Source organism: Rhodnius prolixus, unplaced genomic scaffold (assembly GCF_049639745.1).
Source record: "Rhodnius prolixus isolate KJV_2025 unplaced genomic scaffold, Rpr scaffold_32, whole genome shotgun sequence".
Classification (NCBI taxonomy): Eukaryota; Metazoa; Arthropoda; class Insecta; order Hemiptera; family Reduviidae; genus Rhodnius; species Rhodnius prolixus.
The window spans coordinates 201150-273238 of NW_027411597.1; the positions used below are offsets into that span (position 1 = coordinate 201150).

The 72089-nt window shown below is 36.5% G+C and overlaps 5 protein-coding genes across 5 annotated transcripts; 3 read left to right on the forward strand and 2 right to left on the reverse strand.

Moving 5' to 3' along the window:
* Positions 1-16495: 16495 nt before the first annotated feature.
* Positions 16496-18115, reverse strand: LOC141452052 (matrix metalloproteinase-26-like). The gene is made up of 2 exons (XM_074123871.1): positions 17213-18115; positions 16496-16825 (listed from the first exon to the last, which is right to left on the reverse strand). Exons 1-2 carry the CDS (start codon positions 18113-18115, stop codon positions 16496-16498), a joined length of 1233 nt encoding a protein of 410 aa, XP_073979972.1.
* Positions 18116-23358: 5243 nt separating this feature from the next.
* On the forward strand, positions 23359-25629 carry LOC141452069 (uncharacterized). The gene has a single exon (XM_074123890.1). The coding sequence runs from the start codon at positions 23569-23571 to the stop codon at positions 24253-24255; it is 687 nt and encodes a 228-aa protein (XP_073979991.1). The 5' UTR covers positions 23359-23568; the 3' UTR covers positions 24256-25629.
* Positions 25630-25728: 99 nt separating this feature from the next.
* Positions 25729-27216, reverse strand: LOC141452070 (uncharacterized). Its single transcript, XM_074123891.1, has one exon. The coding sequence runs from the start codon at positions 27146-27148 to the stop codon at positions 25778-25780; it is 1371 nt and encodes a 456-aa protein (XP_073979992.1). The 5' UTR covers positions 27149-27216; the 3' UTR covers positions 25729-25777.
* A 17934-nt stretch (positions 27217-45150) lies between these two features.
* Positions 45151-48517, forward strand: LOC141452053 (uncharacterized). The gene is made up of 2 exons (XM_074123872.1): positions 45151-46300; positions 46383-48517. The coding sequence occupies exons 1-2, from the start codon at positions 45151-45153 to the stop codon at positions 48515-48517; spliced, it is 3285 nt and encodes a 1094-aa protein (XP_073979973.1).
* LOC141452054 (uncharacterized) lies at positions 48514-49740 on the forward strand. Its single transcript, XM_074123873.1, has one exon. It carries the CDS (start codon positions 48514-48516, stop codon positions 49738-49740), a length of 1227 nt encoding a protein of 408 aa, XP_073979974.1.
* Positions 49741-72089: the final 22349 nt, after the last annotated feature.

A 72089-nucleotide genomic window follows, 5' to 3' on the forward strand; every position in this document is an offset into this window, starting at 1 on the left:
ATGATAAGTGTTTTATATGTTGTGAAAATGTTTTAGAAAAAACCAGAATATCATCTATGTAATTTACAGTAAAGTCTGATAGTTTATTTTTCCTTATGATGCTACTTAAAATTCTCTGAAAAATTGCCGGTGAGGTTTTTAATCCAAAAGGTAAACAGGTCCACTGAAAATGCCCTTCTTGAGTAACAAATGCGGTTTTTTGTTTGTCTTCAATTTTCAAGGGGATTGACCAGAATGCTGAGTTTATATCCAATGTAGAAAAGAATTTACAATCTCCTGTTTTTATCAGTAAATCCTCGATTAGTGGGAAAGGTTGTGGCTGAGGAACTACTATTTTATTTAAATCGCGGAAGTCTATGCATAATCTAGTTCTTTTTCCGTCTTCCTTCTTATAGGCCAATGTTACCGGGGCAGCAAAAGGACTGTATGACTCTTCTATTAAATTTTTCTGTAATAATTTCGCTATTTGTTGTTCTATTTCCTTTTTATCCTCAAGAGTGCACCTGTATGGTCTTTTATAGCAGTATTTATCTATTAATAGATCGATATGAGCTTCATAACCTTTTACAGTGCCTACATCATATTTATCTTTGGCAAAAAGTGATTTATATTTGAATATTAATTTATCTATGTCAAGCTGTTGCTGGAGATCTAGATGGTTTACTGAAATATCAAAGTTTGTTACTTTTATATGCTCATTGAAGTTAATTTGATATTCATTATTTATCTTTATTTTAGTTTTGTCGAAAGTATCTTTGGTGATGTTTTGTTTTTGCTTAAAGATTTGTCTTGAAAAACCAGGAGTCTTGTCTTTATTTTTAGGCCTTATTTCTCTATTGTCTTCCTCTATGGAGTTTTTAGCTTGGGTAATTTCTAATCGTTCATTTTGAATTAGATGGAATTTTTCTATACAATCTAGTCCAATTAAAAAGTCATATTCAAAGTGTTTATCGTTTATCACAAAAACATGTACATTTTTTTCAATATCAAAAATTTTTATTTTAAGTGTCACTCTTCCTGAAGAATTTTTCATGCCATTAATCGTTTTTAGATTTATATTGTATTTTCTTGTAACTGGTTTATTTTTGAAGCATAATAATTTGGAATTTATTAAAGAGACGTTTGATCCTGAATCGTAAATACCAAAAGTTTCTATTGCATCATTTAGTAATAATTTTACTCTGATTAATGGCGGAACTACCAGTTTTTTGGAATCATTTAATTTAATTCTACATCTAGTTCAGCATTGTTAACCTTTTTCTTTTGATCTCCTTGTAACCACTCCTTATTTTTGTTTTTAAACCAACATTGGGATTCAGGATGGTAACGAATGCCTTTGTTTTCTTTTTCACAAATTCTGCATGGATTGTGTCTTTCCTTTATTTCAAAATTTGTTTGAATTTTATTTCTGGAACCTGTAACTACCTTGTTTTTTGGATTCTTTATATTTATTAAATGTTCTAAACCTCTGATGTTATTGAATAAATCACTAGTTTCCTTTAAGACATCTCTATCTATTTTATCAGATATAAAATTTGGTAGCCCCGTAGCAATAAGATCAATTAAGGTAGGTTTATCTATTGATTTATTTATTTCTAATAAAAGTCTCTCTTTTTTAAAGCATATTCTAATAAAGAGCCCTGTATATATTTGAATGAAAGTGCATACCTGATGGGTGCCCATCCTTTGTCTGCATAGGTTTTGTAAAAATTATCTCTCCATATTGACCACTCTGAGTTTATTGTATGTTTTATGAGCATGGAATTGTACCAGTCCAGACATGATTCATCTAAAAATAATCTAAGGATTTCAATTTTTCCGATATCTTCCTCTATTTCTAACCGTGAACATTCGCGTTCAAAAATATTCATCCATTGAGACACGTTTGAAGTTTTCGTTGTGAATGAATACGTAACACAAAAGGTAGCGTACTATTTTTCATATCTTAGGAAAAACTGTCACTAAATATTTTCTTCTTTTATTTTTTTTGGTGTTCGTGTCGTTTATGGCGAATGAAGAAGGATGGATGAGATCTAGCAGTTGCTGCCTAAAGGTTGGAAATGATTCACTCTTAAGAGGTCTCCATCGAAATTTTTGATTGTCCATCCACTCCCCTTAAGTGAGGACTCCTCCATCTCTGAAATCATCTTATCAAAGCCTTCTCTTAGAGACTTTTCAATAGAGGAGTCTTTGCAAATTATCTTGTTTTTTGTCTTGAATGCGCAATTAGTTGTTTCCCCTTTCATATTTTCAAATGTAGCCTCCAAAACCAAATTATATTTTATTGCGATTTTATCGCCATCCATGACACTTTCAATCAGTCGATGCAATGTTTCATGCTTACCTGCTAGAAATTCCATTACATCAACTTCTCCAGAGCACGGTATAAAAAAGGTTCTCAGAGTTCCACCAAACGACGATTCCACCTCATATAATTATCCTTGTGCAGCGTCCAATCATGCTTTTTTCGTTAAGTGGGCCGGTGCTTTCCGTCCACAGCTACGAATGTGACAGTTGAAAATTTTCTTAGTAGAATAAAACTGGCAGTTAGTTACTTTAGATGACGTAGAGATGTGCTGCTGGCGTCAGTATATTAGTAACAGTATTTCTTTAACAACTACTTTAATATTGCGGCACAAACGGTGAAATTTAGGGAATCGCCGGCACAAACAAAGCCAAACAGATTAGCAAAAATAATTTCTGAAAAATCTAAAAGACAAGCGAAATCGCATGTCCAACTTCCGTCAAGTTGGAAAAGCCTCTTTAAATCCTAAATAACTTATTCAAATTTAGAGCTAAATGGCTGAAATTTGGGGAATGGCCGGCACAAACGAAGCCCAAACGAATGGTAAAAAGAAATTTTGAATAAACTCAAAAATTAAAAGTGGCCATACCAAGTTGACATGTGAATATCTCGCTTAATAATGCGGCACAAACGATGAAATTTGGCGAATCAGCAGCACAAACGAGGCCAAAAAGATTGGCAAAAAGTAAATTTGAAAAAATTCAAAAAATAAATAGTTATATCAATTTTTTACATATTGAGTTGACACGCGAATATCTCGCTTAATAATGCGGCACAAACGATGAAATTTGGTGAATCACCGGCACAAACAGAGCCCAAACGAATGGTAAAACGAAATTTTGAAAAAACTCAAAAAGAGAAAGTGGCCATACCAATTTGACATGCGAATATCTCGCTTAAAAATGCGGCACGAACGATGAAATTTGGCGAATCACCAGCAGGAACCAGGCCAAAGAGATTAGCAAAAAGAAATTTTGAAATAATTCAAAAAATAAAAAGTTATATCAATTTTCCTCATATTTAATTGACACGCTAATATCTCGCTTGGTATGGTGGCACAAACGATGAAATTTGGTGAATCGCCGGCACAAACGAAGCCCAAACGAAAGGTAAAAAGAAATTTCGATAAAACACAAAAATAAAAAGTGGCCATACCAAATTGACATGCGAATATCTCGCGTAATAATGCGGCACAAACGATGAAACTCGGCGAATCACCAGCAGAAACGAGGCCAAAGTGATTGGCAAAAAGAAATTTAGAAAAATATCAAAAAAAGATATTCTCATATTTACTTGACACGCTAATATCTCGCTTGGTATGGCAACACAAACGAAAAAAGCTTTTTTTATTACTAAAACAGTTATTTGTAAAGTTGTAGATAAAAGAAAAATACAATTATTTTCTATAATTTATATGTATTTATCGTTGAAAGGAAACCCATCAGCCGCTGGTGTATGCTGGCAGTTAGTTAATTTAGATGACGTAAAAATGCGCTGCTGGCGTTAGTATGTCAGTAACAGTTTTTCTTTAATAACTTCTCTAATATAGCGGCACAAACGATGAAATTTGATGAATCGCCGGCACAAACGAGGCCAAACGGATTGGCAAAAAAAATTTTGAAAAATCTTAAAGACAAGCGAAATCGTATGTCGAACTTCCGTCAAGTTGTTATGGACTATTTAAATCCCTAATAACTTTTGATATTTTTGAGCTAAATGACTGAAATATGGGGAATGTCCGGCACAAACGCGGCACAAACGAATGGTAAATAAAAATTGAAAAAACTCAAAAATAAAAAGTGGCCAGACCAACTAGACATGCGAATATCTCCTCTAATAATGCGGCAGAAACTAGAAAATTTGGTAAATCGCCGGCACAAACGAAGCCCAAACGAATGGTAATAAGAAATTTTGTAAAAACTCAAAATAAAAAGTGGCAATACCAACTTGACATGCGAATATCTCGCTTAATAATGCGGCACAAACGATGAAATTTGGCGAAACACCAGCAGAAACGAGGCAAAACAGATTGGGAAAAAGAAATTTTGAAAAAATTCAAAAAATGAAAAGTTATATCAATTTTTCTCATATTTACTGGACAAGCTAATATCTCGATTGGTATGGCGGCAGAAACGAAAAAAGCTTTTGATATTACTACAATAGTTATTTGTAAAGTTGTAGGTAAAAGAAAAATACAATTATTTGCTATAATTGATATGTATTTATGGCTGAAAGGAAACCCATCAGCCGCTGGTGTATGCTGGCAGTTAGTTAATTTAGATGACGTAGAAATGCGCTGCTGGCGTCAGTATGTCAGTAACAGTTTTTCTTTATTAACTTCTCTAATATTGCGGCACAAACAATGAAATTTAGTGAATCGCCGGCACAAACAAGGCAAACGGATTAGCAAAAAGAAATTTTGAATAATCTTAAAACAAGCGAAATCGCATGTCCAACTTCCGTCAAGTTGTTATGGACTATTTAAATCCCTAATAACTTCATCCATCAGCCGCTGGTGTATGCTAGCAGTTAGTTACATTAGTTGACGTAGAGATGCGCTGCTGGCGTCAGTATGTCAGTAACAGTTTTTCTTTAATAACTTCTCTAATATTGCGGCACAAACGATGAAATTTGGTGAATCGCCGGCACAAACGAGGCACAAACGAATGGTTAAAAAAAATTGAAAAAACTCTAAAATAAAAAGTGGCCAGACAACTAGACATGCGAATATCTCCCCTAATAATGCGGCACAAACTAGAAAATTTGGTGAATCGCCGGCACAAACGAAGCCCAAACGAATTGTAATAAGAAATTTTGAAAAATCTCAAAATAAAAAGTGGCCATACCAAATTGACATGCGAATATCTCGCTTAGTAATGCGGCACAAACGATGAACTTTGGCGAATCACCAGCAGAAACGAGGCAAAAGAGATTGGGAAAAAGAAATTTTGAAAAATTCAAAAAATGAAAAGTTATATCAATTTTTCTCATATTTACTGGACAAGCTAATATCTCGATTGGTATGGCGGCAGAAACGAAAAAAGCTTTTGATATTACTACAATAGTTATTTGTAAAGTTGTAGGTAAAAGAAAAATACAATTATTTGCTATAATTGATATGTATTTATGGCTGAAAGGAAACCCATCAGCAGCTGGTGTATGCTGGCAGTTAGTTAATTTAGATGACGTAGAAATGCGCTGCTGGCGTTAGTATGTCAGTAACAGTTTTTCTTTAATAACTTCTCTAATATTGCGGCACAAACGATGAAATTTGATGAATCGCCGGCACAAACGAGGCAAACGGATTGGAAAAAAGAAATTTTGAAAAATCTTAAAGACAAGCGAAATCCTATGTCGAACTTCCGTCAAGTTGTTATGGACTATTTAAATCCCTAATAACTTTTGATATTTTTGAGCTAAATGACTGAAATATGGGGAATGTCCGGCACAAACGCGGCACAAACGAATGGTAAATAAAAATTGAAAAAACTCAAAAATAAAAAGTGGCCAGACCAACTAGACATGCGAATATCTCCTCTAATAATGCGGCACAAACTAGAAAATTTGGTAAATCGCCGGCCCAAACGAAGCCCAAACGAATGGTAATAAGAAATTTTGTAAAAACTCAAAATAAAAAGTGGCAATACCAACTTGACATGCGAATATCTCGCTTAATAATGCGGCACAAACGATGAAATTTGGCGAAACACCAGCAGAAACGAGGCAAAACAGATTGGGAAAATGAAATTTTGAAAAAATTCAAAAATTGAAAAGTTATATTAATTTTTTCATATTTACTTGACAAGCTAATATCTCGATTGGTTTGGCGGCAGAAACGAAAAAATCTTTTGATATTACTACAATAGTTATTTGTAAAGTTGTAGGTAAAAGAAAAATACAATTATTTGCTATAATTGATATGTATTTATGGCTGAAAGGAAACCCATCAGCCGCTGGTGTATGCTAGCAGTTAGTTACATTAGTTGACGTAGAGATGCGCTGCTGGCGTCAGTATGTCAGTAACAGTTTTTCTTTAATAACTTCTCTAATATTGCGGCACAAACAATGAAATTTGGTGAATCGCCGGCACAAACAAGGCAAACGGATTGGCAAAAAGGAATTTTGAAAAATCTTAACGACAAGCGTAATCGCATGTCCAACTTCCGTCAAGTTGTTATGGACTATTTAAATCCCTAATAACTTTTGATATTTTTGAGCTAAATGACTGAAATATGGGGAATGTCCGGCACAAACGCGGCACAAACGAATGGTAAATAAAAATTGAAAAAACTCAAAAATAAAAAGTGGCCAGACCAACTAGACATGCGAATATCTCCTCTAATAATGCGGCACAAACTAAAAAATTTGGTAAATCGCCGGCACAAACGAAGCCCAAACGAATGGTAATAAGAAATTTTGTAAAAACTCAAAATAAAAAGTGGCAATACCAACTTGACATGCGAATATCTCGCTTAATAATGCGGCACAAACGATGAAATTTGGCGAAACACCAGCAGAAACGAGGCAAAACAGATTGGGAAAATGAAATTTTGAAAAAATTCAAAAATTGAAAAGTTATATTAATTTTTTCATATTTACTTGACAAGCTAATATCTCGATTGGTTTGGCGGCAGAAACGAAAAAATCTTTTGATATTACTACAATAGTTATTTGTAAAGTTGTAGGTAAAAGAAAAATACAATTATTTGCTATAATTGATATGTATTTATGGCTGAAAGGAAACCCATCAGCCGCTGGTGTATGCTAGCAGTTAGTTACATTAGTTGACGTAGAGATGCGCTGCTGGCGTCAGTATGTCAGTAACAGTTTTTCTTTAATAACTTCTCTAATATTGCGGCACAAACAATGAAATTTGGTGAATCGCCGGCACAAACAAGGCAAACGGATTGGCAAAAAGGAATTTTGAAAAATCTTAACGACAAGCGTAATCGCATGTCCAACTTCCGTCAAGTTGTTATGGACTATTTAAATCCCTAATAACTTTTGATATTTTTGAGCTAAATGACTGAAATATGGGGAATGTCCGGCACAAACGCGGCACAAACGAATGGTAAATAAAAATTGAAAAAACTCAAAAATAAAAAGTGGCCAGACCAACTAGACATGCGAATATCTCCTCTAATAATGCGGCACAAACTAAAAAATTTGGTAAATCGCCGGCACAAACGAAGCCCAAACGAATGGTAATAAGAAATTTTGTAAAAACTCAAAATAAAAAGTGGCAATACCAACTTGACATGCGAATATCTCGCTTAATAATGCGGCACAAACGATGAAATTTGGCGAAACACCAGCAGAAACGAGGCAAAACAGATTGGGAAAATGAAATTTTGAAAAAATTCAAAAATTGAAAAGTTATATTAATTTTTTCATATTTACTTGACAAGCTAATATCTCGATTGGTTTGGCGGCAGAAACGAAAAAATCTTTTGATATTACTACAATAGTTATTTGTAAAGTTGTAGGTAAAAGAAAAATACAATTATTTGCTATAATTGATATGTATTTATGGCTGAAAGGAAACCCATCAGCCGCTGGTGTATGCTAGCAGTTAGTTACATTAGTTGACGTAGAGATGCGCTGCTGGCGTCAGTATGTCAGTAACAGTTTTTCTTTAATAACTTCTCTAATATTGCGGCACAAACAATGAAATTTGGTGAATCGCCGGCACAAACAAGGCAAACGGATTGGCAAAAAGGAATTTTGAAAAATCTTAACGACAAGCGTAATCGCATGTCCAACTTCCGTCAAGTTGTTATGGACTATTTAAATCCCTAATAACTTTTGATATTTTTGAGCTAAATGACTGAAATATGGGGAATGTCCGGCACAAACGCGGCACAAACGAATGGTAAATAAAAATTGAAAAAACTCAAAAATAAAAAGTGGCCAGACCAACTAGACATGCGAATATCTCCTCTAATAATGCGGCACAAACTAAAAAATTTGGTAAATCGCCGGCACAAACGAAGCCCAAACGAATGGTAATAAGAAATTTTGTAAAAACTCAAAATAAAAAGTGGCAATACCAACTTGACATGCGAATATCTCGCTTAATAATGCGGCACAAACGATGAAATTTGGCGAAACACCAGCAGAAACGAGGCAAAACAGATTGGGAAAATGAAATTTTGAAAAAATTCAAAAATTGAAAAGTTATATTAATTTTTTCATATTTACTTGACAAGCTAATATCTCGATTGGTTTGGCGGCAGAAACGAAAAAATCTTTTGATATTACTACAATAGTTATTTGTAAAGTTGTAGGTAAAAGAAAAATACAATTATTTGCTATAATTGATATGTATTTATGGCTGAAAGGAAACCCATCAGCCGCTGGTGTATGCTAGCAGTTAGTTACATTAGTTGACGTAGAGATGCGCTGCTGGCGTCAGTATGTCAGTAACAGTTTTTCTTTAATAACTTCTCTAATATTGCGGCACAAACAATGAAATTTGGTGAATCGCCGGCTCAAACAAGGCAAACGGATTGGCAAAAAGAAATTTTGAATAATCTTAAGACAAGCGAAATCGCATGTCCAACTTCCGACAAGTTGTTATGGACTATTTAAATCCCTAATAACTTCATCCATCAGCCGCTGGTGTATGCTAGCAGTTAGTTACCTTAGTTGACGTAGAGATGCGCTGCTGGCGTCAGTATGTCAGTAACAGTTTTTCTTTAATAACTTCTCTAATATTGCGGCACAAACGATGAAATTTGGTGAATCGCCGGCACAAACGAGGCACAAACGAATGGTTAAAAAAAATTGAAAAAACTCTAAAATAAAAAGTGGCCAGACAACTAGACATGCGAATATCTCCCCTAATAATGCGGCACAAACTAGAAAATTTGGTGAATCGCCGGCACAAACGAAGCCCAAACGAATGGTAATAAGAAATTTTGAAAAATCTCAAAATAAAAAGTGGCCATACCAAATTGACATGCGAATATCTCGCTTAGTAATGCGGCACAAACGATGAACTTTGGCGAATCACCAGCAGAAAAGAGGCAAAAGAGATTGGGAAAAAGAAATTTTTAAAAAATTCAAAAAATGAAAAGTTATATCAATTTTTCTCATATTTACTGGACAAGCTAATATCTCGATTGGTATGGCGTCAGAAACGAAAAAAGCTTTTGATATTACTACAATAGTTATTTGTAAAGTTGTAGGTTAAAGAAAAATACAATTATTTGCTATAATTGATATGTATTTATGGCTGAAAGGAAACCCATCAGCCGCTGGTGTATGCTAGCAGTTAGTTACATTAGTTGACGTAGAGATGCGCTGCTGGCGTCAGTATGTCAGTAACAGTTTTTCTTTAATATCTTCTCTAATATTGCGGCACAAACGATGAAATTTGGTGAATCGCCGGCACAAACAAGGCAAACGGATTGGCAAAAAGGAATTTTGAATAATCTTATGACAAGCGAAATCGCATGTCCAACTTCCGTCAAGTTGTTATGGACTATTTAAATCCCTAATAACTTCATCCATCAGCCGCTGGTGTATGCTAGCAGTTAGTTACATTAGTTGACGTAGAGATGCGCTGCTGGCGTCAGTATGTCAGTAACAGTTTTTCTTTAATAACTTCTCTAATATTGCGGCACAAACGATAAAATTTGTTGAATCGCCGGCACAAACGAGGCACAAACGAATGGTTAAAAAAAATTGAAAAAACTCTAAAATAAAAAGTGGCCAGACAACTAGACATGCGAATATCTCCCCTAATAATGCGGCACAAACTAGAAAATTTGGTGAATCGCCGGCACAAACGAAGCCCAAACGAATGGTAATAAGAAATTTTGAAAAATCTCAAAATAAAAAGTGGCCATACCAAATTGACATGCGAATATCTCGCTTAGTAATGCGGCACAAACGATGAACTTTGGCGAATCACCAGCAGAAACGAGGCAAAAGAGATTGGGAAAAAGAAATTTTGAAAAAATTCAAAAAATGAAAAGTTATATCAATTTTTCTCATATTTACTGGACAAGCTAATATCTCGATTGGTATGGCGGCAGAAACGAAAAAAGCTTTTGATATTACTACAATAGTTATTTGTAAAGTTGTAGGTAAAAGAAAAATACAATTATTTGCTATAATTGATATGTATTTATGGCTGAAAGGAAACCCATCAGCAGCTGGTGTATGCTGGCAGTTAGTTAATTTAGATGACGTAGAAATGCGCTGCTGGCGTTAGTATGTCAGTAACAGATTTTCTTTAATAACTTCTCTAATATTGCGGCACAAACGATGAAATTTGATGAATCGCCGGCACAAACGAGGCAAACGGATTGGAAAAAAGAAATTTTGAAAAATCTTAAAGACAAGCGAAATCGTATGTCGAACTTCCGTCAAGTTGTTATGGACTATTTAAATCCCTAATAACTTTTGATATTTTTGAGCTAAATGACTGAAATATGGGGAATGTCCGGCACAAACGCGGCACAAACGAATGGTAAATAAAAATTGAAAAAACTCAAAAATAAAAAGTGGCCAGACCAACTAGACATGCGAATATCTCCTCTAATAATGCGGCACAAACTAGAAAATTTGGTAAATCGCCGGCACAAACGAAGCCCAAACGAATGGTAATAAGAAATTTTGTAAAAACTCAAAATAAAAAGTGGCAATACCAACTTGATATGCGAATATCTCGCTTAATAATGCGGCACAAACGATGAAATTTGGCGAAACACCAGCAGAAACGAGGCAAAACAGATTGGGAAAAAGAAATTTTGAAAAAATTCAAAAAATGAAAAGTTATATCAATTTTTCTCATATTTACTGGACAAGCTAATATCTCGATTGGTATGGCGGCAGAAACGAAAAAAGCTTTTGATATTACTACAATAGTTATTTGTAAAGTTGTAGGTAAAAGAAAAATACAATTATTTGCTATAATTGATATGTATTTATGGCTGAAAGGAAACCCATCAGCAGCTGGTGTATGCTGGCAGTTAGTTAATTTAGATGACGTAGAAATGCGCTGCTGGCGTTAGTATGTCAGTAACAGTTTTTCTTTAATAACTTCTCTAATATTGCGGCACAAACAATGAAATTTGGTGAATCGCCGGCTCAAACAAGGCAAACGGATTGGCAAAAAGAAATTTTGAATAATCTTAAGACAAGCGAAATCGCATGTCCAACTTCCGTCAAGTTGTTATGGACTATTTAAATCCCTAATAACTTCATCCATCAGCCGCTGGTGTATGCTAGCAGTTAGTTACCTTAGTTGACGTAGAGATGCGCTGCTGGCGTCAGTATGTCAGTAACAGTTTTTCTTTAATAACTTCTCTAATATTGCGGCACAAACGATGAAATTTGGTGAATCGCCGGCACAAACGAGGCACAAACGAATGGTTAAAAAAAATTGAAAAAACTCTAAAATAAAAAGTGGCCAGACAACTAGACATGCGAATATCTCCCCTAATAATGCGGCACAAACTAGAAAATTTGGTGAATCGCCGGCTCAAACGAAGCCCAAACGAATGGTAATAAGAAATTTTGAAAAATCTCAAAATAAAAAGTGGCCATACCAAATTGACATGCGAATATCTCGCTTAGTAATGCGGCACAAACGATGAACTTTGGCGAATCACCAGCAGAAACGAGGCAAAAGAGATTGGGAAAAAGAAATTTTGAAAAAATTCAAAAAATGAAAAGTTATATCAATTTTTCTCATATTTACTGGACAAGCTAATATCTCGATTGGTATGGCGGCAGAAACGAAAAAAAGCTTTTGATATTACTACAATAGTTATTTGTAAAGTTGTAGGTAAAAGAAAAATACAATTATTTGCTATAATTGATATGTATTTATGGCTGAAAGGAAACCCATCAGCAGCTGGTGTATGCTGGCAGTTAGTTAATTTAGATGACGTAGAAATGCGCTGCTGGCGTTAGTATGTCAGTAACAGTTTTTCTTTAATAACTTCTGTAATATTGCGGCACAAACGATGAAATTTGATGAATCGCCGGCCCAAACGAGGCAAACGGATTGGAAAAAAGAAATTTTGAATAATCTTACAGACAAGCGAAATCGCATGTCCAACTTCCGTCAAGTTGTTATGGACTATTTAAATCCCTAATAACTTCATCCATCATCCGCTGGTGTATGCAGGAAGTTAGTTAATTTAGATGACGTACAAATGCGCTGCTGGCGTTAGTATGTCAGTAACAGTTTTTCTTTAATAACTTCTCTAATATTGCGGCACAAACGATGAAATTTGATGAATCGCCGGCACAAACGAGGCCAAACGGATTGGCAAAAATAAATTTTGAAAAATCTTAACGACAAGCGTAATCGCATGTCCAACTTCCGTCAAGTTGTTATGGACTATTTAAATCCCTAATAACTTTTGATATTTTTGAGCTAAATGACTGAAATATGGGGAATGTCCGGCACAAACGCGGCACAAACGAATGGTAAAAAAAATTGAAAAAACTCAAAAATAAAAAGTGGCCAGACCAACTAGACATGCGAATATCTCCTCTAATAATGCGGCACAAACTAGAAAATTTGGTGAATCGCCGGCACAAACGAAGCCCAAACGAATGGTAATAAGAAATTTTGTAAAAACTCAAAATAAAAAGTGGCAATACCAACTTGACATACGAATATCTCGCTTAATAATGCGGCACAAACGATGAAATTTGGCGAAACACCAGCAGAAACGAGGCAAAAGAGATTGGGAAAATGAAATTTTGAAAAAATTCAAAAAATGAAAAGTTATATTAATTTTTTCATATTTTTTAGACAAGCTAATATCTCGATTGGTTTGGCGGCAGAAACGAAAAAAGCTTTTGATATTACTACAATAGTTATTTGTAAAGTTGTAGGTAAAAGAAAAATACAATTATTTGCTATAATTGATATGTATTTATGGCTGAAAGGAAACCCATCAGCCGCTGGTGTATGCTAGCAGTTAGTTACATTAGTTGACGTAGAGATGCGCTGCTGGCGTCAGTATGTCAGTAACAGTTTTTCTTTAATAACTTCATTAATTTTACGGCACAAACGATAAAATTTAGCGAATCAGCGGCACAAACGTGGCCAAAGAGATTGGCAAAAAGAAATTTAGAAAAATTTCAAAAAATGAATTGTTATATCAATTTTTTGCATATTGAGTTGACACGCGAATATCGCGCTTAATAATGTGGCACAATCGATGAAATTAGTTAAATCGCCGGCACAAACAGAGTCCAAACGAATGGTAAAACGAAATTTTGAAAAAACTCAAAAAGAAAAAGTGGCCATACCAATTTGACATGCAAATATCTCGTTTAAAAATGCGGCACAAACGATGAAACTCTGCGAATCACCAGCAGAATCGAAGCCAAAGAGATTAGCAAAAAGAAATTTCGAAAAAGTTCAAAAAATAAAAAGTTATATCAATTTTCCTCATATTTAATTGACACGCTAGTATCTCGCTTGGTATGGTGGCACAAATGTTAAAATTTGGTGAATCGCCGGCACAAACGAATCCCAAACGAAAGGTAAAAAGAAATTTCGATAAAACACAAAAATAAAAAGTGGCCATACCAAATTGACATGCGAATATCTCGCGTAATAATGCGGCACAAACGATGAAACTCTGCGAATCACCAGCAGAAACGAGGCCAAAGTGATTGGCAAAAAGAAATTTAGAAAAATATCAAAAAAAGATATTCTCATATTTACTTGACACGCTAATATCTCGCTTGGTATGGTGGCACAAATGTTAAAATTTGGTGAATCGCCGGCACAAACGAATCCTAAACGAAAGGTAATAAGAAATTTCGATAAAACTCAAAAATAAAAAGTGGCCTTACCAAATTGACATGCGAATATCTCGCGTAATAATGCGGATCAAACGATGAAATTTGATGAATCGCCGGCACAAACGAGGCCAAACGGTTTGGCAAAAATAAATTTTGAAAAATCTTAACGACAAGCGTAATCGCATGTCCAACTTCCGTCAAGTTGTTATGGACTATTTAAATCCCTAATAACTTTTGATATTTTTGAGCTAAATGGCTGAAATATGGGGAATATCCGGCACAAACGAAGCCCAAACAAATGGTAAAATGAAATATTGAAAAAACTCAAAAAGAAAAAGTGGATTTGCCAATTTGACATGCGAATATCTCGCTTAAAAATGCGGCACAATCGAAGAAACTCAGCGAATCACCAGCAGAATCGAAGCCAAAGAGATTAGCAAAAAGAAAATTTGAAAAAATTAAAAAAATAAAAAGAGTAGATATAAAGTGGGGATCCTGGCGCAGTGGCAAATGAGCCAGGCCCCCCAGCCGCCTCTGGTTTACGTTATCCTTACCCCTCTCCCTCAACATTGTGTAGGTAGTTACCCTCTACCCCCACCCCCACCCACAACCCCCAACTCCTCCATCGCAGCCCCCCAGCCGCCTCTGGTTTACAATATCCTTACCCCTCTCCCTCAACATTGTGTAGGTAGTCCCCCTCTACCCCCCGCCCCCAGACAGGGCAAATGAGTGAGAAATAAAAAATTATTTTTATCTGGTGTATTCGATCCGACGACTCTGTGCACCAAAAGCTGACGCTTTACCATCCTTGACCATAGTGGTAGTCTTGTGTATGTTTATGAAAGATGTGAATCTTATGTTTCGCGGCGGCGGCGGCGGTTCTCTCTGTGGGGGATTCCAGTGCCCGGGGATCCGGTTTTGTCAAGGTTACGTAGGCGACAGTTGCTGTTGGCTCAGGGTTATTGCACCGGTGAATTCCTTTAGAGGGGGGGGGGGTTGTCCTGGTAGTTACATGTCGCGGCAGGTGTGCGCACTGCTGGAACATGCTCGTGCATAGCAGGGTTAATGCACTGGTGGTGTTGAGATCAGGTTTTTAAATGTCAAAGTTATGTAGGTGGCTGTTGGTAGGGTTATTGCACCGTTTATAGTTTTGTTTACTCTTAATTCCTTTTACCGGCGTGTATATATAGGATATATATTTATTTTATCTTAAAGATTAAAATCGGTAGTTAGATAAGAAATCGGTGGATTATATATTCATATAGGTAAGAAATCACCTTGCTATGCTATTTGGCGAAGTGATTTCAGCGACCCCCACTCCTTTACCAACTGGACAACTGTATTGCACAACATTATGCAAAGAGTAATGGCTACAGTTTTACTACCTACCTTAAATGTGGTGCGGCGGTAGTTAGATAAGAAATCGGTGGTGGTGGGGGATTATATATTCAAGTATTTAATATATCTACCTTTAGTTACCAACATGTCTAATAAAGAGTATGGACTTCAATTGTGCACCAGTTTTGCCATCAACAATAGTAATAGTAAGAGAATCATTTCCGGTCTATCTGAAGATGATATTCCTATTGCTGCGTTGAAAGGACGTAAGGCTGAGGTGATTTATATTAGCCAGGAGGATTGGCGTGTTTTCTACGACAAGCGTGGAATATGTGAAGATTTTTTCAAGAAAAAAAAGGTGGAAGAGGAGGAAATTAGATTGCAATATTCGACAATGACTTTGGAGAAGAAGGGTGTGCATAAGGTGATTACATTTACGGCCAAACCTACATGGATGGATACATTTTTGAATTTAGAGCCTCCTAAAATATCTCTATTAAGAAATGAATATTTCCAACTGTTGGCAATGTATAATTGTTTACAAGATCAGTTTAATTATTTAAGTAGAATCTATAAGCCTTGTACGCTAGAATATAATCCAGAGGAGGAGAATAAAGAGAATTAGAAATTCATGTGTTTTTTTTTTTTTCTTACCTAACCCCCCGTCAAGGACTAGGAAATAAAAAAACAAGATATTGAAAAAAAATTATATTCTTAATCTTTTACATCTATTTTTTATAATTTTCTTCAACAATAAATACTTTACACATTTGGATTTATGAAATGAAAGTATTTGCGATCGTGCCCAAAATACTTTACATCCTTGACATTGTTTAATCTCTGGGTTCATCTTTGAACATTCCCTAATATGGTCTGCCAACGAACCAGTCCTGACAATGTGTGTATAAATAATTGGGCATCTAGATACTAAAAGAGAAGTACAATTAATATAATAAAACCGAAAAAAAAAATACTCGTAAAAAAAAAAATTCTTACAGTTTAGGTGGCTCATGGTGTGGATGTTGTGGCAAAACTGAACTGGAATTATTTAATCCCTACATATATATATTAAATGTTTAGGCTGTCATAAATTTCGTCCACAGAAGTGGTGGTGGTGGTGGTGGTAGTGGCAGTGGTAACTTGTGTACTCTGCTTATACCATAATTTCTTGACAAGTCCATGTATATCATTTATGATATTATCTCGTTCATTACATTCAATATCGAATAATGATAATGGATTGTTTAGAGTGCCAACGGAGGATTCTAGAAATTCATTGTATATATAGAAAAGATCGTTTGCTTTAAAATATAAACAACCATCTATACCCTTAAAAGCGGTGGAAACGTTACGTGGTATTCCGGGGAAAACATTTGATATATCTCCCACATAATCACCCTTCAAATCATCACATTCGTTTATTTCATTTACAAAAAAACTATCATATACAACATACGTTTTTCCCTTATTCGCATTAATTACCGCATTTACATTACCATCTCTTAGCAAAGAATGATAACTAGGACGTGATTTTAAACGTAATACCATATGATCTAAAAGGTAAACCTGACGGTTTGCGATTAAAACTATATCATTGTTAGGACGTTGGTAAATGGCAGAAACTTTGACAAAATTTTTAGGTAGAAAATCTAACCATCTCATTATGGATAATGGTCGTGTAAAGTCTCTAATATTTCTTAAATTCTTCTGCAGAGGTATACTCCATACTAATCGTCTGTAGAAGAAATAAATTCGTTTATTTATTACCAGAAAATTGTCAATTACATTTTTAAATTGACAAATATCGGCTAGTAGCGGCGGTTGAAAAGGAGGTATTGGTTTCGGCGTCGTCGTCGTCGTCGTCGTCGTCGTTGTAGGTTTTGTAACAGTCTTCTTCTTCTCCTCACCATACAACAATTGTATAGCATCAATTTCTGGTGTTTGAAGATCAATGTCGTCAATGTGTTTGATAAAATCTGGGAAATAATAGTATGGATACATTATGGAATTCTTATGCGATGTATGTTGTAAGCCTAAAGCGTGTCCAATCTCATGAATTAAAACTGAGTATAAGGATAGCTCGTCATCAGCAGGTATCATCAGGGCACCATTCCAATGTTCATTTTCATCTACATGTATTTCCACTTGTTCACGATCTTCACTGGGAAACTCAGCATGTGCTAAGACACCGCCAAGTCCATCAAAATCTTTAAAACAGAAATTCCATCTATTTGTAGTGCAAAGATGTTTCCTACTGGCAAAGGAAATTGTAATGTTTGGTTTATGTTGATCATGGTGAAAACCTAGTCCAGAATGTTTTGACCAGAGAGAAAAGGCTTTCTCTGCTACTAAAAAATATTTAACTGGATAAATTGTCCAAGTTAAATTTTGTCCACCCCATTTATATTTACTACTATCCACCATGAAGGGGGTGAAATTATCTTCAACACCGCATCTAGATCTATTCATAAAACGTATTGTTTCTTCATTCTCCTGCCCATCTGCCGGTAGAGAGTGTATAGTCTGGAATAGTTTTAAAGCGCTGCTAGCTGCTGTTAAAGAACTATCATCTTGATTCAAATAACCATATATTTGTAGATAATTAATCGTAGAGTTGTTGTAGGATAATGCGTAAGGTAAACAAAACGTAAGAATTAAGTACCTTATCATGTTGACCGTATGCTGCATAGTTTACAAATGAATGAGGAAACACACAAGGATCAATATAAATAGAAGACAATTAAGAGAGAGAGAAAAAAAAAATATATTTATTTAACCATACAAAGTGTTTTGCGAAATTTCATGATTTAACATAGCTGCGTAACTACAAATGCATGTATCAGGCCCCTCTTCACAATCTTCATTTGCCCAGACACAATTCGTGTAGTGACCTCCATCAGTTGTACTCCTTTGTTTACATTCCTTGGCTATTTCCTCCAGGTCTTTGATGGCTGACTCAACCTTCACAAGTAAAGCAGCCCTATCGAAATCTCCAAGATTTACTTTGATGCTGTCTAAATCCTGTCTGAATCGGCCGTATAAGGGGTGTGAGAGTATACTCTCCAAGTGTTCCATGATGATGTTAACTGTACGAAAGGTAACGAGAAAATGAAGGGGAAAATCTAGTATTAGTTGACTAAATCCTTTGCATTTATCCAAGATGGTTTGGGGAACCCCCACCATTTCACATACACCTTATCATGTTTTCTGCGCAATATCCTCTCCACAAGATATACATCTTTGAATTTAGTTTTCTGTAATTCCTGCGAATAGAATGCTCCTTGTATAGGTTGTTTGGACATATCTTCTAAAAGATAAGTATAAGGTATTGTCCTGCGTACAGCTACAACTTTAAATATTTCAGCTGACCAATTTGGTGTAAAACCTCTGGAGAATACGGTTCTATTTTTGGAAATGCGAACATAATCTCCTTCCCTAAAACGTGGTTCACCTCTTTGCCTCCTCCTCCTCCTCTTCATCATCAATATCTCATGCGCGTTACTCTGATTCACTTCTGAAGGTTTCATTCCTATGGTACGGTGAACTGTATTGTTATACTTGTCTATTAGACGAGATAAATGACCAATATATTTGTAACTACCTTGGAGGCTGAATAAACGATACATTAATCCTTTAAATGTTCTATTAAATCGTTCAACAATGGCACATTTAATTTTGCTAAATGTACTGTAGTGATTAATTTGATATGATTTCATAAGCTGCTTGAAATGAGCATTGTAGAATTCCTTGCCATTATCTGTTTGAATATTCTCTGGAGTGCGTCCACTACTGCTAAGAATATCTTCCAAAGCTTTTACAATATCCTTTCCTCCTTTAGACTTTACCGGCTCTACCCAGGCAAACTTGGAAAAACAATCAATCACTGTCAATATATACTTGAAACCCTTATTTTCACGCGCGTAAGGCAGGAATTCGATGAGATCCATTTGCCATAGATCATCCAATCCTTTTAAAATAGTTTGTCGTCTAGGATAATGCACTCGTGATGGTTTGTGAAGTTCATCAACTATTTCCTCTTTGATGTTTGCCATCACGTTTCTAGAACTTTTTTCAACAGAAAGGCTGTAACAGGTGTATGCGGCGGCAATAGACTTATTCTATTGTTCATAACTTCAAATATACGATTTACAAAGGTGGTTGTCGACTGTAGTCGAGATTGATCGTAAACATTCAACAGGTATGATTTTGTGACCAGATCTTCTCTTTCATTCACTAATTTAGTAACATATACTCTCATATATTCCTCTAAATCAGCCAGTTTTACATAATAGTTTTGAAGGTGTCTCTTATTAACTGCGTCATAAATGTCCACCGGATCGTCAATTCCAGTGAGTCGTTTATGTTTAAAGTCAACGTACTCTTCCTCCTCCTTCCTATCAACGTGTAATGGACTCTGCGACCACGGTCTGCCAAATTTATCTATTGTAGACATGTGACCTGTGCAGGCAAAACTAATGACCATTCCATAGTTTTAGTAGATTATATTAGCTTCTCTCAACTCCTCTACAATAGATTCTATTTCATTTTCATGTCCGCTATGACCTGCCAGTTTAGAGGCAAACAGAATCTGTAATCTTGCGACTAACTCGTTTGGGTCGTCCCAATATTCGTAGATACTTTGACCTTCCCACATTCCCATACCTGTCTTTTTCTTCACCGATCTAAATTGATATGGCTTGGATGGTGGTGGAGGCGTCGAAGCCTGTGGTAACAACCTATGTTCAGCACCTCCTTCTCCTGGATGGAAAAGAGGTCTAACTATATTTTTATACTTCCATCCTTTACTACCACTCATCTGTTTTTCCTCACTAAACTGTTGTTTATGAGCATTACTCAATTCTAGAATATTTTTATAAACTTGTAAATCGTTTTCCGTATATGATGTGGGTTTTTTAAGGAATAATAACTGATATAAACCTGGTGTCCCCTCAAACAATTTATTTTTTATCACAAGATCATTTCCATTTAAGGTAACATTTACATTTCCAATGACCATTCCACCGGTTGGTAATATACGAATACCGTACCTATCATCTAAATCCGTCGCCGCCGTATGAGCAGAAGTGATGGATTTATATAGGTATGGTTTAAGTAGAGGACCAATGCTTTCCTCTGCTTTCAACTCTTGCAGCAATAGAGAATCATGTTTTAGAGGCGTTTCCTCCTCCTCCTCCTCCTCTTTCTTAACAGGTTCCACTTTAACCATTGCCTCCTTCTTCCTCTTCTTTTTAACTAATTCCTGAAGCGGCGCAGTAATAGGTCGAAAACTGGTTTCCAACTTCTCCTGAGTTAACTGCAAACCACGTTTCATACTTTTAAATTTATTACGCAATATTTGAGAAGTTTGAATAAGTTGTTTAGTAAGTTTAGGGTCCATGACTGGTACTGATGAAGAGGTTGTTGCAATCACTCTATATATAGATAAATGTATCTAATCCTTTCCGAAATCTCCCCTTGTTTACATCTCTTGTCTTATCAATGGCCACAAACCCGTGAGGCTCATCCCAACAGGCGTGACATATTTGTTTGAATTTTTCAAAGGAAATATCCGGCGAACTTATATGATCGCTATAGACATGTCTCAAATTTAAATCATCCTGTTTGAATAGCATAATAAAATTGGCATTATCACGTATAAGATGTTTTGGTATTCGAGCATAACTCTGTGTCAAGTAGAAACAATCAATGGATCTGTGCCGACTCATACTGAAATACTGTCTAATAACATCCTGCTGATCCATAGCAATGTCATCGAAAATAATAATGGAGTTTGTTTTAGCCTCTTCAGGCGTGGGCACCTGGTTAGTATCGTTTACTGTGGAAAACCCCACTTCCGGCACCCGTTTACAAACCTCTTCCAAGTATAAATACTTTTCCTGTTGTAACGATCTGCTACATACGTAAATATTTTCAAATTTCAATCCATTTGGATGTAGAATTAAGCAGGTGATTAGGTTGGTTTTACCCGAACCAGATGTTCCACAGATCAATGCTCTTATACTATTCGGCAAGAGGACACCATGACGACTGGCCAAGTTCTCAACATCAGGTAGTAGATTATAAATTGGTAATCGTTCACTTTGTTTCTCTAGACGCATGACTAGCTCTACATATATATATATAAACGCTCACGTAGCAAACACTCTAATCATAATGAGAAAGAAAACCGTCGGGAGAGGACTTACAAACTCAGTGATTGACAAACTACCATTTGAAGCACACATTCCCGGCTATAATTATTGTGGCCCCGGAACTAAACTTAAAAAGAGATTATCACGAGGTGATAGAGGAATCAATCCTTTAGACGAAGCTTGCAAAGAACACGATATTGCGTATTCTGAAAATAAGGATCTAGAGGTAAGACATACGGCTGATCGTATACTTGCGGAAAAGGCTTGGCAAAGAACAAGTGCTAGTGACGCATCTTTGGGCGAGAAAGCAGCAGCCTGGGCTGTTACAAACGTTATGAAAGCTAAAGTGAAATTGGGTGGTGGTGGTGGGAAACGTCGTAAAGGTGTTTCCGTTAAAGATGTGATAAATGCAGCTCGTATAACTTCACCGCTATTGTCCATTAGTGATGGTTCAAAGAAAGCGCTGAGAAAGGCTAAACGTTACATTAAAAATAAAACTAAAATAAGGAAAATTCCAAGAGTGTTACCAGTGCCTAGAACCGGTGGTATTCTACCATTTTTAGTGCCTTTATTTGCAGGACTTTCAGCGCTAGGAAGTTTAGCTGGAGGCGCTACGGCAATAGCTAAAGCAGTCAAGAATACTCAAGAGGCGAGAGATCGTTTGGAGGAAATGAGAAGACATAATAGAAAAATGGAAGAGCAGCATGTTGGCAGTGGATTCTTTCTCAAACCCTATAAAACTGGTTATGGTTTAGTTAAGAAAGCAGAATGACTACTTCCTCCTGACAGAGCACTCACAAATATAGATTTGTTAAAATTTGCCAAAGACATTCCTCATTTTAGAGGTGTATATATGCGCGACACCCTACCAAAGGATATTAAGGCGGATGAATGCGCCATTGTGAATTTAGATTCAATTAGAAACAGCGGTACTCATTGGGTTGCGTATAGTAAAAAAGGTAATGAAATCACCTATTTTGACCCATTTGGAAATCTTAGACCTCCATTAGAGCTTTTACGCTATTTCAAAAACTGTAAAATTACCTACAATCGTCAGAGGTATCAGGAGTGGAATACGCCTTATTGTGGACATTTATGTTTAAACTTTCTCTATAATAATGCCTAATCTGGTGTAGAGAGGTTAGTCATGTCGTTCACCTTCACGCTGACTGGTACATCCAGTGTGCTTAGTAATGACATATTTCCTCCCATTGATCTATCATCAGAAGGTTACAGCATCGGTCTCCTCAGCCTACAATCCTACAACTCTATACCGAATATAATTCAAGATGTAAACAATAAATTTCATTATGGGGATGATGGTGGTAGAGTGATTGAAATTCCTACTGGTGCGTACGAGATTGACGCTATTGCAGACTACCTAAAGAGAAACATTAAATCTCCAGATTTTATCAAAATCAGAGGTAATGTGAACACGTTAAAGGTTGAACTAATGTGCTCGCAACCGATCCATTTCAACAAGGAACATTCCATTGGTCCGCTACTCGGATTCACCAAACATAGAGTGTTGGAGAAGATGGTGGTTCATCAGTCTGATGAACTAGTGAGAATACATAATGTAAATACGGTGGCAGTTAATTGTAATTTGGCCATAGGTTCCTATAGAAATGGAGAACCTGGACATACAATATATGAATTTTCTCCTACAGTTCCTCCAGGTTATAAGCTAGTACAAGAGCCCAGTCCGGTCATTTATTTCCCAGTCACTGGAGAGAGAATTGACAATATTACGCTAACTCTAACGGATCAAGATAACAATATAGTGGATTTTCGTAAAGAAGTGATTACCATACGTTTACATTTAAAACAGAATGGGCTTTGATTACCAAAGGAGAAAAAGTATAAAAAGCGGTAGCGTTAGGAGTAAACCATACAGTACTGCTACCCGCAGGACGAGGTTAACACCTGCAAATATCAAATTTCTACAGAGAATAGGATTGGTGGTAAAGCGGCAGCGGCAGCGACGCAATGGAAGAGATATTAAACGTGAATGATGAAGTGGTTTTCGACGATCGCATCACCGACTACCAATGGCATAATCATATGCCCATTAATAGTTCAATGAACAATTCTGACGAGATCATCATCTCCATTCAACAACAGGACATATTCACCGTTCCTTCAAAGAGTTTTCTCTACATTCAAGGGCAGGTGAAAAAAGAAGCTGATCAAGATGTTAAATTAGTGAGAAATGCCTTCTTGTTTCTCTTTGATGAAATCAAATATCAGTTGAATGGAGTTTTGATTGACCATGTCCGTAACCCTGGAATTACCACCACTCTTAAAGGTTATGTATCGTTTACCAGAGACAAGGTGGAAACATTGGAGATTGCAGGATGGAAACCTCCAAGTATAGATGTAAATCTAACTGACGAAGAGGGAAATTTCGATTGTTGCATTCCACTGGATACCGTCATGGGCTTCTTTGAAGATTACAATAGAATAATTCTACAGGGTAGACATGAACTTATTCTGCATAGAAGTAAAAGTGATAATGACTCAATGCTTGCCGCTCATGCGACTACAAAGGCTAATATAGAGATCAAGTCTATCCAATGGAGGGTACCGTATGTGAAAGTGTCTGATCAACAGAAATTAAAGTTTCTAAACGTTGTCAATAGGGGAAAGACCATTCCCATGGCATTTAGATCTTAGGACCTTATTGAATATCCAACCCTACCTGCATCTACCAAACATACATGGGCTTTGAAAACTAGTACAAATTTGGAAAAACCACGCTATGTTATTGTAGGATTTCAAACAAACAGGAAACATAATTTCACTGCAGATCCTACAATCTTTGATCAGTGCAACATTACAAATGTGAAACTATTTTTAAATTCACAAGCATATCCCTATCACGACCTAAATGTAAACTATAACAAAAACTACTACAGTTCCATATATTACATGTACCAGGATTTCCAAAATAGTTACTATGGAAGAGAAAACAATCCTCTATTGTGCAAACATATGTTTAAGGATCTTGCACCCATTATTGTGATTGATTGTTCACGTCAATCTGAAGCTATTCGCTCATCCTCTGTTGATATAAGAATTGAGATGGAATGTAGTGAAGCCTTCAAGGCCAACACCACAGCATACGCATTAATTTTGCATGACACATTGGTGGAATACTCCCCTCTACAAGGACTAGTCAGACGTATCTAAAACCAGTTTTTTTTTTTTTGTGGGGTATTGCTGGATATATAATGCGGTTGTTTTCCAGAGAGAGTCAGTCAGTCAGTTCATCAGTTACAGCAATGAACGGTGTTGTGATAGATTTCCAAGCTTTTCTTTTCAAGAAAAAGTTTATAGTTAAGGAGGTCACCCTTATCGATCTCCTTAATTATACAGTTATTGCGCATTGGCTACTCAAACCGCCAGAGGAGAAGTTGGAAGAGGGCAGAAGCTACCCCAACAAATGGCTGGAGAGCAATCTCCATGCCATAGAATGGGCCAAAGGGGACGTGAGATATGAAGAATTCACTACATTACTCCAACAAGTTAGCCAAGATTTTAGAGCAATATTCGCAAAAGGCTACGACAAGTGTAAACACTTGGGGAATATCCTGGGAAGAGATGTTCTAGACTTGGGCGAATTTGGATGTCCGTCCTTACAGAAACTGCCAGGAGCTACATTGTTTGATATATGCGAGGATACTCATTCCTATAGAACGCAGTATTGCTCGCTAAAACAAGCAAAACAGTTGGCTTTTTGGATATATGCGAATCTGGACAAGGTGAACTTGGAGCAAATGGATGCAAGAATTAAAACCTTCAGCAATTATGATGGTGAACTGGATGGAAATCTACTCGCCATCCACGGATATTATCACTATAGGAAAACAGTTACATGCTTCTTTTGTGGCTGTGAAGTCAACATCAAGAGGGGGAGAAGGAGGATGTGCCTCTGCTGCAGCCATTCGCAAGACTGCGAGTGGAAGAAGACCTGTTTATATTTTTTTTTTTATGTAAATATTTTTTTTAATATGTAAATATGTTTTTAAAAAAAAAAATAAAAAATGATTATTTGAAAACTTGTCTTTTTTTTTTTGGAGGAGAAAGAAAAACACACATTTTTTTTTTTAATATTTTATTTTACAAATAATTATGGTGATTACATAGATGCCTTATAGAATATTTTTTTTTTTTTTACAAATAATTATGGTGATTATTACATAGATACCTTATAACCTATGGCTAAAGTTTGAACATTGTCTGCAAGGATCTCTCGTTTATCATCAAATGGTGTTAAAGATACCTTGTTTATTTCACTAGTATGCACTACATGTTTCTTTGACTGTATTACACTCATCAAAGTTTTATGTTCATTTTTAGAGAACAAACAGTCTACATAATCTTGGAAACATATGGTCTTTTGCACAGAACTACTTTTAATTCCTTTCACTTTTTTAATATTTTTTCCCCCCTCTACATCGATGGAATACATTTTGGCTCTAAGCCCTACAAAACCTCTAATTATCTTACCCACCACTTCATCTTTAAATGTCCCCATAACTTTTCTATTTTTGATGGAATAACAGGGATGGTTGGCGGGATAATCAGATGTGTCCATATAATCTAATAAACTTGACATATCTTTATAAAAATCCTGGGTTTTTAAAAAGTATGTAAAAGAGTCGGTATCGACATAGCAGAGTTTTAATTTCTCTACACCGTATTTAGGTAACATTATGTTATAGTGATAATTATACATTACAGTTTTTGATAGGTCTAAAATGCTCATTCCCACATAAATTGGTTTGTTGAATACAATAGACTTTTTAGCCATGTGAATTGCGGCCAAGTTCTCACCAATTATTGTACGATCAATGAAATCCGGTCTAGCTACTAAACGTTCAATTTTCCTCGCACTAGACACCAATTGAATGTTCACCCGTTTACGTATGTTCTCCATTGTTTTACCAAAAATTGCATTATTCATCAATTTGAAAAAGTCTTTTTCAAAATCATTTCTAGCAACCTTTCTAAGCTCGGCATTAAATTCCACATACGGACTTAACCATTTAGATTGATTAAACTTTAGTACACGATTAATTTTCACCAATTTCAAACCATGCTCTAACGCTTGTCGTAGAGTAACGTAATGAACAACATAATTACTACGCGTACCTAAATGTGGAACTAGCTTCTTGTGTTTATTAATTGTAATAGTTTCTGGTAGAAAGGGCAGATCGTTGTGTAACTTGTGTAGTTGGCTTGGATATTCCAGATCAACGTCCAGGATATATCCAACATCATCATCATCTTGTGTAGACTCTAAGGAGAAAGTCTCTGGGGGCACCCATTGAAATCCTCCGTAAGGTAGAGACATTGTCATAGCTTTTCCATACAAATTCGTACAGTCTTGGTAAGATATAAATGTACTCTCCTTGTTCGCATCATAATCAGTCATGTAATGGTTGTTGGCGCGAGCGTACCTATGTGATACCTGACAGATACCTCCTCTGATCCCTCTCTCAAGTAGCAGTATCATATCGTAGTCGGTCAACAGTTGTAGACGAACGTTTGTAAATTTTAGCATTGCATCAAATGTTAATCCAGGAGCTGTATAGTAATGACATGGATCCAGTTTGTGATTTTTCAACGTAATTGTGCGAAAATTTTCAAACAGAACATAATTGAAGAGTGTCTAGGAGAAGGTAATGATCTGCATATTGTCCTAGTGTTTTAAACTGGAATGTATTCCACACATTAACTGCATGTTCATAATCCTCTTGGCTAATGCCACTTTGATTAAGCCTGCTATAGAAACTTTCTTTAGGCGGAAGTGAGGTCTCTTCAAGTTTGTTCCAATCGGTTATGTATTCATAGGGAAATATGCCTTTTCTAGTCAGTAAATCTGCATGTTTTGAGGGGAAAAATCTATTCACTTCTTCCAACTCTGAGAGATTTCTCACTAGAGAATCTAGACTGGATGCCATAAAGCGGAAAGTGTCCAAAAATCGCAGTTTTATTCTACCACCGTTGATACTTTTAGAGAAGGAAATATACTTTTCACTAGTACTTGGTATCAAGTCAATAGTCTCCTCGTCAAAGCCCAACTCTTTAACAATAAAGTGACTATCATAACCGCTTAAATTATGCAGCAGGACGGGTATAAAAGTGGGATTTTGAATCCTTAAATTGCAATAATCATGCGCAGCACCTCTATATTTACAAGTTATATGACAATGATCCCTCACCTTTGTTTGCCCTTCCTCTATTTGCTGATTGCATAGGTGACAGGTGTGTGCGCTTTGAAAAGACAATTCCTCTTCTTCACTTATATCCATGACAGTATTTGGAAGTGAATACAATCTTAATATCTCTTCAGCTATTCTCTTTAAACATTAAACAAAATGTGCTGCTGCATTTCCACCTCTATAGATGTATGGTTTTTTGGGTAATGATGAGGGTACGTCACACACTTGCGCAGATTCCTTCACATAAATACAAAAACTCATAGGAATATGTTTACTATAAATGTTTGTATACGTATCTTGAGGATTAGGATCACACCCAATCACAGGTTGTAATATTGCCTCAAAATCTGCATAAATGACGTACGGCACCCGCAGCACTCGCTCCACATGTTCAAATTGAAGGTAGGGCTTTTTCACAGGCATCTCGATTCTTGCAACCTGGTGTTCAGTGCAGAATCTGGAATGTTCATTTAGTTTTTCCTCAGCCGACTCTCCATTTAGAGTCTGATAATGTGTGAAACACCGTTTACACACTTTTATCCCACATTTCCGTCTAGTTTTCTGCAAACGTATCAATTTGTCAAAATTCTTCACATACACATAATGAGTTCTACCTTCATCGTCGCTAAGCAAAAGTAAATCCCTATGATCAGCCAGTTCCTCTTTCACAACCTTTAAAGGGAATAAACTATTATTCTCTTCAAGACCGAATACATTTATGGAGATATTATTCATTTTTTCAAATATCGGTATGCTAGAGAGCGGAGTTGGAAATGTTATACATTCAAAATTATAGCCATGCACTAGATTTTTGTATTTACTCATGCGTGCAGCATCCTTGGTCACAAGTTTTGCCAGTATGGCATATCTAAAACACTCAAAGTCATTATTTTTAACATTGATGCAAGCCTTTTTCCTCTCAATCACTTCCGGTAATGCTATGTAGGAACTGCCCTTGAAGGAGAGCGGCGAATACTTGTTAATTCGTAGCCGCAGGCCATTAACCTTTTTCAATGACCATCCGCTTTTCTTCATTTGAGCTTCCTCCTTTTCCACAATGATTGAGGCAAATTCCTCATCTATAAACTCTGCTACATCTGTTGCTTGAAACACTGGCTTGTTTTTCGTCTTAAACGATCTGTCCGTTTCCTCATCGAGAGTATTTACGAAAACACATTCCACCATTATGTTAACTTTAATTGCTGTATAACTTTCAAGTAGTTTTTTAATTTTGTCTATAATTTTACCTCTAATGGTTGAGAGAAATTCATGCAGATCTTGACACGTAACGCAGCTAAAGAACCAAGATTTCAATCTATGTTTAAACGCCGTTTCATACTCAATCTCTTCCCGTTGATCAGAATATAATTCATCTTTTTTCGGTTCCCATAGGTGGAACTTCTTCTTCTTCTTCTTCTTAGGTTCCTCAGGACAAGTTGTTTCATGTCTTATACCATTTGCATGGCTGAGAAATTTTTTCCTACAATATTTACAAGTATAGGATTTTGAACAAGTTAGTCTATGCCGTGTTAAATTTTTCCCGTTACTAAAAGACTTTTTACATAGTTCACATTGAGCTGCTGCTGCTGCAAGTTCCATGTTTTACCACGGACTGACGGTCAAAAATTTTTTTACTTCATTTTATTCTTTAAAAACAAGAGTCCACCTTTCTTTAAAGGCACGGTCAAGAATCATTTTGTCTAATTGCTTTTCACAAAAACCACATGACAGGGCAGGCTGAATTGTCGCCAACAAGGACTTACATAAGGAGCATTTTATATATTCCCTTTTTTTCGAACGTTTACGTAAAATGTGAGTACATTTGAGGTCTAAGAGGTCACAAACATCATACGATTCTGCACAATCTTCACATATGTTTCCGTCTTTTTTAGTTATGTACACACTATACCTAACACATACATAATTATCTACTTCTAATAATTTCTCTGAATTCATAATTGTTTTACAAGAGTAAAGAAAGAATGAAAAAAAAACCCTTCACCTAAAAAACGCGTCTAGAATAAAATATATATTTTTACAAGAATAAAATAACCCTTCACCTAAAACGCGTATATTATAAAAACATGTCTTGACGGGGGTTACACCTAAACGCGTCTATATTTGACATTTATTCTGTGTCTTGACGCACCCACAATAGACATGTCTTATTACGTTTTAATTATTCTTCTTCTTCTTCCTCTTCCTCTTCTTCCAAACCCGACTGGGTTTCTTTATCAGCCACAGTTACAAATTTGTATAATTGGGACCCTCCTTTTTCGCCCAGATAAATGAGGTTAAGATTACCTTTATAACTGTTAATTAGCTGTTCATCGATTGCCTGAAGAATCCTCTTGGGCAGGAAGAGATGTGCGATCCCTTGGTCGTATGCTATAGTCACTCTCAATGACTTCCCGTACCTGGTGTCCAGCACTCCTATCTCTTTGATCCTACACTTCCTTCCAGTTATTAAATCTGCCGGTTTTATGTAGACTGCACCTTTAGTGCTCGCAGAATTGAGTGCTTGACAAAGATCCCTAGCCACAAAAAAAATACTATTGAACTTTATACATGTCTGAACAATTAAACCAAAAAACAAAACAAGAAAATTATTTCTACTTACATTATGGTCCGGTATGGTGGTCAGGTGTTGTGCAATGTCTTCCATCTAAACCCGGCCTATTTATACACACCGGAGAACCCTCTCTCTAAGAATAAAAGTAAAAAACCAACCGGAGCAACATTTCTAGAGTTGGATGTGCAAACCACTTAAAAAAAAAAACTGTGTAACAACGATTTCCAATTTAAATTTTTTCCAATTTAAATTCTAATCGCCGGCCGTAAGATTCAAATTTATTGCTAAGAGTTTCTACCATACTATAATAAATATGTTTCTTTAAGATAAAATAAATATATCCTGTTTATTATTCTCGCCGGTAAAGGAATTAAGAGTTTGGAGTAAACAAAACTATAAATTATAACTGGTGGGAAAAACCCTTCCAACAGCCACTGTCGCCTACGTAACCTTAACATTTAAAAACCGGATCTCAACACCACCGGTGCACGAACATGTTCCAGCAGCGCGCACACCTGCAATAACACTGTCGCCTACGTAACCTTGACATTTACAAAACCGGATCTCATATAGGTAAGATTTTAGATTACTATCCACGAAGCAGTTTCAACGACCCCCTCTCCTCCAATTGTCGTATTTACCTGAAGTTCTTCCAATATTTATCATCTTAAACAAAATATATCCTGTTTATTATACTCGCGCCGGTAATGGAATTAAGACTTTGAAGTAAACAAAACTATAAATTAAACTGCTGGAATAACCCTGCCAACAGCAACTGTCGCCTACGTAACCTTGACAAAACCGGATCCCCGGGCACTGGAATCCCCCACAGAGAGAACCGCCGCCGCCGCCGCGAAACATAAGATTCACATCTTTCATAAACATACACAAGACTACCACTATGGTCAAGGATGGTAAAGCGTCAGCTTTTGGTGCACAGAGTCGTCGGATCGAATACACCAGATAAAAATAATTTTTTATTTCTCACTCATTTGCCCTGTCTGGGGGCGGGGGGTAGAGGGGGACTACCTACACAATGTTGAGGGAGAGGGGTAAGGATATTTTTTTTTTTTTTTTTTTTTTTTTTTTTTAGAAAATTCCTTTATTTCCATCATGCTCCGCTCATTTGAGCACTACATGAAATTAACAAATAACAGTACAAATTCAAATATGACAACTAACGTTTATATAAACACAAAACCACGGGCATAACATAATATAATTAAAACATGGCTATTGTAGAAAATTAAATTATATGTAAGATTCGATAAATTAAGCAAACAAAATCATGGCGGACATTCAATACAGTGACGAAGATAGCTTACTATCTGATTGGCAAATACAATAGGAAATTGTTTTCAATAGTAATTATTATTATTTTTTTTTTTTTTTTTTTTTTTTTTTTTTTTTTTTTTTTTTTTTTTTTTTATATATATATATTTATTTATTTTTTATTTTTTTATTTTTTTTATTTTATTTATTTATTTTTTTTTTTTATTATTTTTTTTTTTTTGTACCATTATCTACACACTATTGACCCCTATACAAAAACTCGAGCACACTCCTGACATAAAAGTTGAAATGCCGGAAGAATTGCGGCTGAAGCAAAACAGCCTTGTTGGGTGGCCAATTCTCGCCCTGCGTTAAGACATTCTGCATGAGCAGCCGTCTCGCTGACAGGAGGCATTCGCAATCCCATAGCAGGTGATCAACTGTCTGGGCTGAAAAAGAATCGCATCCACAAGACGAATTTTGCAAAATACCGAATCTCAATAAATAATGTGCCATTTTCCCATGCCCAGTAAGAATCTGAGTTAATCCATAACTTATGGTGAAGTGGTCCATTCGAAGTCGAGCCGTCACAGAGGGAATGAAATCTCTTGTGAGTGTACCCGTGGTTGATTCGTTCCAGAATTGCTCCCAGGCTTCTACACTGCGTTGATACGCCCACTGCTTTAGTGCTGTTTTAGGGAACTTATTGTAGGCTATGGTCAGATCGCTATCTTTTGAAGCTGCTTTTGCCATCAGATCAGCAGTCTCGTTACCCATGATACCCACGTGGGCTCTAACCCAAGAAAAAGAAATAGTGCATTTATTCCGCAGCCTACACAGCCTTGTCCTTATCATCTCAATTAGAGGGTTGTGGTTTTTCCTATTCCGCAAAGAGTCCAAGGTGATACGACTGTCGGTAGCAATTCTTACCTTTTCTCCGAAGAAGAAATGGCCCTCAACCCAGTCCAGAGCCTTAACAATGGCCAACTGCTCAGCCTGGTTATTTGAACAAAACGCCGCCAGACGAAACCCCTCTTGAACCACCACCTGTCTCAACCTCATCACAATAAACGCGCACCCAACAAAATCACCATCCTTACTTCCATCTGTAAAGATGTCTGTATCGTATGTCACCTCCAAGTCCATATGAATAGTTGGTATCTCAGCGGGATGCAGCCAATCCTTAAAGCCAACAGGTGCATCCATAGCTGCTCCACCCCAGTCCCTGACTGTTCCACCCGATTGAATAGTATCAATAGTTGATAGTTGCTCTATTTGAAAACAAATCGGCATGACTCCAGCAATCACTCCAGCAGCGCTAAATGAAATAGTGCGATAGCCCTTAATCAAAGGGGTAAGGATATTGTAAACCAGAGGCGGCTGGGGGGCTGCGATGGAGGAGTTGGGGGTTGTGGGTGGGGGTGGGGGTAGAGGGTAACTACCTACACAATGTTGAGGGAGAGGGGTAAGGATAACGTAAACCAGAGGCGGCTGGGGGGCCTGGCTCATTTGCCACTGCGCCAGGATCCCCACTTTATATCTACTCTGCGATGAAGGAGTTGGGGGTTGGGAGTGGGGGTGGGGGTAGAGGGGGACTACCTGCACAATGTTAAGGGAGAGGGGTAAGGATATTGTAAACCAGAGGCGGCTGGGGGGCTGCGATGGAAGAGTTGGGGGTTGTGGGTGGGGGTGGGGGTAGAGGGTAACTACCTACACAATGTTGAGGGAGAGGGGTAAGGATAACGTAAACCAGAGGCGGCTGGGGGGCCTGGCTCATTTGCCACTGCGCCAGGATCCCCACTTTATATCTACTAAAAAGTTATAACAATTTTCCTCATATTTAATTGACACGCTAGTATCTCGCTTGGTATGGTGGCACAAACGTTAAAATTTGGTGAATCGCCGGCACAAACGAATCCCAAACGAAAAGTAAAAAGAAATTTCGATAAAACTCAAAAATAAAAAGTGGCCATACCAACTTGAAATACAAATATCTCGCGTAATAATGCAGTACAAAAGATGAAACTCGGCGATTCACCAGCAGAAACAAGGCTAAAGTGATTGGCAAAAAGAAATTTTGAAAAACTTCAAAAAATGAGATGTTATATCAATTTTTCTCATGTTTACTTGAAACGCTAATATCTCGCTTGGTATGGCAGCACAAACGATAAATGCTTTTTTTGTTACTAAAACAGTTATTTGTAAAGTTGTAGGTAAAAGAAAAATATAATTATTTGCTATAATTTATATGTATTTATGGCTGAAAGGAAACCCATCAGCCGCAGGTTTATGCTGGCAGTTAGTTACTTTAGTTGACGTAGAGTGGCGCTGCTGGCGTCAGTATGTCAGTAACAGTTTTTCTTTAATAACTTCTTTAATATTGCGGCACAAACGATGAAATTTGGAGAATCAGCGGCGCAAGCGAGGCCAAAGAGATTAGCAAAACGAAATTTTGAAAAAAGTCAACAAATAAATTGTTATATCAATTTTTTGCATATTGAGTTGACACGCGAATATCTCGCTAAATAATGTGGCACAAACGATGAAATTTGGTGAATCACTAGAACAAACGAAGCCCAAACGAATGGTAAAAAGAAATTTTGAATAAACTCAAAAATAAATAGTGGCCATACCAACTTGACATGCGAATATCTCGCTTAATAATGCGGCACAAACGATGAAATTTGGTGAATCACCAGCAGAAACCAGGCCAAAGAGTTTAACAAAAAAATTTTTAGAAAAAATTCAATAAAAAATTTTCGCATATTTAGTTGACACGCGAATATCTCGCATAATAATGCGGCACAAACGATGAAACTCTGCGAATCACCCGCAGAATCGAGGCCAAAGAGATTAGCAAAAGGAAATTTTGAAAAAATTCAAAAAATAAAAAGTTATATCAATTTTCCTCATATTTAATTGACACGCTAATATCTTGCTTGGTATTGTTAAAGGGGCGAAAAATATTGTCTAATCGATTGATAGATCCCTTCGATAGTTAAGAAAAAGATGGAAGGTTAAGGTTGGTTTTTCGTTGATGAGTGTGAGCTTTGTTGATGTGTATTTTGTTTAATAAAAAAAAATAGTTGTGATATAGTTGTTTATTTTATTCTTATGTTTGTTTGAACATTTTAAACTCTTCCCTGACTGTGAGTTAACATTATTTCAGAAGTGGGATTACTTATTACTTATTACTGACTACGTATATGTGTTAACCAATTGACTTGTACAATTAAATTGTTTCTGGTGCCAGTAAATCTTCAGGGCAGGTAATTAGATACTTTTGTGGATAGATTTATAAATTCGTTAGAGATAAAAAAAAAAAAAAAAAAAAAAAAAAATAATAATAATAATAATTAGAGAAATAAATAAAAATAATTAAATGAAGATGGAAAACTGTGGAGGCTGCAAAAACAAAATAGATGAGGGTGAACCATCTATATTGTGTGATGGAAAGTGTAGCCTTTGGTGGCACAGTAAATGTATTCCTGGCATGACGGAGGTGAAATTGAAAGTACTTGCTAGTCCGGAAGTGTTGTGGCTTTGTCCGCACTGTATCACGGTAAAAGATGAGCATGAAAATAAGGATTTACTTCGCATATTAGTAAATCAGCAAAATATTCTGACTCAACTTGTGGAGCGAAGACCTGACGTACAAATCATGCCAGACCTCAACAAAGAAATACCTCAATTTGAGGGTACTGAGGTAACAAGCGGTGCAAAAGACTGGTTGCGTACGATTAATGGCGTTGGTAAAATTCATGGATGGACTGAGGGTATGAAATTTGAAATTGCTAGAGTTCACCTAGCGGGACCTGCCAAATTCTGGTACCTGAGAAGAGAGTTTAAGGACTGGAAAGATTTTGAAAGACAATTTAACAGTACTTTCGTTCGTGAGTGCGACAAAGTTGATCGTTGGAAGAAAATGTACGATAGAATGCAATACCGAAATGAGTCCGCAGTGGAATACTTTCATGAGAAGATATATTTATGCTCAGGCTTAGACCTACCATTCGCCGAAGTAAAGAAATTAATGCTTGAAGGACTATGGTCTCGGGATGTAGCTAATCATTTACTCATGAAAGAGCATAAAAATGAAGACGAGCTATTGGAGTCACTTGTAGCCTTGGAGAAATTGACTAAGGTTAGGGAAGAGCGTGTGAGAAAAGAGAGAAGCGTTAGAGACAGTGTTGGAACAAGTCGAAGGAACAAAGATGGGCCGCCATTTAAAGTGGGTTCCGTGACAGATAAGGCTGAGGCCAAGCCACAAACAATTAGATGCTACCGATGTGGCGGTACTGGTCATTTTTCGAACAATTGCACGAAGACCGAATCAAAGTGCTACAATTGTGGAGAAGTAGGACACATCTCTAGGGATTGCCCTTCACCCAAAAGAGAGAAAATATGCCACAAGTGCAAGAAAATCGGGCACTTAAAGGCTGACTGTCCAGAAAAGGCATTATTAACCAGGATGCCACAAAACGATTTCGTCGAAAGGTATAAAAAAGAAGCTGTAATTGATGATTGCTACAAAGTAGATTCTTTTATTGATACAGGCAGCAGTGTTTGTATAATGAGAGCGAGTACCGCGATTCGTTGCAGAGTGCATATTACGCCGTGTGAAGCTCCTGTCTATGGCTTTGGTGAAGGCTCTGTGTCGTACGCCTTGGGGAAAGCTGTTGTAAAGCTTTCTATTGATGATGTTCATGTTCAAGGTACGGAATTGTTCATTGTAGCCGACGGATGCCAACCATATGATCTGATTGTTGGTAGAAATTGGACTGAGGCTCCCGAAGTAGAAATGGTGAAACTCGGAAACAAGGTCAGCTTCGGAAAGTCAGGCAGATTTCCTTTCTTAGAAATAGAATTACAGGAGAAGATTCGCAGCCAAGTAGTGGCCACAAAACCGGTAGAGGTGCCTGCCAAGAGCTGCATGTTTATAGAAGCCAGGGTAGATAATCTCCATTTGCAAATACCTATCACCAACCATTCGGAGAATGAGAAGCAGATTGTGGAAGGACAAGTGATTGCCAGAAATGCAGAAGTTGGGGTGAACAAGATAAGCGAAGATATAGTAAAACCAAGGAAGCCGTTGACGGAAGAGCAGCTAAATATATCCGAGACACTGACTGCAGAAGAACGAGAAGAATTAATTGTTCTATTGAATGAATACCGCGATTGTTTTGCAATTGATATCACTGAGTTGGGAACTGCGAGGTGCGACCCTATGGACATACAACTGAAGCCTGGAAGTCAACCTCCATGCTGTAAACCATATAGAACCAGTTGGGGTGAGAGACAGGAAATAAAACGAATTGTTCAGGAATGGAAAGAAAACGGAATAGCTGAGGAGACGAAATCGGCTTTTACAAGCCCAGTACTACTTATAAAAAAGAAGTCGGGAGAGTATAGACTTGTGGTGGACTATCGCAAGTTGAACGAGCTGACGGTCAAGCAGACTTTTCCCATGCCGCATCTAGACGAGATTCTAGAACGATTAGCCGGGAGCAAGATGTTCACCGTTTTGGATCTGGCCCACGGTTATCTACAGGTGCCCCTCTCCGACCAAGCGAAGGAGAAAACGGCCTTCGTCACACCAGATGAAACAGGACAATTTAAAAAGATGGTATTTGGGCTCATGAACGCGCCTTATGAATTTACGAGGGCGATGAATGCGATTCTAGGACCGTTGAAAAACTCAGTGGCTGTCTGTTATATGGACGATCTCTTAGTTCCGGCGAGAGATTACGATGACATGAAGGAGCGACTTCGTCAAATATTAGAGGCGTTGAGAAAGGGAGGTCTAACGTTGAAACCCTCCAAATGTCAATTCGCTATGCCAGAGGTGACATACCTCGGATTACAGCTATCCAGTGATGGTGTGCGACCTGGAACCCAGAAAATGGAGGCGGTTACACAGTACCCCCCGCCGCGAAATGTACACGATGTGCGACGATTCATTGGATTGGTAAGCTATTTTAGGAGATTCATTCCAGATTTCGCAAGAATGGCTGAACCGATTACTAGGCTGACAAAGAAGAAGGAAGAATTCAGCTGGAAAGAAGAGCAAGATCAAGCCTTTATTATGTTAAAGGAGAAAATAACTAGTGCTCCAGTTTTAGCCTTATACGATCCTAAGAGGTACACTGAACTACATACGGATGCGTCAGCGAGTGGACTAGCAGGAATGCTGTTTCAGCAAGGGGACGACAAGCTCATGCATTTGGTGTACTGCATAAGCAAAAAGACCAGTGAGGCGGAAAGTCGTTACCATTCCACCAAGTTGGAATTAATGGCCGTCGTCTGGTGTCTAGACAGATTAAGAGTCATGTTGTTGGGAATAAAGGTAACAGTGATAACCGACTGTCAGGCATTGGTGTATTTAAATGCAAATAAAACGAAGAGTTCACAAGTTGCCAGATGGTTCGACCTACTCCAAGAGTACGATGTGGAGGTCAAACATCGTACAGGTGAAAGGATGGCGCACGTAGACGCGCTGAGTAGAGCTGCGGTGGAGCCGGCAGATGATGTAATGGATACCATAATAGAGTCGAGACTTGAAGTGATGTTGGCGCTCTCCGAAGAAGATCATGTGATGGCGATGCAGTACGGGGATAAGGACTTAAAGGACCTCATAGAGGATCTCAAAACCAAACCCGAAGAAAGATCCGCCGAACAGAATCGAAGAGTACAAGAATTTAGCCTTAGGAACGGTATGTTGTACCAAAAGGATAAGACAGATGGAATTTATCGTTGGGTTGTCCCGAAAGCGATGCGGAAAAGTTTGGTGGTGAAGTTCCACGACCTCGCTGGGCATTTCTCCATAGATAGAACGATTCAAAAAATTAAGGAGCGATATTTCTTCCCAAAGATGAGACGCTATGTACGTTTTCACATTCGGAATTGTCCGGAATGCGTATTATATAAGACTGCCAGAGGAAAACAGCCAGGTAAATTACACCCGATCACGCCGGGGAAGCGGCCGTTCAGTACGATAAACTTAGATCATGTGGGACCGTTGGTACGAAGTACTAAAGGGAAGCGACACATTTTGGTGATAATTGACAATTTAACCAAGTACACGAAATTGTATCCAGTGGCAGATACCTCAGCTGCTCAAGTGTTGAACAGTGTAAAATCGTTTGTGTTAAACTATGGGTTGCCGGATCGGATTATCACTGATCGTGGCACTTGCTTTACATCCAAGCAGTTTGAAACCTACTGCATCACGAATGGCATTAATCATATCTTAACATCAGTGCGACATCCACAGGCAAACGGCCAGGTGGAGAGAGTGAATGCTACTTTACTACCAGTAATTCAAGTCTCTATGATGAAGGAGAGAACATGGGATAAGAAGTTGGAGGAAGTGGAAAGTCATCTGAATAATGCCATGAATAAGACTACAGGGATCTCACCCTTTCAAACCTTGTTTGGTTATAAACCGAGTTTTGTAGATGGTGCTTTGAGAACTCTCACTCAACAGTCCGAGAGTGAAAGAAGAGATGTAGGGGAACTCCAGTGCGAAGTGAGGAGGCGAATAGAAGAAGAACACAAGCGTTGGAGAGAAAAATACGACCAACACCACACCACCGTGAAGTACAATATTGGGGACATTGTGTTCTTACGTAGACCACCTATCCCGACGGGTGAACCAACCAAGCTCCAGATCAAGTTCAAAGGACCTCTAGTGGTTACCGCCGTGTTACCAGGGGATACTTACCGTGTAATGTCATTGAGAAACGAAGTCGGCGCCACCTATGCAACAGTGGCTCATGTGAGCTTGCTAAAGGGCTTTGGAGGACGAGAGAATAAAAAAGATGAAGAACTAGCTGGGAGCGAATCAGACATTGAAAGTAAGGCGGGTGAAGCGATGGGGATTGAGGAAGAATCGAACTCTCAGTTAAACGTAGGGACCCCGCGCTTACCTCAGCAACAAGAAGCGCCTGCCAATGAGAAAGAAGAAGACCGCGCTTCGAGTGATCGCAGGAGAAGCCAACGGAAGAGGAGACGACCTAGGAGGTATAGTGAGTAATAGGCCATTAGGGACATCACGAGGCTAATTGAGGACAATTAGCGGGCAGAATGGCCGAATGTTAAAGGGGCGAAAAATATTGTCTAATCGATTGATAGATCCCTTCGATAGTTAAGAAAAAGATGGAAGGTTAAGGTTGGTTTTTCGTTGATGAGTGTGAGCTTTGTTGATGTGTATTTTGTTTAATAAAAAAAAATAGTTGTGATATAGTTGTTTATTTTATTCTTATGTTTGTTTGAACATTTTAAACTCTTCCCTGACTGTGAGTTAACAGTATGATAGCACAAACGATGAAATTTGGTGAATCGCCGGCACAAGCGAAGCCCAAACGAAAGGTAAAAAGAAATTTCGATAAAACTCAAAAATAAAAAGTGGCCCTACCAACTTGACATGCGAATATCTCGCGTAATAATGCGGCACAAACGATGAAACTTGGCGAATCACCAGCAGAAACGAGGCCAAAGTGATTGGCAAAAGTAAATTTTGAAAAATTTCAAAAAATGAGAAGTTATATCAATTTTTCTCATATTTACTTGACACGCTAATATCTCGCTTGGTATGGCAGCACAAACGAAAAAAGCTTTTTTTGTTACTAAAACAGTTATTTGTAAAGTTGTAGATAAAAGAAAAATACAATTATTTTCTATAATTTATATGTATTTATGGCTGAAAGGAAACCCATCAGCCGCTGGTATATGCTGGCAGTTAGTTAATTTAGATGACGTAGAAATGCGCTGCTGGCGTTAGTATGTCAGTAACAGTTTTTCTTTAATAACTTCTCAAATATTGCAGCACAAACGATGAAATTTGATGAATCGCCGGCACAAACGAGGCCAAACGGATTGGCAAAAACAAATATTGAAAAATCTTAATGACAAGCCAAATCGCAAGTCCATCTTCCGTCAAGTTGTAATGGACTATTTAAATCCCTAATAACTTTTGATAATTTTGAGCTAAATGGCTGAAATATGGGAAATGCCCGGCACAAACGCGGCACAAACGAATGGTAAAAAGAAATTTTGAATAAACTCAAAAATAAAAAGTGGCCTTACCAACTTGGCATGCGAATATCTGTCTTAATAATGCGGCACAAACGATAAAATTTGGTAAATCGCCGGCACAAACAGAGCCCAAACGAATAGTAAAATGAAATTTTGAAAAAACTCAAAAAAAGAAAGTGGCAATACCAATTTGACATACGAATATCTCGCTCAAAAATGCGGCACGAACGATGAAATTTGGCGAATAACCATCAGAAACCAGGCCAGAGTTTAATAAAATTTTTTTTGAAAAAATTCAAAAAAAAATTGTTATATCAATTTTCCTCATATTTAATTGACACGCTAGTATCTCGCTTGGTATGGTGGCACAAACGTTAAAATTTGGTGAATCGCCGGTACAAACGAATCCCAAACGAAAGGTAAAAAGAAATTTCGATGACGTAGAAATGCGCTGCTGGCGTTAGTATGTCAGTAACAGTTTTTCTTTAATAACTTCTCTAATATTGCGGCACAAACGATGAAATTTGATGAATCGCCGGCACAAACGAGGCCAAAAGGATTGGCAAAAAAAATTTTGAAAAATCTTAAAGTCAAGCGAAATCGTATGTCCAACTTCAGTCAAGTTGTTATGGACTACTTAAATCCCTAATAACTTTTGATATTTTTGAGCTAAACGGCTGAAATATGGGGAATGTCCGGCACAAACGCGGCACAAACGAATAGTAAAAAAAAATTGAAAAAACTCAAAAATAAAAAGTGGCCAGACCAACTAGACATGCGAATATCTCCCCTAATATAGCGGCACAAACTAGAAAATTTGGTGAATCGCCGGCACAAACGAAGCCCAAACGAATGGTAATAAGAAATTTTGAAAAAACTCAAAATAAAAAGTGGCCATAACAACTTGACATGCGAATATCTCGGCACGAACAATGAAATTTGGCGAATCTCCAGCAGAAACCAGGACAAAGAGTTTAACAAAAAAACTTTTTGAATAAATTCAAAAAAAAATTGTTATATCAATTTTTCGCATTTTTAGTTGACACGCGAATATCTCGCCTAATAATGCGGCACAAACGATGAAATTTAGTGAATCAGCGGCACAAACGAGGCCAAAGAGATTGGGAAAAAGAAATTTTGAAAAAATTCTAAAAATAAATTGTTATATCAATTTTTTGCATATTGAGTTGACACGCGAATATCTCGCTTAATAATGTGGCACAAACGATGAAATTTGGTAAATCGCTGGCACAAACGAAGCCCTTACGAATGGTAAAAAGAAATTTTGAATAAACTCAAAATTAAAACGTGGCCATACCAAGTTGACATGCGAATATCTCGCTTAATAATGCGGCACAATTGATGAAATTTGGCGAATCAGCGGCACAAACGAGGCCAAAGTGATTGGCAAAAAGAAATTTTGAAAAATATCAAAAAAAGAGAAGTTATTTCAATTTTCCTCATATTTAATTGACACGCTAATATCTCGCTTGGTATGGCAGCACAAACGAAAAAAGGTTTTGATATTACTAAAACTGTTATTTGTAAAGTTGTAGGTAACAGAAAAATACAATTACTTGCTATAATTGATACGCTGAAAGGAAACCCATTTGCCACTGTTCATGCTGGCAGTTAGTTACTTTAGATGACGTAGATATGCGCAGCTGGCGTCAGTATGTCAATAACAGTTTTTCTATAATAACTTCTTTAATATTGCGACACAAACGATGAAATTTAGCGAATCAGCGGCACAAACGAGGCCAATGAGATTGGTAAAAAGAAATTTTGAAAAATTTCAAAAAATAATTTATTATATCAATTTTTTGCATATTGAGTTGACACGCGAATATCTCGCTTAATAATGTGGCACAAACGATGAAATCTGGTGAATCGATGGCACAAACGAAGCCCTTACGAAAGGTAAAAAGAAATTTCGATAAAACTCAAAAATAGAAAGTGGCCATACCAACTTGTCATGCAAATATTCCGGTTAATAATGCGGCACAAATGATGAAATTTGGCGAATCAGCGGCACAAACGAGGCCAAAGAGATTGGCAAGAAGTAATTTTGAAAAAATTCAAAAAATAAAAAGTTATATCAATTTTCCTCATATTTAATTGACACGCTAGTATCTCGCTTGGTATGGTGGCACAAACGTTAAAATTTAGTGAATCGCCGGCACAAACGAATCCCAAACGAAAGGTAAAAAGAAATTTCGATAAAACTCAAAAATAGAAAGTGGCCATACCAACTTGACATGCGAATATCACGCGTAATAATGCGGCACAAACGATGAAACTCGGCGAATCACCAGCAGAAACGAAGCCAAAGTGATTGGCAAAAAGAAATTTTGAAAAATTTTAAAAAATGAGATGTTATATCAATTTTTCTCATGTTTACTTGACACGCTAATATCTCGCTTGCTATGGCAGCACAAACGAAAAAAGCTTTTTTTGTTACTAAAACAGTTATTTGTAAAGTTGTAGGTAAAAGAAAAATATAATTATTTTCTATAATTTATATGTATTTATGGCTGAAAGGAAACCCGAATATCTCACTTAATAATGCAGCACAAACGATGAAATTTGGCGAATCAGCGGCACAAACGAGCCCAAAGAGATTGGGAAAAAGAAATTTTGAAAAAATTCAAAAAATAAATTGTTATATCAATTTTTTGCATATTGAGTTGACACGCGAATATCTCGCTTAATAATGTGGCACAAACGATGAAATTTGGTAAATCGCTGGCACAAACGAAGCCCTTACGAATGGTAAAAAGAAATTTTGAACAAACTCAAAAATAAAAAGTGGCCATACCAACTTGACATCCGAATATCTCGCTTAATAATGCGGCACAAACGATGAAATTTGATGAATCACCAGCACAAACGTGGCCAAACTGATTGGCAAAAAGAAAATTTGAAAAATCTTAAAGACAAGCGAAATCGCATGTCCAAGTTCCGTTAAGTTGTTATTGCCTCTTTAAATCCCTAATAACTTTTTCAATTTTTGAGCTAAATGGCTGAAATATGTGGAATGGCCGACACAAACGCGGCACAAACGAATGGTAAAAATAAATTTTGAAAAAACTCAAAAATAAAAAGTGGGCAGACCAACTTGACATGCGAATATCTCCCCTAATAATGCGGCACAAACGATGAAATTTGGCGAATCACCAGTAGGAACGAGGCCAAAGGGATTGGCAAAAAGAAATTTAGACAAAATTCAAAACATAAATAGTTATATCAATTTTTCGCATATTAAGTTGACACGAGAATATCTCGCTTAATAATGCGGCACAAACGATGAAAATTGGTGAATCGCCGGCACAAACTAAGCTTAATGGAATGGTAAAAAAAAAAAATTGAAAAAACTCAAAAATAAAAAGTCGCCATACTAACTTGACATGCGAATATCTCGCGTAATAATGCGGCAAAAACTATGAAACTCGGCGAATCACCAGCAGAAACAATCGTGTCACGGTGTTCGAACTTGAACTCCTCCGAAACGGCTCGATCGATTTTTGTGATCCTTAGCCTGGTTGTCGGCCAGGGTGGAGAATCGGCCAACATCTATTTTTCATCCCCCTAAATGTTAAGGGTAGTCCACCCCTAATTTTTTTTTTTTATTTTTTAGGCAAAATTTTTTGTTTTTATTTTTTTATGACACATCGTACAAAAATACATACAACCCTAAATTTTTACCCCTCTACGATCAACCCTTATATTTTATTTGTTAATTAAAAACTTTAATTTTTTTTAGTAAAAATAAAATTCTCGTGTCACGGTGTTCGAACTTGAACTCCTCCGAAACGGCTCGATCGATTTTTGTGATCCTTAGCGTGATTGTCGGCCAGGGTGGAGAATCGGCCAACATCTATTTTTCATCCCCCTAAATGTTAAGGGTAGTCCACCCCTAAATTTTTTTTTTATTTTTTAGGCAAAATTTTTTGTTTTTATTTTTTTATGACACATCATACAAAAATACATACAACCCTAAATTTTTACCCCTCTACGATCAACCCTTATATTTTATTTGTTAATTAAAAACGTTAATTTTTTTTAGTAAAATTTTTTTTTTATTTTTTGATGACTTACAATAAAAAATCTCATATTACTCTCAACTTTTCACCCCTCTACGATCAACCCCTATTTTTTATTTGTTAATTATAAACTTTAATTTTTTGGCAAATTTTTTTTTTTATTTTTTGATGACTTACAATAAAAAATCTGTTAATACTCTCAATTTTTCACCCCTCTACGATCAACCCCTATTTTTTATTTGTTAATTCCTATCCAGATATTATAATTTCAAGTTCCTTTAATTATGATTTTTTTTTAAATTCAATTTGATCTCCCGCCCTCACCGTTCGACTACTGATCACCTATCAATCGATCAGTTATCCCCGCCATTTAAGTATTTTAACTTCATTTATTTATATGTTCTATGTACAGTCAGCAATGCCAAAAAAACGCAAAGGGGCTAATTTGAGTCGTCGAACGATCAATTCTAGAGCCCGGCTAGATGAAAGAGTACAAAGATCAAGCGAACAAATTCAAAAAGTCAATGCTGATGCGAGTAGGAGAATGTCGCAGTTACGTGAATTACGATCACAAGAGGCACGAGATGAACGAAATCAACAAAGACAACTAGAACGAAGAGAAACTCGCAGATTCATAGTCGATGGACGTAGAGGAATTGACCAACAACGCCAACAAGTTCATCGAGCATTTACGTCAAATTTATTTCTTCGACTAGCGTTCCAGTACGAGCCGGATGTTGAATATTATAATCATTCTAAAGTGGTTATTGGTACTTTGGAAAAGGAATGCCCGCGTTGCCATGCACTTAAATTTAAAAATGAGCCAGTTGGGATGTGTTGCTCATCAGGAAAAATACAACTAACCGAAATTGAAACACCACCTGAACCATTGCACGGTTTACTTATCGGTACAGATCCAGATTCTAGCCTGTTCCTGAAGTCAATTCGCACATTCAATTCATGTTTCCAAATGACATCATTTGGAGCAACAGAAATAGTTAACAATACTGCTGCAAACGGTCAACAATTTAATTCCACGTTCAAAATCAAAGGCCAAGTTTATCACAAAGTGGGCTCATTGCTGCCAATGCCAAACGAACCTCATAAATTTTTACAAATATACTTTATGGGTGGCGAGGATTCCGAACGTGCACTCGCTAATCGCGTGGATGCACGTTGCGACTACCATAATCTTAATTCACCTTTTGCCAGGCGTATCGTCAGCGAGCTGGACGCTCTGTTAAATGAGCACAATGAATTATTAAAATTCTTCAAATCACACATGCCCAAGCTACAAAGTGACAATCACGCTATTGTCATCAATCCTGATAGAACACCAGCTGGAGAGCATGTACGTAGATTCAACGCACCTGTTGTTGACGACGTTGCTGGAATCATGGTTGGCGACCGTACAGCTACGCGACAAATCGTGATTCGAAGAAGAAATAATGATCTTCAGTTCATCAGTGATACCCATCGTTCATATGACGCTCTCCAATATCCACTAATTTTCTGGAAGGGACAAGATGGATATTGCGTAAACATTAAACAACGAGATCCCGTAACAGGTAATTCTTTCATTATTAAGAACACACCTATTTTATTATTAAAGAATAAATTTTCAATTAATTTAAATATATATTATTACAGGAGCTGAAACAAATAAGAACGTTAGCTCGAAGGATTTTTATTCATATCGTTTGATGATTAGACGTGGCCGAGATAACATCATTTTACGATGTCGTGAGCTTTGCCAACAATTTATGGTCGACATGTATGCGAAGATAGAGAGTGAACGGCTACGATACTTGCGATATAATCAACAGAAGCTGCGTGCGGAAGAATATATTCTCTTGCGAGATGCTATTGCGAACAACGCTGACACTGCCGAAATCGGTAACTCTGTTATCTTACCATCATCGTACGTAGGTAGTCCACGTCACATGCAAGAATACATTCAGGATGCTATGACTTTCGTGTGTGAATATGGACGACCGTGTCTTTTCATTACTTTTACATGTAATCCAAAATGGCAGGAAATTATATCATTGCTATTGCCAGGACAAAACGCAATACATCGTCATGACATTACAGCACGTGTGTTTAAACAAAAATTAAAGTCTTTAATCAGCTTCATTACCAAATTGCATGTATTTGGCCCCACACGCTGTTGGATGTATTCAGTTGAGTGGCAAAAGCGTGGATTACCTCATGCACACATTTTAATTTGGTTCGTCGACAAAATACGTGCTGAAGACATCGATAGTTTGATTTCTGCAGAGATTCCAGATCCGTCTACTGATCAATTACTGTTTGATATTGTTACAACAAACATGATTCATGGTCCATGCGGACGTCTGAATCGTTCATCACCTTGCATGGTAGATGGAAAATGTACAAAGCATTTTCCTAAAGATTTCACTAACGATACGGTCACACATGTTGACGGATATCCAATATATCGTCGAAGAAGTACCGAAAATGGCGGACAATCTTTCATTAAAACTACCAACAACGGAGACATCGACATTGACAATCGTTGGGTGGTACCATATTCTCCTCTGCTGAGCAAAACCTTTAATGCTCATATAAATGTTGAGTCATGCAGTTCGGTGAAGAGTATCAAATATATTTGCAAGTATGTGAATAAAGGAAGTGATATGGCTGTATTTTGGATTGAAAATAATAATGTTCATTCTCCTCCGTTGAATCAAAATGATGAAATCACGAATTACCAAATTGGCCGGTATATCAGTTCCAATGAAGCTGTCTGGCGTATTTTCGGTTTCCCAATTCATGAACGGGATCCAGCAGTTATCCATTTAGCTGTCCATCTTGAAAACGGCCAGCGCGTATATTTCACGAACGACACAGCGCTTGATCATGCTATAAATCCACCGAAAACTACGCTCACCGAATTTTTTGAATTGTGCAATCGTGCGGATGCTTTTGGTGCCTTCGCACAAACACTGCTCTATTCTGAAGTTCCGCGGTATTTTACATGGGCTCAATCGAAAAAATGGAAACCCCGCAAGCAAGGGATATCTGTTGATGCGTGCCCCGGTTTATTCAAATCAAATAGTTTGGGTCGTGTATATACCGTCAATCCAAGGCAGACTGAGTGCTTTTATCTGCGACTATTGTTGGTTAATGTCACCGGACCATTGTCATTTCAAGATATACGGAAGGTAGATGGACAACAGTATCCTACGTATAAAGATGCATGCCTTGCTCTAGGCTTGCTAGAAGACGACAATCATTGGGACAGCATGCTTGCTGAAGCAGCATTAAACTGTACAGGAACACAAATTCGTCTACTATTTGCTATAGTACTGGCTACATGTTTCCCGGCCCGAGCACAAATGTTGTGGGATAATCACAAAGATTCAATGACTGATGATATATTGTATCGACATCGTACAAGGTGCAACGATCTAACAATATCATTCAGTGAAGCAATGTACAATGAAGCATTGATTGCTATCGAGGATCTTTGCATTGCTATTGCGAATTTACCAATCAGTCATTTCGGTATGGGCTCACCGAATCGAAGTGCATCTGATTTACTCAACACAGATATGAATCTTGAACTACAGTACGATACTGTACAAATGGCGAGCATTGTTAGCCGCAATGTTCCACTACTTAATGATGAACAAAAAATTATCTACGACCGTATCATGCTGGCAGTTTCGGCAGGACAAGGAGGATTCTTTTTTTTAGATGCACCAGGTGGGACTGGCAAAACATTTCTTATTTCGCTACTTCTTGCCGAGATACGATGAAAAATGGCATCGCATTGGCCGTTGCATCTTCTGGCATTGCAGCAACTTTATTAGATGGAGGCAGAACAGCTCATTCAGCATTTAAGCTGCCGTTAAACATTAAAAATAATCCAGATGCAGTGTGCAACATAAAAAAACAATCGTCTATGGCCACAGTGCTGAAACAATGTAAAATTATTATCTGGGATGAATGCACTATGGCACACAAACATTCGCTTGAGGCATTGGATAGGACATTAAAGGATATAAAAAACAACGATAAACTATTTGGCGGCACTTTGTTACTCCTTTCAGGTGATTTCAGACAAACACTTCCCGTTATTCCGCGTTCAACCTACGCTGATGAAATCAACGCGTGCTTAAAATCATCGCGACTATGGCGTAATGTTGAAAAAGTACAACTGACGGTGAACATGCGCGTTCAAATGCTTCAGGATCCATCCGCCGAACCTTTCTCTAAACAACTGTTAGTTATTGGCGATGGGAAAGTTGCTGTACATGAAAATACTGGATGCATAAAATTACAGACGGACTTCTGCACAATCATCGACTCGCAAAATAGTCTCATCGATCACATATTTCCCGACGTACACACACAATATGCAAATCATAAGTGGCTGGCAGAAAGAGCGATCTTGGCAGCTAAAAATGTGGACGTCAATGGGTTAAATTTAAAGATACAACAGCTGTTGCCTGGGGACTTGGTGTCATATAAATCTATCGATGCAGTTTGCGATACCAACGAGACTGTGAATTATCCAATTGAGTTCTTAAATTCATTGGATTTGCCAGGCATACCACCACATCATTTACAATTGAAGGTTGGATCTCCGATTATTCTACTTCGAAACTTAAACCCACCACGGCTATGTAATGGCACACGATTAGTCATTAAAAAATTAATGAATATTGAAGCCATCATCTTGAATGGCAACTTTCAAGGCGAAAATGTGTTGCTGCCACAAATCCCTATGATTCCTACAGATGTGCCAATTGAATTCAAACGCACTCAATTCCCAATTAGATTGGCATTCGCTATGACAATCAATAAGTCACAAGGACAAACATTGTCTGTATGTGGCTTAGATTTGGAAACACCGTGCTTCTCCCACGGACAACTATATGTGGGATGTTCTCGCGTGGGAAAACCATCCAGTTTGTTTGTGTTGGCTAAAGACGGACTAACCAAAAATATTGTACACTCTATTGCGCTAAGAGATTAATTTTTTTTTTCAACTGCCATAATTGATAGTAAAAATATAAATATTTATTTTTGATGTTTAGATAGCTATCAAAGACTGTTGTTTAAAATATATTCGTTACTCTAATAAAGATTTATTTATTAACCTAAATAAAACATACTTTTATTCTTTATAATGCATTCGATTATAAATACTTCCCCGCACACTTATAGTAGATAATTATTTTTATTTAACTATAAAAATGTTTCCTAGAAATAACATACATGGCAAAACAACGTTTGCCGGGTCAACTAGTAATTTATATGTATTTATGGCTGAAAGGAAACCCATCAGCCGCTGGTGTATGCTGGCAGTTAGTTAATTTTGATGACGTAGAAATGCGCTGCTGACGTTAGTATGTCAGTAACAGTTATTCTTTAATAACTTCTCTAATATTGCGGCACAAACGATGAAATTTGATGAATCGCCGGCACAAACGAGGCCAAACAGATTGGCAAAGAGAAATTTTGAAAAATCTTAAAGACAAGCGAAATCGCATGTCCAACTTCCGTCAAGTTGTTATGGACTATTTGAATCCCTAATAACTGTTGTCTCCTTCTTTCTGGGAACAAAAGGAAAACGCAAGAAAGATCGAACGACAACCTTTATTACACACACAGTAAAATCAAAACAAAAAAATACACAATATATAATATCCTTTTAACATTCTACGCCATATTACACACAGTAAGTCCCTCGTACACACTCTCTCAAACAGTGTTGCCACATATTCGGCCATCCTACGTTCTAAATTGGCCTCAATTTAAGTCGTAGTCCTGGAAGTAAGCGGGTGCCCTTCTCTTTCGTTTGTGCACATTTAAGGGTGATGATCTGAAGCCCTTTTCCTGTGCATCGACCACTTCTTCTTCTTGTTCCTCTTCTGTGTTTATTTGGCCTTCCTCATCATCTTGTCCGTCTCTCCCGTGTTTCCAAATTTTCATGTCGCTGGCGTGGACTGAGGTGGCAAACTGTCGTCCCTCTTTACCCTCTAGGTCCGTCACCGTGTACGAATCTCCTCCACGTGCAGCAGTAACAACCATCGGTCCTCGTGGTTGGGTCTTCGTGGGCACTCCAGTGTGCCCCATCGCTCTCCTGACAAACACCAGATCGCCTATCTCAAAGGAAGTCGCTTCACATGCCCTCAGGTCAAATAACTCCTTCATGTATTGCTGACCATCAAGCACTTTACTTCTAATATTATCCTGTAATCTTTCGGGTCGGTTGTATTCGGTCTTTAGGAACTCTCTCAACCCTGAATCTATACTGGGTAATCGTGGATGGTAACCGTACAAGGCCTCAAAAGGTGATTTTCCGGTAGCTCTGTTAATATTAACGTTGAGGGCCATCTCACATTCTTCCATTTTACTGTCCCAATCTGTACCATCTTCCTTTAAGGTTAATGATCTAATCACGGGTAAAACTGTTTTATTCACTCTCTCCACCATCCCGTTGGCCCTTGGGTGTCTCACAGAAATCAGGTTGTGTTTTATGCCACAGCCTTGGCAATACTCCTCGAATTGTTGACTGGTGAAAGCTGTTCCTCTGTCGGATACGATCATGTCCGGTATTCCTCTTTCCATCACTAGCTTCTTCAGGCATTTCAACGTAGTCGTGGTTTTCACGTCCTTTACGGGGTACAGTCTCACGAAACGAGTGAGATTATCAGTGACGACCAGAAGGTGCTGGTTGCCTTTCCCACTCTTCACGAAGGGTCCCAAGTGGTCCGCATGTAAGATAGCGAACGGCCTCTTCCCGGGTGCGATAGGGTGAAGTTTTCCTCTTTTCTTTCCTTTCTTAAGCTTCACTTCTTCATTCGACTCATTTCTTATCATTGTGCAGAAAGTTTCTTCTCCAACAACTGTTTCTGCAAGATTGATGCTAGCTGGTGGTAGATTATCATTCTCATGTACCATAATCACTGACTTTGTTGATGCTGATGAATCTACCTGTATGTTTTTGAAAGGATCCTCTTCTCGGTAACCAATCTTCAACATACCATCAACACTACAATAAGCCACATGAGGTTGGTCTAGCCAACTGCGACCAATTATCATTTCATATAGTTGGGCCTTGTCTGGAACAATTAATAACTTCACTTCCGTGCCCAACACTCCGTCTACGCTAAGTACAGCATTCGTCCATTCTTCTACCTTTAAAGATTCGTGACTTCCTCCAAAACCAATTAGCTCTGTCTTGCCAGGAATTCTTCTCAAGTCAAAACGTTTTGCTACTGAGTCTCTGATAGTGCAATCTGATGCCCCAGTATCTACAAGGCAATGAGTAAAGGAATCTCCATTAATTTGTACCTGTTTTATATATTTCAGACAAGTAGGATTAGGTGCCTGAGCAATCACATTGATCTGACTATCCTTTGTGCAATCCTTAGCCACATGTGTTGTGTCCCCACACTTCCGACACTTTCTTTCACTTGATGAATTTGGACATTCCCTGGACAAGTGTCCCTGTTTGCCTCAAGCGTAACATCTAGGATTAAAATTTTCTCGTGGGCTACTTTTTCCTGAGTTTTCTGTGCGTCGGAAGAATTCTGTTTTCTTACTACTGACACACTTAGCTCTACCTTCGTTAGTATCATCTTCACTTCTAATGAATCTTTATTTTTATTTTTCGACTCTCTACTCTGAGTGCCCCAATTCTTTCTAATTCTCTGCAAACGGGCTTCGTTAACTCTCTCATATTCCTCAATAGAGTCCCTTAATTCGTCTTCGTCGTGATGTGTGATACTTAATAGATGGTCACTAAGCTCTTTAGACCACAGTCCTTCAATAACTTGTAACTTGATCTCCTTAAAGGGTAATTTCAACTCTCTACACAATCTTACCTTTTCCTGCAGGTAATTTTCAGTATCTTCTTGTTTTCCCTGAGCTCTATTTGCCATTTCTCTCCATTTAGTTCCCACATCAATCTCACCTACATAAGTTCTTTTAAATTTACTTTGAAAATCATTCCAGGTTCGAACACTCTTTGATTGAAACTAATCTTTAGCCGGTCCGGCCATACTTGCTCTCGCCGCCTCCAATTTAAACTCATCAGGCCATGCATGTAGTTTAGCGATGCTATTCAAGGCCTCTAACCATGATTCTGCCTCATGCCGTGGAACTTTACCATTAAACTTTGTGATATTATTCTTAAAGTCTGGAATTATCTTAAATTCTTTTGTTTTGTTCATGCTTAAACTTCTGATCAACGCTTCATTTTGCGCTAGCATTCTTAAAAGAATAGAATTCTCACCAACCTTTACCTCTGCTGTCGCTTGATTTAGTGGGGTTTTGATATCGTATTTTTCCTCCTCAGAATTTTCATCATCAGAGTCATCTTCATCACCCGAGTCTGAAAAAGACCCTAAATCATTTAAACTATAACAAATCTGTCAAGCTTTCTCTTCCACTGAACCTCCAATATTTAATCTAAGAAACTTGCAAACCGCGATTAACTCACTTTCTTCGAATCCCAGGACAATTTCCCTAATTTTACTATTAAACATTTCGGATCCTGGCTCTAACTTGAACCCTTCAAATTTCCTAAATCTCTTTCGGTTCGCTCTATCTCCCTCTCGACTAAAAATTAATTTATGAATGATCTTGATCGTCTTTGTAGAAGATTCTGATATATTTTTTTTCAACCAAATAATCTTTTCCATTGTCTTGTAAATAAAATGAAACAATTTCGTCAGCACAGAAATAAAAGTTATTAAAAATTACTTACAGTATATTGTCCAAAAAATATAAACGAACAAAGAAAACAACTTAAAATTTATATTTAACTTCTAAATAAACTTAACTCTACTTAAGCGTCACAATTACACACAGTCTTTCAATCCTTTTACACACTTTGTCTTTATATCTAAATCTACATAAATCTAGATCCCTACCCCACTTCTGAAATTTGTTGTCTCCTTCTTTCTGGGAACAAAAGGAAAACGCAAGAAAGATCGAACGACAACCTTTATTACACACACAGTAAAATCAAAACAAAAAATTACACAATATATAATATCCTTTTAACATTCTACGCCATATTACACACAGTAAGTCCCTCGTACACACTCTCTCAGTGTTGCCACATAACGTTTGCTATTTTTGAGCAAAATGGCTGAAATATGGGGAATGTCCGGCACAAACGCGGCACAAACGAATGGTAAAAAAAAATTGAAAAAACTCAAAAATAAAAAGTGGCCAGACCAACTAGACATGCGAATATCTCCCCTAATAATGCGGCACAAACTAGGAAATTTGGTGAATCGCCGGCACAAACGAAGCCCAAACGAATGGTAATAAGAAATTTTGAAAAAACTCAAAAATAAAAAGTGGCCATACCAACTTGACATGCGAATATCTCACTTAATAATGCGGCACAAACGATAAAATTTGGCGAATCAGCGGCACAAACGAAGCCAAAGAGATTGGGAAAAAGAAATTTTAAAAAAAATTCAAAAAATAAATTGTTATATCAATTTTTTGCATATTGAGTTGACACGCGAATATCTCGCTTAATAAAGCGGAACAAACGATGAAATTTGATGAATCACCAGCACACACGAGGCCAAACAGATTGGCAAAAGGAAATTTAGAAAAATCTTAAAGACAAGCGAAATCGCATGTCCAACTTCCGTCAAGTTGTTATGGCCTCTTTAAATCCCTAATAACTTTTTCAATTTTTGAGCTAAATGGCTGAAATATGTGGAATGGCCGACACAAACGCGGCACAAACGAATGGTAAAAATAAATTTTGAAAAAACTCAAAAAATAAAAAGTGGCCAGACCAAGTTGACATGCGAATATCTCCCCTAATAATGCGGCACAAACCATGAAACTTGGTGAATCGCCGGCACAAACGAAGCCCAAACTAATGGTAAAACAAAATTTTGAATAAACTCAAAAAGAAAAAGTGGCCATACCAATTTGACATGCAAATATCTCGCTTAATAATGCGGCACAAACGATGAAATTTTACGAATCACCAGTAGGAACGAGGCCAAAGAAATTGGCAAAAAGAAATTTTAACAAAATTCAAAACAAATAGTTATATCAATTTTTCGCATATTAAGTTGACACGAGAATATCTCGCTTAATAATGCGGCACAAACGATGAAATTTGGTGAATCGCCGGCACAAACGAAGCCCAAACGAAAGGTAAAAAGAAATTTCGATAAAACTCAAAAATAAAAAGTGGCCATACAAACTTGACATGCGAATATCTCGCGTAATAATGCGGTACAAACGATAAAACTCGGCGAATCACCATCAGAAACGAGGCCAAAGTGATTGGCAAAAAGAAATTTTGAAAAATTTCAAAAAATGAGAAGTTATATCAATTTTTCTAATATTTACTTGACACGCTAATATCTCGCTTGGTATGGCAGCATAAACGAAAAAAGCTTTTTCTATTACTAAAACAGTTATTTGTAAAGTTGTAGATAAAAGAAAAATACAATTATTTTCTATAATTTATATGTATTTATGGCTGAAAGGAAACCCATCAGCCGGTGGTGTATGCTGGCAGTTATTTACTTTAGTTGACGTAGAGATGCGCTACTGGCGTCAGTATGTCGCTAACAGTTTTTCCTTAATAACTTCTTGAATATTGCGACACAAACGATGAAATTTGATGAATCGCCGGCACAAACGGGGCCAAAGAGATTGGGAAAAAAAATTTTGAAAAAATTCAAAAAATTAATTGTTATATCATTTTTTTTTTGCATATTGAGTTGACACGCAAATATCTCACTTAATAATGTGGCACAAACGATGAAATTTGGTAAATTGCTGGTACAAACGAAGCCCTTACGAATGGCAAAAAGAAATTATGAATAAACTCAAAAATAAAAAGTGGCCATACCAACTTGACATGCGAATATCTCGCTTAATAATGCGGCACAAACGTTGAAATTTGATTATTCCCCAGCACAACCGAGGCCAAACAGATTGGCAAAAGGAAATTTAGAAAAATCTTAAAGACAAGTGAAATCGCATGACCAACTTCCGTCAAGTTGTTATGGCCTCTTTAAATCCTAGTAACTTTTTCAATTTTAGAGCTAAATGGCTGAAATATGTGGAATGGCCGACACAAACGCGGCACAAACGAATGGTAATAATAAATTTTGAAAAAACTCAAAAAATAAAAAGTGGCCATACCAATTTGACATGCAAATATCTCGCTTAATAATGCGGCACAAACGATGAAATTTTACGAATCACCAGCAGAATCGAGGCCAAAGGGATTAGCAAAAAGAAATTTTGAAAAAATTCAAAAAATAAAAAGTTGTATCAATTTTCCTCATATTTAATTGACACTCTAATATCTCGCTTGGTATGGTAGCACAAACGATGAAATTTGGTGAATCGCCAACACAAACGAAGCCTAAACGAAAGTAACAAGAAATTTCGATAAAACTCAAAAATAAAAAGTGGCCATACAAACTTGACATGCGAATATCTCGCGTAATAATGCGGCAGAAACGATGAAACTCGGCGAATCACCAGCAGAAACGAGTCCAATGAGATTGGCAAGAAGAAATTTTGAAATAATTCAAAAAATGAGAAGTTATATCAATTTTTTGCATACTTATTTTACACGCTAATATCTCGCTTGGTATGGCGGCACAAACAAAAAAGCTTTTGATATTACTAAAATAGTTATTTGTAAAGTTTTAGGTAAAAGAAAAATACAATTATTTGCTATAATTGATATGTATTTATGGCTGAAAGGAAACCCATCAGCCGCTGGTGTATGCTGACAGTTATTTACTTTAGTTGACGTAGAGATGCGCTACTGGCGTCAGTATGTCGGTAACAGTTTTTCCTTAATAACTTCTTGAATATTGCGACACAAACGATGAAATTTGGCGAATCAGCGGCACAATCGAGGCCAAAGAGATTGGCAAAAAAAATTTTGAACAAAGTCAAAAAATAAATTGTTATATTAATTTTTTGCATATTGAGTTGACACGCGAATATCTCGCTTATTAATGTGGCCCAAACGATTAAAATTGGTGAATCACTGGAACAAACGAAGCCCAAACGAATGGTAAAAAGAAATTTTGAATAAACTCAAAAATAAGAAGTGGCCATACCAACTTGACATGCGAATATCTCGCTTAATAATGCGGCACAAACGATGAAATTTGGCGAATCAGCGGCACAAACGAGGCCAAAAAGATTGGCAAAAAGTAATTTTGAAAAAATTCAAAAAATAAATAGTTATATCAATTTTTTGCATATTGAGTTGACACGCAAATATCTCGCTTAATAATGCGGCATGAACGATGAAATTTGGTGAATCACCGGCGCATACAGAGTCAAAACGAATGGTAAAACGAAATTTTGAAAAAACTCAAAAAGAGAAAGTTGCCGTACCAATTTGACATGCGAATATCTCGCTTAAAAATGCGGCACGAACGATGAAATTTGGCGATTCACCTGCAGAAACCAGGCCAAAGAGATTAGCAAAAAGAAAATTTGAAAAAATACAAAAAATAAAAAGTTATATCAATTTTTCTCAAATTTAATTGACACTTTAATATCTCGCTTGGTATGGTGGCACAAACGATGAAATTTGGTGAATCGCCGGCACAAACGAAGCCCAAACGAAAGGTAAAAAGAAATTTCGATAAAACTCAAAAATAAAAAGTAGCCATACAAACTTGACATGCGAATATCTCGCGTAATAATGCGGCACAAACGATGAAACTCGGCGAATCACCAGCAGAAACGAGGCCAAAGTGATTGGCAAAAAGAAATTTTGAAAAAATTCAAAAAATGAGAAGTTATATCAATTTTTCTAATATTTACTTGACACGCTAATATCTCGCTTGGTATGGCAGCATAAACGAAAAAAGCTTTTGATATTACTAAAACAGTTATTTGTAAAGTTGTAGATAAAAGAAAAATACAATTATTTTCTATAATTTATATGTATTTATGGCTGAAAGGAAACTCATCAGCCGCTGGTGTATGCTGGCAGTTAGTTAATTTAGATGACGTAGAAATTCGCTGCTGGCGTTAGTATTTTAGTAACAGTTATTCTTTAATAACTTTTCTAATATTGCGGCAAAAACGATGAAATTTGAAGAATCGCCGGCACAAACGAGGCCAAAGAGATTGGGAAAAAAAATTTTGAAAAAATTCAAAAAATTAATTGTTATATCATTTTTTTTTTGCATATTGAGTTGACACGCAAATATCTCACTTAATAATGTGGCACAAACGATGAAATTTGGTAAATCGCTGGTACAAACGAAGCCCTTACGAATGGCAAAAAGAAATTATGAATAAACTCAAAAATAAAAAGTGGCCATACCAACTTGACATGCGAATATCTCGCTTAATAATGCGGCACAAACGTTGAAATTTGATTATTCCCCAGCACAACCGAGGCCAAACAGATTGGCAAAAGGAAATTTAGAAAAATCTTAAAGACAAGTGAAATCGCATGACCAACTTCCGTCAAGTTGTTATGGCCTCTTTAAATCCTAGTAACTTTTTCAATTTTAGAGCTAAATGGCTGAAATATGTGGAATGGCCGACACAAACGCGGCACAAACGAATGGTAATAATAAATTTTGAAAAAACTCAAAAAATAAAAAGTGGCCATACCAATTTGACATGCAAATATCTCGCTTAATAATGCGGCACAAACGATGAAATTTTACGAATCACCAGCAGAATCGAGGCCAAAGGGATTAGCAAAAAGAAATTTTGAAAAAATTCAAAAAATAAAAAGTTGTATCAATTTTCCTCATATTTAATTGACACTCTAATATCTCGCTTGGTATGGTAGCACAAACGATGAAATTTGGTGAATCGCCAACACAAACGAAGCCTAAACGAAAGTAACAAGAAATTTCGATAAAACTCAAAAATAAAAAGTGGCCATACAAACTTGACATGCGAATATCTCGCGTAATAATGCGGCAGAAACGATGAAACTCGGCGAATCACCAGCAGAAACGAGTCCAATGAGATTGGCAAGAAGAAATTTTGAAATAATTCAAAAAATGAGAAGTTATATCAATTTTTTGCATACTTATTTTACACGCTAATATCTCGCTTGGTATGGCGGCACAAACAAAAAAGCTTTTGATATTACTAAAATAGTTATTTGTAAAGTTTTAGGTAAAAGAAAAATACAATTATTTGCTATAATTGATATGTATTTATGGCTGAAAGGAAACCCATCAGCCGCTGGTGTATGCTGACAGTTATTTACTTTAGTTGACGTAGAGATGCGCTACTGGCGTCAGTATGTCGGTAACAGTTTTTCCTTAATAACTTCTTGAATATTGCGACACAAACGATGAAATTTGGCGAATCAGCGGCACAATCGAGGCCAAAGAGATTGGCAAAAAAAATTTTGAACAAAGTCAAAAAATAAATTGTTATATTAATTTTTTGCATATTGAGTTGACACGCGAATATCTCGCTTATTAATGTGGCCCAAACGATTAAAATTGGTGAATCACTGGAACAAACGAAGCCCAAACGAATGGTAAAAAGAAATTTTGAATAAACTCAAAAATAAGAAGTGGCCATACCAACTTGACATGCGAATATCTCGCTTAATAATGCGGCACAAACGATGAAATTTGGCGAATCAGCGGCACAAACGAGGCCAAAAAGATTGGCAAAAAGTAATTTTGAAAAAATTCAAAAAATAAATAGTTATATCAATTTTTTGCATATTGAGTTGACACGCAAATATCTCGCTTAATAATGCGGCATGAACGATGAAATTTGGTGAATCACCGGCGCATACAGAGTCAAAACGAATGGTAAAACGAAATTTTGAAAAAACTCAAAAAGAGATAGTTGCCATACCAATTTGACATGCGAATATCTCGCTTAAAAATGCGGCACGAACGATGAAATTTGGCGATTCACCTGCAGAAACCAGGCCAAAGAGATTAGCAAAAAGAAAATTTGAAAAAATACAAAAAATAAAAAGTTATATCAATTTTTCTCAAATTTAATTGACACTTTAATATCTCGCTTGGTATGGTGGCACAAACGATGAAATTTGGTGAATCGCCGGCACAAACGAAGCCCAAACGAAAGGTAAAAAGAAATTTCGATAAAACTCAAAAATAAAAAGTAGCCATACAAACTTGACATGCGAATATCTCGCGTAATAATGCGGCACAAACGATGAAACTCGGCGAATCACCAGCAGAAACGAGGCCAAAGTGATTGGCAAAAAGAAATTTTGAAAAAATTCAAAAAATGAGAAGTTATATCAATTTTTCTAATATTTACTTGACACGCTAATATCTCGCTTGGTATGGCAGCATAAACGAAAAAAGCTTTTGATATTACTAAAACAGTTATTTGTAAAGTTGTAGATAAAAGAAAAATACAATTATTTTCTATAATTTATATGTATTTATGGCTGAAAGGAAACTCATCAGCCGCTGGTGTATGCTGGCAGTTAGTTAATTTAGATGACGTAGAAATTCGCTGCTGGCGTTAGTATTTTAGTAACAGTTATTCTTTAATAACTTTTCTAATATTGCGGCAAAAACGATGAAATTTGAAGAATCGCCGGCACAAACGAGGCCAAAGAGATTGGGAAAAAAAATTTTGAAAAAATTCAAAAAATTAATTGTTATATCATTTTTTTTTTGCATATTGAGTTGACACGCGAATATCTCACTTAATAATGTGGCACAAACGATGAAATTTGGTAAATCGCTGGTACAAACGTTGCCCTTACGAATGGCAAAAAGAAATTTTGAATAAACTCAAAAATAAAAAGTGGCCATACCAAATGGACATGCGAATATCTCGCTTAATAATGCGGCACAAACGTTGAAATTTGATTATTCCCCAGCACAACCGAGGCCAAACAGATTGGCAAAAGGAAATTTAGAAAAATCTTAAAGACAAGTGAAATCGCATGACCAACTTCCGTCAAGTTTTTATGGCCTCTTTAAATCCCTAATAACTTTTTCAATTTTAGAGCTAAATGGCTGAAATATGTGGAATGGCCGACACAAACGCGGCACAAACGAATGGTAATAATAAATTTTGAAAAAACTCAAAAAATAAAAAGTGGCCAGACCAAGTTGACATGCGAATATCTCCCCTAATAATGCGGCACATACCATGAAACTTGGTGAATGGCCGGCACAAACGAAGCCCAAACTAATGGTAAAACAAAATTTTGAATAAACTCAAAAAGAAAAAGTGGCCATACCAATTTGACATGCAAATATCTCGCTTAATAATGCGGCACAAACGATGAAATTTTACGAAGCACCAGTAGGAACGAGGCCAAAGAGATTGGCAAAAAGAAATTTTGACCAAATTCAAAACAAATAGTTATATCAATTTTTCGCATATTAAGTTGACACGAGAATACCTCGCTTAATAATGCGGCACAAACGATGAAAATTGGTGAATCGCCGGCACTAACTAAGCTTAATGGAATTGTAAAATAAAAATTGAAAAAATTCAAAAATAAAAAGTCGCCATACCAACTTGACATGCGAATATCTCGCGTAATAATGCGGCAAAAACGATGAAACTCTGCGAATCACCAGCAGAAACGAGTCCAAAGAGATTGGCAAGAAGAAATTTTGAAATAATTCAAAAAATGAGAAGTTATATCAATTTTTTGCATACTTATTTTACACGCTAATATCTCGCTTGGTATGGCGGCATAAACAAAAAAGCTTTTGATATTACTAAAATAGTTATTTGTAAAGTTTTAGGTAAAAGAAAAATACAATTATTTGCTATAATTGATATGTATTTATGGCTGAAAGGAAACCTATCAGCCGCTGGTGTATGCTGGCAGTTATTTACTTTAGTTGACGTAGAGATGCGCTACTGGCGTCAGTATGTCGGTAACAGTTTTTCCTTAATAACTTCTTGAATATTGCGACACAAACGATGAAATTTGGCGAATCAGCGGCACAATCGAGGCCAAAGAAATTGGCAAAAAAAATTTTGAACAAAGTCAAAAAATAAATTGTTATATTAATTTTTTGCATATTGAGTTGACACGCGAATATCTCGCTTAATAATGTGGCCCAAACGATTAAAATTGGTGAATCACTGGAACAAACGAAGCCCAAACGAATGGTAAAAAGAAATTTTGAAAAAATTCAAAAATAAAAAGTCGCCGTACCAACTTGACATGCGAATATCTCGCTTAATAATGCGGCACAAACGATGAAATTTGGAAAATCAGCGGCACAAACGAGGCCAAAAAGATTGGCAAAATGTAATTTTGAAAAAATTCAAAAAATAAATAGTTATATCAATTTTTTGCATATTGAGTTGACACGCGAATATCTCGCTTAATAATGCGGCATAAACGATGAAATTTGGTGAATCACCGGCACAAACAGAGTCAAAACGAATGGTAAAACGAAATTTTGAAAAAACTCAAAAAGTGAAAGTGGCCATACCAATTTGACATGCGAATATCTCACTTAAAAATGCGGCACGAACGATGAAATTTGGCGAATCACCTGCAGAAACCAGGCATAAGAGAATAGCAAAAAGAAAATTTGAAAAAATTCAAAAAATAAAAGGTTATATCAATTTTTCTCAAATTTAATTGACACTCTAATATCTCGCTTGGTATGGTGGCACAAACGATGAAATTTGGTGAATCGCCGGCACAAACGAAGCCCAAACGAAAGGTAAAAAGAAATTTCGATAAAACTCAAAAATAAAAAGTGGTCATACAAACTTGACATGCGAATATCTCGCGTAATAATGCGGCACAAACGATGAAACTCGGCTAATCACCAGCAGAAACGAGGCCAAAGTGATTGGCAAAAAGAAATTTTGAAAAAATTCAAAAAATGAGAAGTTATATCAATTTTTCTAATATTTACTTGACACGCTAATATCTCGCTTGGTATGGCAGCATATACGAAAAAAGCTTTTTTTATTACTAAAACAGTTATTTGTAAAGTTGTAGATAAAAGAAAAATACAATTATTTTCTATAATTTATATGTATTTATGGCTGAAAAGAAACCCATTAGCCGCTGGTGTATGCTGGCAGTTAGTTAATTTAGATGACGTAGAAATGCGCTGCTGGCGTTAGTATGTCAGTAACAGTTATTCTTTAATAACTTTTCTAATATTGCGGCAAAAACGTTGAAATTTGATTATTCCCCAGCACAACCGAGGCCAAACAGATTGGCAAAAGGAAATTTAGAAAAATCTTAAAGACAAGTGAAATCGCATGACCAACTTCCGTCAAGTTTTTATGGCCTCTTTAAATCCCTAAAAACTTTTTCAATTTTAGAACTAAATGGCTGGAATATGTGGAATGGCCGACACAAACGCGGCACAAACGAATGGTAATAATAAATTTTGAAAAAACTCAAAAAATAAAAAGTGGCCAGACCAAGTTGACATGCGAATATCTCCCCTAATAATGCGGCACATACCATGAAACTTGGTGAATCGCCGGCACAAACGAAGCCCAAACTAATGGTAAAACAAAATTTTGAATAAACTCAAAAAGAAAAAGTGGCCATACCAATTTGACATGCAAATATCTCGCTTAATAATGCGGCACAAACGATGAAATTTTACGAAGCACCAGTAGGAACGAGGCCAAAGAGATTGGCAAAAAGAAATTTTGACCAAATTCAAAACAAATAGTTATATCAATTTTTCGCATATTAAGTTGACACGAGAATATCTCGCTTAATAATGCGGCACAAACGATGAAAATTGGTGAATCGCCGGCACTAACTAAGCTTAATGGAATTGTAAAATAAAAATTGAAAAAATTCAAAAATAAAAAGTCGCCATACCAACTTGACATGCGAATATCTCGCTTAATAGTGCGGCAAAAACGATGAAACTCGGCGAATCACCAGCAGAAACGAGTCCAAAGAGATTGGCAAGAAGAAATTTTGAAATAATTCAAAAAATGAGAAGTTATATCAATTTTTTGCATACTTATTTTACACGCTAATATCTCGCTTGGTATGGCGGCACAAACAAAAAAGCTTTTGATATTACTAAAATAGTTATTTGTAAAGTTTTAGGTAAAAGAAAAATACAATTATTTGCTATAATTTATATGTATTTATGGCTGAAAAGAAACCCATCAGCCGCTGGTGTATAATGGCAGTTAGTTAATTTAGATGACGTAGAAATGCGCTGCTGGCGTTAGTATGTCAGTAACAGTTATTCTTTAATAACTTTTCTAATATTGCGGCAAAAACGTTGAAATTTGATTATTCCCCAGCACAACCGAGGCCAAACAGATTGGCAAAAGGAAATTTAGAAAAATCTTAAAGACAAGTGAAATCGCATGACCAACTTCCGTCAAGTTTTTATTGCCTCTTTAAATCCCTAATAACTTTTTCAATTTTAGAACTAAATGGCTGAAATATGTGGAATGGCCGACACAAACGCGGCACAAACGAATGGTAATAATAAATTTTGAAAAAACTCAAAAAATAAAAAGTGGCCAGACCAAGTTGACATGCGAATATCTCCCCTAATAATGCGGCACATACCATGAAACTTGGTGAATCGCCGGCACAAACGAAGCCCAAACTAATGGTAAAACAAAATTTTGAATAAACTCAAAAAGAAAAAGTGGCCATACCAATTTGACATGCAAATATCTCGCTTAATAATGCGGCACAAACGATGAAATTTTACGAAGCACCAGTAGGAACGAGGCCAAAGAGATTGGCAAAAAGAAATTTTGACCAAATTCAAAACAAATAGTTATATCAATTTTTCGCATATTAAGTTTACACGAGAATATCTCGCTTAATAATGCGGCACAAACGATGAAAATTGGTGAATCGCCGGCACTAACTAAGCTTAATGGAATTGTAAAATAAAAATTGAAAAAATTCAAAAATAAAAAGTCGCCATACCAACTTGACATGCGAATATCTCGCTTAATAATGCGGCAAAAACGATGAAACTCGGCGAATCACCAGCAGAAACGAGTCCAAAGAGATTGGCAAGAAGAAATTTTGAAATAATTCAAAAAATGAGAAGTTATATCAATTTTTTGCATACTTATTTTACACGCTAATATCTCGCTTGGTATGGCGGCACAAACAAAAAAGCTTTTGATATTACTAAAATAGTTATTTGTAAAGTTTTAGGTAAAAGAAAAATACAATTATTTGCTATAATTGATATGTACTTATGGCTGAAAGAAAACCCATCAGCCGCTGGTGTATGCTGGCAGTTATTTACTTTAGTTGACGTAGAGATGCGCTACTGGCGTCAGTATGTCGGTAACAGTTTTTCCTTAATAACTTCTTGAATATTGCGACACAAACGATGAAATTTGGCGAATCAGCGGCACAATCGAGGCCAAAGAGATTGGCAAAAAAAATTTTGAACAAAGTCAAAAAATAAATTGTTATATTAATTTTTTGCATATTGAGTTGACACGCGAATATCTCGCTTAATAATGTGGCCCAAACGATTAAAATTGGTGAATCACTGGAACAAACGAAGCCCAAACGAATGGTAAAAAGAAATTTTGAATAAACTCAAAAATAAGAAGTGGCCATACCAACTTGACATGCGAATATCTCGCTTAATAATGCGGCACAAACGATGAAATTTGGCGAATCAGCGGCACAAACGAGGCCAAAAAGATTGGCAAAAAGTAATTTTGAAAAAATTCAAAAAATAAATAGTTATATCAATTTTTTGCATATTGAGTTGACACGCAAATATCTCGCTTAATAATGCGGCATGAACGATGAAATTTGGTGAATCACCGGCACATACAGAGTCAAAACGAATGGTAAAACGAAATTTTGAAAAAACTCAAAAAGAGAAAGTGGCCATACCAATTTGACATGCGAATATCTCGCTTAAAAATGCGGCACGAACGATGAAATTTGGCGATTCACCTGCAGCAACCAGGCCAAAGAGATTAGCAAAAAGAAAATTTGAAAAAATACAAAAAATAAAAAGTTATATCAATTTTTCTCAAATTTAATTGACACTCTAATATCTCGCTTGGTATGGTGGCACAAACGATGAAATTTATTGAATCGCCGGCACAAACGAAGCCCAAACGAAAGGTAAAAAGAAATTTCGATAAAACTCAAAAATAAAAAGTAGCCATACAAACTTGACATGCGAATATCTCGCGTAATAATGCGGCACAAACGATGAAACTCGGCGAATCACCAGCAGAAACGAGGCCAAAGTGATTGGCAAAAAGAAATTTTGAAAAAATTCAAAAAATGAGAAGTTATATCAATTTTTCTAATATTTACTTGACACGCTAATATCTCGCTTGGTATGGCAGCATAAACGAAAAAAGCTTTTTCTATTACTAAAACAGTTATTTGTAAAGTTGTAGATAAAAGAAAAATACAATTATTTTCTATAATTTATATGTATTTATGGCTGAAAGGAAACCCATCAGCCGCTGGTGTATGCTGGCAGTTAGTTAATTTAGATGACGTAGAAATTCGCTGCTGGCGTTAGTATGTCAGTAACAGTTATTCTTTAATAACTTTCCTAATATTGCGGAAAAACGATGAAATTTGAAGAATCGCCGGCACAAACGAGGCCAAAGAGATTGGGAAAAAAAATTTTGAAAAAATTCAACAAATTAATTGTTATATCATTTTTTTTTTGCATATTGAGTTGACACGCGAATATCTCACTTAATAATGTGGCACAAACGATGAAATATGGTAAATCGCTGGTACAAGCGAAGCCCTTACGAATGGCAAAAAGAAATTTTGAATAAACTCAAAAATAAAAAGTGGCCATACCAACTGGACATGCAAATATCTCGCTTAATAATGCGGCACAAACGTTGAAATTTGATTATTCCCCAGCACAACCGAGGCCAAACAGATTGGCAAAAGGAAATTTAGAAAAATCTTAAAGACAAGTGAAATCGCATGACCAACTTCCGTCAAGTTTTTATGGCCTCTTTAAATCCCTAATAACTTTTTCAATTTTAGAGCTAAATGGCTGAAATATGTGGAATGGCCGACACAAACGCGGCACAAACGAATGGTAATAATAAATTTTGAAAAAACTCAAAAAATAAAAAGTGGCCAGACCAAGTTGACATGCGAATATCTCCCCTAATAATGCGGCACATACCATGAAACTTGGTGAATCGCCGGCACAAACGAAGCCCAAACTAATGGTAAAACAAAATTTTGAATAAACTCAAAAAGAAAAAGTGGCCATACCAATTTGACATGCAAATATCTCGCTTAATAATGCGGCACAAACGATGAAATTTTACGAAGCACCAGTAGTAACGAGGCCAAAGAGATTGGCAAAAAGAAATTTTGACCAAATTCAAAACAAATAGTTATATCAATTTTTCGCATATTAAGTTGACACGAGAATATCTCGCTTAATAATGCGGCACAAACGATGAAAATTGGTGAATCGCCGGCACTAACTAAGCTTAATGGAATTGTAAAATAAAAATTGAAAAAATTCAAAAATAAAAAGTCGCCATACCAACTTGACATGCGAATATCTCGCTTAATAATGCGGCACAAACGATGAAAATTGGTGAATCGCCGGCACTAACTAAGCTTAATGGAATTGTAAAATAAAAATTGAAAAAATTCAAAAATAAAAAGTCGCCATACCAACTTGACATGCGAATATCTCGCGTGATAATGCGGCAAAAACGATGAAACTCGGCGAATCACCAGCAGAAACGAGTCCAAAGAGATTGGCAAGAAGAAATTTTGAAATAATTCAAAAAATGAGAAGTTATATCAATTTTTTGCATACTTATTTTACACGCTAATATCTCGCTTGGTATGGCGGCACAAACAAAAAAGCTTTTGATATTACTAAAATAGTTATTTGTAAAGTTTTAGGTAAAAGAAAAATACAATTATTTGCTATAATTGATATGTATTTATGGCTGAAAGGAAACCCATCAGCCGCTGGTGTATGCTGGCAGTTATTTACTTTAGTTGACGTAGAGATGCGCTACTGGCGTCAGTATGTCGGTAACAGTTTTTCCTTAATAACTTCTTGAATATTAAGACACAAACGATGAAATTTGGCGAATCAGCGGCACATACGAGGCCAAAGAGATTGGCAAAAAAAATTTTGAACAAAGTCAAAAAATAAATTGTTATATTAATTTTTTGCATATTGAGTTGACACGCGAATATCTCGCTTAATAATGTGGCCCAAACGATTAAAATTGGTGAATCACTGGAACAAACGAAGCCCAAACGAATGGTAAAATAAATTTTGAATAAACTCAAAAATAAGAAGTGGCCATACCAACTTGACATGCGAATATCTCGCTTAATAATGCGGCACAAACGATGAAATTTGGTGAATCAGCGGCACAAACGAGGCCAAAAAGATTGGCAAAAAGTAATTTTGGAAAAATTCAAAAAATAAATAGTTATATCAATTTCTTGCATATTGAGTTGACACGCGAATATCTCGCTTGGTATGGTGGCACAAACGATGAAATTTGGTGAATCGCCGGCACAAACGAAGCCCAAACGAAAGGTAAAAAGAAATTTCGATAAAACTCAAAAATAAAAAGTGGCCATACAAACTTGACATGCGAATATCTCGCGTAATAATGCGGCACAAACGATGAAACTCGGCGAATCACCAGCAGAAACGAGGCCAAAGTGATTGGCAATAAGAAATTTAGAAAAAATTCAAAAAATGAGAAGTTATATCAATTTTTCTAATATTTACTTGACACGCTAATATCTCGCTTGGTATGGCAGCATGAACGAAAAAAGGTTTTTCTATTACTAAAACAGTTATTTGTAAAGTTGTAGATAAAAGAAAAATACAATTATTTTCTATAATTTATATGTATTTATGGCTGAAAGGAAACCCATCAGCCGCTGGTGTATGCTGGCAGTTAGTTAATTTAGATGACGTAGAAATGCGCTGCTGGCGTTAGTATGTCAGTAACAGTTATTCTTTAATAACTTTTCTAATATTGCGGCAAAAACGATGAAATTTGATGAATCGCCGGCACAAACGAGGCCAAACAGATTGGCAAAGAGAGATTTTGAAAAATCTTAAAGACAAGCGAAATCGCATGTCCAACTTCCGTCAAGTTTTTATGGCCTCTTTAAATCCCTAATAACTTTTTTAATTTTTGAGCTAAATGGCTGAAATATGTGGAATGGCCGACACAAACGCGGCACAAACGAATGGTAAAAATAAATTTTGAAAAAACTCAAAAAATAAAAAGTGGCCAGACCAACTTGACATGCGAATATCTCCCCTAATAATGCGGCACAAACGATGAAATTTGGTGAATCGCCGGCACAAACGAAACCCAAACTAATGGTAAAACAAAATTTTGAATAAACTCAAAAAGAAAAAGTCGCCAAACCAATTTGGCATGCATATATCTCGCTTAATAATGCGGCACAAACGATGAAATTTTGCGAATCACCAGTTGGAACGAGGCCTAAGAGATTGGTAAAAAGAAATTTTGATAAAATTCAAAACAAATAGTTATATCAATTTTTCGCATATTTATTTTACACGCTAATATCTCGCTTAATAATGCGGCACAAACAAAAAAGCTTTTGATATTACTAAAATAGTTATTTGTAAAGTTTTAGGTAAAAGAAAAATACAATTATTTGCTATAATTGATATGTATATATGGCTGAAAGGAAACCCATCAGCCGCTGGTGTATGCTGGCAGTTAGTTACATTAGTTGACGTAGAGATGCGCTGCTGGCGACAGTATGTCAGTAACAGTTATTCTTTAATAACTTTTCTAATGTTGCGGCAAAAACGATGAAATTTGATGAATCGCCGGCACAATCGAGGCCAAACAGATTGGCATAGAGAAATTTTGAAAAATCTTAAAGACAAGCGAAATCGCATGCTCAACTTTCGTCAAGTTGTTATGGACTATTTGAATCCCTAATTACGTTTGCTATTTTTAAGCAAAATGGCTGAAATATGGGTAATGACCGGCACAAACGCGGCACAAACGAATGGTAAAAAAAAATTGAAAAAACTCAAAAATAAAAAGTGGCCAGACCAACTAGACATGCGAATATCTCTCCTAATAATGCGGCACAAACTAGGAAATTTGGTGAATCGCCGGCACAAACGAAGCCCAAACGAATGGTAATAAGAAATTTTGAAAAAACTCAAAAATAAAAAGTGGCCATTCCATCTTGACATACGAATATCTCACTTAATAATGCGGCACAAACGATGAAATTTGGCGAATCAGCGGCACAAACGAGGCCAAAGTAATTGGGAAAAATTTTTTTAGAAAAAATTCAAAAAATAAATTGTTATATCATTTTTTTTTGCATATTGAGTTGACACGCGAATATCTCACTTAATAATGTTGCACAAACGATGAAATTTGGTAAATCGCTGGCACAAACGAAGCCCTTACGAATGGCAAAAAGAAATTTTGAATAAACTCAAAAATAAAAAGTGGCCATACCAACTTGACATGCAAATATCTCGCTTAATAATGCGGCACAAACGTTGAAATTTGAATAACCACCAGTACAAACGAGGCCAGACAGATTGGCAAAAAGAAATTTAGAAAAATCTTAAAGACAAGCGAAATCGCATGTCCAACTTCCGTCAAGTTTTTATGGCCTCTTTAAATCCCTAATAACGTTTTCAATTTTTGAGCTAAATGGCTGAAATATGTGGAATGGCCGACACAAACGAATGGTAAAAATAAATTTTGAAAAAACTCAAAAAATAAAAAGTGGCCAGACCAACTTGACATGCGAATATCTCCCCTAATAATGCGGCACAAACGATGAAATTTGATGAATCGCCGGCACAAACGAAGCCCAAACTAATGGTAAAACAAAATTTTGAATAAACTCAAAAAGAAAAAGTGGCCAAACCAATTTGACATGCATATATCTCGCTTAATAATGGGGCACAAACGATGAAATTTTGCAAACCACCAGTTGGAACGAGGCCAAAGAGATTGGTAAAAAGAAATTTTGATAAAATTCAAAACAAATAGTTATATCAAATTTTCGCATATTAAGTTGACACGAGAATATCTCGCTTAATAATGCGGCACAAACGATGAAAATTGATGAATCGCTGGCACTAACTAAGCTTAATTAAACGGTAAAAAAAAATGAAAAAACTCAAAAATAAAAAGTCGCTATACCAACTTGACATGCGAATATCTCGCGTAATAATGCGGCAAAAACGATGAAACTCGGCGAATCAGCGGCACAATCGAGGCCAAAGAGATTGGCAAAAAAAATTTTGAACAAAGTCAAAAAATAAATTGTTATATTAATTTTTTGCATATTGAGTTGACACGCGAATATCTCGCTTAATAATGTGGCCCAAACGATTAAAATTGGTGAATCACTGGAACAAACGAAACCCAAACGAATGGTAAAAAGAAATTTTGAATAAACTCAAAAAATAAATAGTTATATCAATTTTTTGCATATTGAATTGACACGCGAATATCTCGCTTAATAATGCGGCATGAACGATGAAATTTGGTGAATCACCGGCACAAACAGACTCAAAACGAATGGTAAAACGAAATTTTGAAAAAACTCAAAAAGAGAAAGTGGCCATACCAATTTGACATGCGAATATCTCGCTTAAAAATGAGGCACGAACCATGAAATTTGCCGAATCACCTGCAGAAACCAGGCCAAAGACTTTAACAAAAAAATTTGTAGAAAAAATTCAAAAAAAATTGTTGTATCAATTTTTCACACATTTAGTTGACACGCGAATATCACGCTTAATAATGCGGCACAAACGATGAAACTCAGCGAATCACCAGCAGAATCGAGGCCAAAGAAATTAGCAAAAAGAAATTTTGAAAAAATTCAAAAAATAAAAAGTTGTATCAATTTTCCTCATATTTAATTGACACTCTAACATCTTGACATACGAATATCTCACTTAATAATGCGGCACAAACGATGAAATTTGGCGAATCAGCGGCACAAACGAAGCCAACGAGATTGGGAAAAAAAAATTTTGAAAAAATTCAAAAAATAAATTGTTATATCATTTTTTTTGCATATTGAGTTGACACGCGAATATCTCACTTAATAATGCGGCACAAACGTTGAAATTTGAATAATCACCAGCACAAACGAGGCCAAACAGATTGGCAAAAAGAAATTTAGAAAAATCTTAAAGACAAGCGAAATCGCATGTCCAACTTCCGTCAAGTTTTTATGGCCTCTTTAAATCCCTAATAACTTTTTCAATTTTTGAGCTAAATGGCTGAAATATGTGGAATGGCCGACACAAACGCGGCACAAACGAATGGTAAAAATAAATTTTGAAAAAACTCAAAAAATAAAAAGTGGCCAGACCAACT

Excerpts from the sequence above, each read along its gene's own strand:
- LOC141452052 (XM_074123871.1), bottom strand. The coding sequence starts at position 18,115 with ATGCAGCATACGGTCAACATGATAAGGTACTTAATTCTTACGTTTTGT. Across the intron at positions 16,826-17,212 it reads ATATTTGTCAATTTAAAAAT|GGTGATTATGTGGGAGATAT; the intron begins GTAATTGACAAT and ends GATGATTTGAAG.
- LOC141452069 (XM_074123890.1), top strand. The coding sequence starts at position 23,569 with ATGGAAGAGATATTAAACGTGAATGATGAAGTGGTTTTCGACGATCGC.
- LOC141452070 (XM_074123891.1), bottom strand. The coding sequence starts at position 27,148 with ATGCTAAAATTTACAAACGTTCGTCTACAACTGTTGACCGACTACGAT.
- LOC141452053 (XM_074123872.1), top strand. The coding sequence starts at position 45,151 with ATGCCAAAAAAACGCAAAGGGGCTAATTTGAGTCGTCGAACGATCAAT. Across the intron at positions 46,301-46,382 it reads ACAACGAGATCCCGTAACAG|GAGCTGAAACAAATAAGAAC; the intron begins GTAATTCTTTCA and ends ATATTATTACAG.
- LOC141452054 (XM_074123873.1), top strand. The coding sequence starts at position 48,514 with ATGAAAAATGGCATCGCATTGGCCGTTGCATCTTCTGGCATTGCAGCA.